Below are 60,948 nucleotides of genomic sequence, written 5' to 3' on the forward strand. Positions count from 1 at the left end.
TACGATTAGCCGGGTTCTGTTTGACAGAGCCTGCAAAGAATTCGAATGCAATCGCCACAGAGTCAACACAAAATTACTTCTTCGATTCTCTGCTGGGTGTAAAGCTTGTGGCACGTCTACTCTTGGTCATCATGCCGACGCCATTATGAAGCTCTACAGATTTTCGTCTACCATGGAGTAAGGGGAAATTTCTACTAAATTGGTTTAACCGTCCAAGTAATATGCCCTTAATCTTAGCCGAGCAGGTGAATCGTATTACGGAGACGAGATCATGGTGTGTGATGAAGAAATAATTCAAAACATAAATTACATTGAAACAAGAATCCCGAAAGTAAGTCTTAATACAAATCCAATATCTTTCTGTGTAACGTTAAAGAAATTTCTTTCAGGCTAAGGGACATGATGTCTGCGGTGAATCAACATTTAAAGCTGGGCGGACCGATGCATCAGCCAACAAAAAATTAGACATAACAGGATTGGAAATGATGAGCTGCACTCACGGCCATGTAGTGCGTTGTGCCAACCTTTTCAAAGGGGAACCCTACAAGCATACGCACGATCAACACCTTGAATCTCTAAGACTGGGGGCTAAATTTTTTTGGAATGACGTGATTTGTAAATACTGGCCGTTCGCTTTAAACGTGGCAAAAAAGTTTCCGGAAAGGCCTGAGTTTACTGATGCGGTCTAAAATCAACACTGGTTCTTGTCACGTTTTCACGGGAGGGCCCACTGCTGGGATTGCCGTGTAAGGATGAAAATTCAATGATTTTTTGGTATTTCTGTCTTATTTAAATTTCGCTGTTAGGTCTTGCATTTCGGACACTGGCTACCCGGAGCAGCTGATTTCCTCGGTGAGGAACAGTAGCAAGTTTTTGATACTCAGGGTCCAAGAGAAAACACATCAAAGCACATGAGTCGTGCACGTATACCTTTAGATTCTTAGTGAAGATTTTGTTCAGCTTTAATTTTGAAATCCCTTATTATAATAGAAAGAAGGGACGATGTGTCAGCATCTTTGTTCTACCATAACGAAGAAAAAGATTAAAAACTCCCGGAATACCGTGTGAAGTGTTACCATACGGTACTTTAATTTAAATGAAAGTAATGTCCGTGGTCCGGCCTGAATGATTGATGAACTTTTTCCTCATTTAGGCCGTGTGTCGAGCCCCGGAATACAGAAAAACTGAAAGTCATGATGGCGAAAAGAAAACTTACGCTTAAAGATTTACCTTCTGTTCTCTTATCGTTAAAAGACCAAGCCCGTCAAGTACGAAGTGAGTTAACTGTTAAGTTGTCTTTGAAAAAAAAAATTTTTAATCCTTTCCCAATTTGTAATAGACAAACGATCATCTTCTTCATGGGAGTTAGGAAAGCTACAGATTGAATTAGAGGGCGAAGCACACATGCTTCAAATAATGAAGAAAAAAATGAAAAGTGTCTCGGTAACTAATTTTTTTAACAATCAAACTCTTTTAATGATTTTGTGTTTAAATTTGTATAGACAGTAGCAAAGCTCGCACTCGCAACCGAGCCAAGATGAGCAAAAAAAAGTCAAGAATTAAAAAACTAGTAACACTCCTAGTATCCAATTATAAAGTTAACGTATCCAACAAAGATGTGGAATCAGGGATCTTTCTTTGGCATAATGGGAAATCAGGTCTAGAAACATATATGTTTCGCGTGTCAACAACAAACCAGTTTTTAACTATTTACATGACAGGCTCTGTAGCTGAAGACTACGACCTGATTGATACCTGGATGCTTATGCAGAGGTATGAAGAAGCCATTGAGCTTAACAAGAAGGAAATGACCATGTTTTTATTGAGCTGCAATACTACTGCCAATGCACTGTGTGACGAGATAAAGAGGAGAGAAAGTGAAAGACAAGAAACAAACTTGCCATCATGTCCATTATAAAGAAGTCAAGATGTTGCACAGGCCACAGAGGTTCATCGACTTCAACAGCACGAGAACTATTCCTACAAGTTCAAGAAGGGTTTACATTTGACGGTGAAGAACATTTTGAAAAGGCTGAACAGGGTGAAGTTGAGGACTACTTTGATCCAGGTCATCCAGCAGCTATCGAGGAAGATTTAACTACAGATAATGAAGATAGTGAAGAAGATGATGGAGGTAGTGATGAATATGATGGAGGTGCTGGAGAAGATGATGATTGCTGTGATTGGCTCAACGGTGAGGACTGCAACTCAACAAGTGGCTAATCACACACAACATATCAATGAAACTTTTTGACAGAGAATAGTTCTGTAACTGATTTTCAAAAAAACTGATTGGGCCGTGAAAAAATAATCAACTATGTTTATGAATTAATTAATTTCCACTGTGAACACAATTTAAAAACAACACTTACTCCAATCACACTTCAACGGGAAGGCGAAGTTGTTTTATAAACAAAACAGTGTTGCAAGTTCGGACAAATGAGGACGGATGGAGCAGATCGTTAGTAATTCACTGTCCCGTTTCAAAATGTAATGTTAATTAGCGACGAAACTATAACACTGAATAAATAAAAATTTACGGCAATCGTTAGCTCTCGATGAAAGCTATCAATTGCTGTAAAATTCAAATGAAAATTCCTAAAAGGAAAAAATTCGGGAGCAAAAGTTTTTGGTTTGCTTTCTTGATTGGGTCGACTACGCATCCAGATCGCAAAATCTGAGATCTGAGATTTGCGACTTTTTTCATATTTTTTTTTATATTTTAATTATACGGAAATGGATAGCTGTCACCAAGAGCTAGCGATTGCCGTAAAATTTGAGTAATTCAGAGCTATAGTTCGGTCGCAAATTAATATAACATTCTGAAGTGTATAGCAGTAGCTAGCGTCTACCCAATACGGCAATACGCTATTATATTTCATTTGTGTGGAGTGATGGTGATTTCAATTTCTTAGAAATACATTGCTTTCACCATGAGCTGTATGGACTGACATACAATTTCTTAAATTTAGAGTTAAGTCATAATTTGTTTTCCAATTTATTGCCGAAGACAACAAATTACTCCGCAGCTAGGCAACATTGTTTGTTATTTTCAGAAGACATCGTTTTTCGATTTTTCTTGTTTTCATTTTGAACTTAATTCCATAACATTTTCCGAAGTAAGTTTACTCACAAGAAATCAGACGTTTCAATTTATAAGCAATAAAAAAAATCAATCCAACAATCCCACATAGCACACTTCATCCGTCGGATGTCCGAATGAGAGCCGCATATCCGATTGACAGCCATGTCCCGTACGAGATGTTAAATGGATGTCCAATGGCTATACGTATTGGTTGTCCCTGGGATGAGCAAAAACAACATCCTATTGACATCCATAATACATCCAAATATAGATATTTAATCACGTAAAGTAATTTTCTTTGAAGACGTTGAATTTTTACTTGTTTTTACAAAAAATATCAGCCACAAAGGCGCGATTTTAAAAATTCCTTTAGGTAGAAAAATTGTTTCGAAATTTTGTTTGCGTTCAGACATGATACGGATAAGAAGAAAACAAAAATGAATGAAAAAAAAGAAAGAAAAAAAAAGAAAAAAAAAGAAATAAATACAAAATAAAGAAGGAAATATAAAAGAAATGTTAGAGGAAGAGTTAGAGACAGGAAATTAATATTTATTTCTACGTAGTGGAACTTGGATGTCCGTTCTACGTCCGTGGGCGCCGATTTAGGTAGGTCTTCTAACGTTATTCCGACCTCCGAACGCTCTCCTGTGCGGATATGCGGCGGTCCCTCGGACATCCAACGGATGTTTTGTATGTCCCAGTACGACATCTGGCGAACATCCGTGGGACTGCCGTGTGTTATGTAATATTACACTCACAAATCAATAATGGAGAAAGTTGAGATGGCATTAAAAGGGGGCTGTGAAAGCCAACACAACACAAGAATGAGATTAGTGCCCAGTAAATTTGTAGATGGATATATGGTTCAATTGTCACCTGACATGTTTCAGGGAGCAGGTGATTCAAAGAAAATCAATTTATAAGTATAGTTATTTTAATCTCATGTTGCCTAATCTTATGTTCACAAAAGACGAGGACAATGTTGAACATCAATCTGAAGTCGATCCACCTTCTCACAGCTGCAAGAAAGGCCAACAAGAAAGTGATTCATCGTCATCCCAGAACCAAGATGTTAATCATCAGGTAAATTTTGTAAACCAAATAAACAAGCATTGATGAGTGAAAAGTGTTTCTATATCATTAAATATTGAGTCACTGACCAAACGAAATGACGAATTAGAGATTGAAAATGGTTTATTGTACACACAATCCAAGAATTGAACAAAGAGATTAATGATTCAAAACAAGAATTGAGGCAAACCAATGCTACTAGTAAAAGTAGCCAGGGGAAAAGAAAAAGGACGAGTAACGAGCTGCAAGTCATGGTAATAATAAATCAACTTCTATCGTAACAATCATTTATCATTATTTTTACCAATTTTACTCGATTTATATTTCAGGTTCCTTTATTAGCGGGTTCACATATAAAAATCGAAAGATCAGAAATAGATAAAGTGTTGGTCGTTGGAAGGGAAACGAAAGATAATTTTGATTTAATGATCAACAAACTCTTGGAATCCATTTACTCTAAGACGCTTTGGGGAAGTCGGTCCTTGTCAGGTGGATGCAATAAAAAATAAAATAATGGTGCTTCAAACACAGAGCTAACAAACCTGGTCTCCCAGAAAATGACCTCAACGACATTGTTAGTAAGCAAGGATTTTATTCCAAAATAGTGTAAACCATGTTTTCATTTTATAATAATTGTTGACAGGGTTTGTCAGAGACACATGGAAAAACACTCTACGTCTACGGAGACGTCCTACCGGAGAAAAAATGTCCCATTAGAGTAGCAATCAGAAATAAATTGAATACCGAGTGTCGTGCATTAAAAAATACAAGTAGACTGTCTGTAGTCTGTACTCACTCCCAAGAGAGCTTTAAATGCAATCCGATTATAATTCCCACAACAAAATAATGGTCACAAGTGAAAAATCATAAAGTGCGAACTGTGAAGCATTCTTAATTTTGTATTCAATATTCCCACCTGCATATGCCAGTGCACAATCACTTCATAAACCCTGGCCGTACATTCATCAGATAATATTGCAGGACAATTACTCTGAGTCATTTTTTATAATTTAAAAGACAAGGAACATATTAGCACAGTAAAATTGCAAACCCCGAATATTTGATACTTAAGGTAAATTTTCTTGCCAATCAATAGGAACCTCTTCTCTTTGTAATTCACTTACTTCCGTCACAATAGGGGAGAGTTGGGGTGATGGATATGGCTGCAACTAAATAGAGAATTTCTTATAAATTTCAGCTAAGATGAGATTGATTTATAGCAGAGCGATTGGGGTTTCTGTTGAAATAAGTCAGTAACCCAATGAATTCAGTTTAGAAATAAGATACTTACATTACCACTTATGGGATTGAGGTAAAAATAACTTCCTTTCCATTTCCCAACTTTGGTTATGAGAAACGGTTTAGGTCGTTTAGCTCCACATCCGAGTCCTGAGACTGCACCTCCACGTCCTGAGACTGCACTTCCGCGTCCTGAGACTGCACTTCCACGTCCTGAGACTGCACCTCCACGTCCTGAGACTGCACTTCCACGTCCTGAGACTGCACCCCTAAGCGAAGGCGTGGAATTGAATTGTGGAGAAATGGATGCTGGATTTTCACAAATTCATAAAGGATTTGTAATATTCGTAGAAAAACTTGTTGGAATCGTAGTAATCGGAGGTGTAGGGGGAATAGCCTCAGGATCCGAATTTTCTTCATTATGACTTTCCGTTTTCATGTAATCTAAATATAGAAAAAGAATCTGTACAATCTTAACATATTCTAACAGAAAACAAATCAATTTACGTGTAGGATTAGGATTATTTGTATCATGTGAGGTTTCTAATTCTCCTTCTAATCCTTCACATCTAGAGACAGAAACGGTTATTGGCATTGGAATAATTGGCTGAGGTGTAGGTAACGCAGTTCCAGAAGCATTTTCAATAACAGAACCTGATTGAGCTTCCGTGCCTGATTCTTCCTCATCTACAGACAAAAGAATAGAAAAAAAGTCTTTGAATGCATACACATTTTAAGGGAACAATAATTTAAAATACTTGTAGCTACTTGATGACCATCAAGTTACCTTTCTGAGGTGAGGTTGCCTTGCTGAAGATTAACTGCAGCTAGTCCCCGTTCTAGAACAGGAATTTTTGTGTAATACAAAATAAAAATGTAATCATAACACACTTACTTTGATATGAACGCATAATTTCATTCCATTTCTGCATGAAAGCTTTTCCTTTGGGAGACACCAACACAGTATTGGCCTGGGGACCAAAGCTGAGAAATGATTTTCTGCCTTCGTTAATGTTCTCTGAGAAAACAGCCAAAATTGACTGTACACCATCTCTTTTGGCAACCCTAAGCTGCTTCTCAATGGAAACAAGTCGTTTGTTTTTACTCCTCAGCCACCTTTCTTTTTCTATTTGATTGGCAAAGACACGAGTCCTACTTTGTTCTTCAACTGGATTCTGAACAAGTCTGGATCTTGGGTGGCTAGCCTATAGATAAAAAATGATGTCATTGAAGGGGGCAGCTTTATAAATAAAGTTTGATGATAAGGATATATAATAATTACTCGAAGCTTGTTGAGTCGAGCCTCTTGTTGTGGGTCGAACTGAAAAGACATTTGGGTCATGTACTAAGCAACGAAATGTCAAAAAAGAAAAGCTTACCCTATGTGTATGTACTATTTCTTTCCATTTCAATACCAGCAATAAAAAAACCACACAATTTTGATCACACGATTTTGAATTTCAATGTTTTGAGAAACCACCGACAAACAATAACAAATCGAGTGGTACTAAACGGTAGTACCAAACGACTTTTCTGAAATTTTATATGAAAGGGAAAGCTAATGTAAAATCACAAGCTTGAAGCCCTTGAAATTCTACCCACAAAATATATCATTAACATTGATTAATTACATCCCTGAAATTTCGATTAATCGTTATAAAACAATTATATCACGACAATGGCTTGACGGCTTTTCTAATGCCCCCCCCCTAGCGGTTATTCGACGATAAACGTTGCGAAGACTCGAGTCCAACCTTGGACCTACTCAAAATGCTTGAAAAGGTCCGAGGTTGGACTCGAGTCCCTGAGACTGTGTTGGCTGTTTGACAACTTTTTTAAACATTTGATTGGATCGCGCAACTAAGCAGTTGAAGTCACTTTTCGCCATATAGAAAATCCTCGGGCATTGCGCCTCGTTTTTCTTTGACTTGGTTGACACAAATTGGGATTAGACGAGCTTAATAAAATTTATGAAAAAACCATCGATTCGACGACGACATTGGATGACAAGTTTTATTCGGTATCCTTCTTGCAGACCTTTCTAGATGAAAGGATCTTCATAAAAGGTTTTGGAAGTGTAAATCACTTTCATTAAACACAAAACCATCTTTTCATGGTCTAATGGACTTACGGTTAAAATGGGCATTGTATTTGGCTTTAATGTATGAAATTTTAAGAGCTTCCACCAAATTTTCTTAATTAGTTCTTCTAAGTTAATTTTACATTCTTAAGTTATTTAAACTTCTTAATTAATGGAAGTCACGGACTAGATAAAAAGTTTAGACCAATGAAACGCAATCTAATTTCAATTATTTCCAATATTTTTAAATGTTCTTGTGGACTTGTGGATAGTATGTTGGTATACTCACTCATGATGATCACTCACTAATGATGTGACGTTAGATTCCAGGTTGTGCAATATCTTTTACTTTTTAAAACCTCAACTTTTTTTATAAAAACACTCAAAAATTTCGAAAATGAAAATGTCTAAATTTTGAATATTTCAAAACTTTTGCCATAATGTTAGAAAATGCGTTCTCAGTATCGCCTTAAGGTGAAAGAACACTTGAAGGAACGCGACATTATAGAGCACACCACTGGCGCAGTGGTTTATGATGGAGGAACCTGCAACACAACATTAGGGGGGTTAAAGCACCACCCTCAACGTAATTCCTTTCCCTAGCAATGGTGGTGGAGCTTCAACCCCCCAAAGCTGTGTTGCAGATTATTCTTGCCGTATGTTGGCAGGCCATATGTTTCTGCATTCGCTTCGGTGGTAGAAGTAAACAAAGACATCGCGCATACTATCTCGGTGATAATTAGAAAAGACATTTGAGAAGCCGGCATAAGAGAAGGCAACTTCAACAGGAACCAGCTTTTTAGCAAAATTTTTTGTCGCAACAGTGTTTTTTTTTTGGCATTCTTTCTACAGCGTTTGTGGAATAATTTGGTTAATTTTTGTAGACATGTATGAAGAGAAAATATTTTCCGTTAGTTACTTGGGAACTGTCTGAAAATTTTGTACTCCAATATTTCGAATCACCCTTGATACAGTACATTAAGTACAAGGAATAAAGAAAAAACTATTATTATAAATTTGTGATTTTTTCATAAAAAACTTACGGTTGCCAGCTGCCGAAAGAAATCCGTTAACCATTGGTTAGTTGCATTCCTTTATTTCATTAGATCATTAGATTGGGGAGCACTAAATTCGAAAATTTTTCTAAGGAATATATCACCAGAAAATATGGTGAAATTAGGAATGGCCATTGGAGAGGTCGTTAATTGTCCAAAGCCGAATGATGTAAATAACTTTTGTTGGTTTAATCCCACCGATGTGTCGATCTTTTAAATTTAGCCTAACAGTTTAATTAACAAAGTTAATTTATTAGGCTACTTCAGACAGTATTTTTTTATCCCTTCCAATTAGACATATTTAAAGAGATCTATCATGTTCGGTTTTTTCAGCGAATCTATCATGGAAAGTCATGAGCTAATGATGAGATAATAAGGATCGATCCATGAAATCTGCGGATTCTTGAATTATGTGAATCTTATAATCCAATCCAGTTTGCCCCTTAAAAAACTTGCGAATTATCCCATACTTCAAAATTTAAATGTTATCATATGATAAAAAAGAAAATTTGATTTTCTTACAAAAAATTATCTGAGACACATTTCCACAATTTAAAACAAAAATCAGTTGGATTCGCCCTACCACTGGAAGAATTTAAACAACTAGGAAGCAATTAAAACAAGAACGAATCGAATGTAATGATGTCATAGACCAATGATTTTCCTTTCTTTTTATAGGTTCTCCACTTTTCTTGCATAGTGGACAAATCAATTGTAATATGTCAACAGTAACGAAGAACCCCAAGTGGTCATCCTACTGAAACCATGTCCCATGCCTTTCTTTGTTATACTCAATCACAGGAAGCACTCCACTGACCAGAATGGGCTTCTTCGTTGTTTTTTGGGTAAGTGTATTATTCACCCGGGTTTTCATGTCACTATAATAAATACATTTATTTAAAATTATGTCATCAATGCAAAACTGCGTTATTTTACAAAATTTGGTCATTTTACCTATACCATTTATTTTTTACTCTTATTCTTATAAATTCCCTTTATCCTAATTCATTTTCCTTGTCAGCACCGAACCTCTTCCTGGAAAAGAATTCGTTTTCATTTCTCCCAACAGGCGCCAGTCACAGGCCGCTTGTGGCCGGACTGCCAGGTTGAAGTGGCGGCCTAATCTCCTTCCGCCCGGATCGAAAATCCTAGATCTGGAATTATTCGCTAGGACGGAATTCTCATCGTGGTGGACCCAGGAGAATGTAACCGGGCTCTTCGTTTTTTAGATGAGCCTTCCGGTCAGCAACCAACTTTCCCAGTAGCAGATGCTAACGTCCAGAGCTAATAATAAATTTATTCTCGTCAATCCAGACTCCCTACCTTTCATCTATATATCGGAACCGCCACTTTTGTTGAGCAACACACGAAGCAATAATTTCACCATGATGGGCACTATTTGAACAGCTGCTTGTACCTGGCATTTAGAAATGGCTGAAGAATCAGTATTTAAAAAGACTATTCATTAAACTATTTACCATATTAAAAATGGTTGGTACAGCATCCTTTTTCATTTTCCTTGATGCAAATACATAAAGATTGTTCACAACAATTGACTGCATAATACAGATGACTTACTTATTTGTATATCAGTTTTTGACAATTCCCTGAGAATTCATTGATTTCTTTATTTTTTATAACTTGATTAACCCATTTTTTAAATACGTTTTCGTCTATAGGCCATGCATGGAATTCCCTGTATGTTTTGTTACTACATTTTCTTAGGAAGTATTTTTTCGCATTTTTCTTTTAAGAGGTATTACGTAAACAAAAATCTGGTTCAAGATATTCAATAAACCGTAAATATTTCATCCCTATGTATGGCCAATGCTATGGGTGAAAAGAAACAAAAAGTAGATGTGATGGAAAAAGATTGTTGAAAATAGTAATTGTAAATTCTCCGTTTTGTAAAATGGTAACGCATATGTACAGTATGTTGCAACAAAAGCTGACAGTTTTGTCAACGTTGTCAGATGACAAAAGTGTCAGGTTTTCTTGCAAGATACTGTACTAGTTATAACTGCCGCTCGACTCCACTGAAAACACAGGAGAGATTTCTGCTTTGTAGCTGTAACAAGAGTAGGCTATGAGGTGATGGCAAATACTTTACTAGAATCCTGCCCAATAGTACAAAAATACATTATTTTATGGGTGACCAATGGCGTAATTTCAGAATTCCCCAAAGAAAGAAAAAAAGTGAATTCACCTTCATCAACCAGAATGAGTTAATAGCTAAAAGTACGTACGTACATTCACATTCGCTTATATTTCCAATTTACGTAATAGAGAGAAGACTCCCCTTTATCTTCCAGAACTCCTGGCTGAACTGAAATTCGTGCGAGAATCGGAGCCGGGAGTCCGTATCTAAGCAACTTTCACTTTTATTTTTTAGGGGTTTCTTCTGGGAAATTAAAAATTCACACAAAATTCCGATCGTTGAGTTTTTGCTGCCGACTGAAAATAAAAAGAGCGTGCCTTACCTAATCTCTCATCAAGCAGCGTGGTGTCCAATATTTTGCAACCCTGATTGCTGGCCAAATGACGTTCCCAACACCGATCCATTTTACCAACTAAAATTTATACAAACTTCTACAAACTCCCTTCTCAAACTTTTCATGAGGATCTGTCTGCATTTTGTTCGCTCCGGAAACGAATTCAGTGATTCATGGAAGACTGATTCGTTCGTAATTCACTGAATGACCTGTATCTCTGTCAACACCACGTGTTCGCCTGCTTTGATCCAAGCTTCATAAACGGTAGAAAAATCCAATAAACAGCGTCTCTTCAATGCCAGCCAATTGAAAAGCAACACCATGAACCGTCAGAAAAGCGTTATAGACTTGCTGCTCTCAATATGTTATGAACTATGAAATGAACTGTGAACTATTTAGTACAGAAAGAAAATGCTTTTTGTATACATTTATGTAGCACACCTACTCTCTCCATTCAATACACTTGCGATTTATTCCTCTCTAATCCCAGGATTTTATATTTTTTCGTAAAAGTTCTCTGAAACCCTGACAGAGTTTAGCAACAATAAGAGACAAATTGGATAAATTTATTTTACTCATGCGGAAGCTAGTAACTGGGATCTAACCCATAAGTCTGAAAATTACGAACTTACGTGAATAATATGTGATAACTAGTCTTCGCTTGAGAGTTAATAAGTTTATTAAAAGCATTGAGAGCACACATCAGCAGAGGACGCCATAGGGATAATACAAGAGGGAGAATAGGAGAAGGATAAATTGGGAGAATAGAGAGAGAGAGTAGGGAGTTGGCTGGCCGCTGGCTGCTACTGGTATGGATAACTGAGAGAGCGATTGGAGGAAGCCGGAATGAGCGGAACGACTGGTAGCAGCTGACGACTGCTGACTGACTGTGTTACCAGCTTTTGGGCCCTGATAGCGAATACTATGATGATACTGATGCTGGCTGTGCTTCTAGATGTTGCCCTGCTATGGGCCAGCATTTCCTTTTTAGTTTGGAGACAACCCAAAATTACATGTAGATTAACTTAGGCAGAAAGGTATCCCGAAAGGTTTGACAGGAGAACAATTAGAATACACATGGGTGATAATACGATGAGTAATGGACCTGACTCGGCAGAAACACGTTTGTCTAGATAACCAATTATAGATATAGATAAACACTTGGTAAAAATTTACACTACATGATACACCAATTTGAAGAGATAGTTAAAATCCGTACAATTTGTTTCTCGTACAGCTGCAAACCAGAACAACCAATGGGAGATTGTTTTTTCTTCGGGTTTGCTTGTATTTCCAAGAGTTAGTGTTATTATTTTCATTGTAAATTAAAAAAAAAATTCTTGGATCTCAAATGGATGTGGTATCACTTTGAGTGGCAATCCAGAACATCCATTCATGCCCACGGCGTAGTAAAGCTCAAACACTACCCAGACCTGTTAACCAAAGTCTACATTGGCTTACTTATGGTACACAATCTGACTGATCCACAGTACACAGCTGACCTCAGCGAACAGGACGTCCTGGAAAGGCAAACTCTAATCGACGACGGCATCCTTTCAGAACATAAAGTTCTAAAGTATACCGATACTCTGCTGTCTGCTGTTAATACTCGGTCTGATTTGGCCAATCCGTTCAATGCTGAAGTACCAGTTTCCAATCCCTGTCCAACGAATGTCTCATCAATTCCGAACGACGGAGCAGCCATGGACGACTACTACGAAAGCTTGGCAAACTGCGTTCAACGATATGTCTGCGGACCAGCTGGTTACTGCAAGTCAAAGAATGGTGGCACCGAATGTCTATTCAACTTTCTTTTTGATATAGCCGATGAGTCAAGAATAGTTTTGAAAAGAAAAGAAGAAAGACCATAGACCCTGTTCGTGCCAAAATTTTTCTACAAAGAAACGAAGTTCTTGAATGTTCATAATCGTTCAATGTTGGAACATTGGTGTGTCAATGTCGATCTTCAGATCATTCTTGATCATTCCCACATAGCACAAGGTTGTCTTGAAGATATCCCGAGGACTTCCAATAAGCCCAAAGATATTCCAGACTAGAAAGGGGTGTCTTTAACTTGTCTGTCAAGACCTACCTAAGGACAAAGACTACTTTGTCTAAAAAAGGACGCCTTAAAGATATCCGACCAGGCCTACCTTAGGACAACTGAATTTGAAGACTAAAAAAGGTGAAATAAGGACGGCTTTAAGACGTCCAGAAGTCTTAGGAAAAGGAAATACAAATAAGTTTTTAGGTTGTCCACTGGAAGTCTAACTTGAGACAAGGACATAATACGAAAATAAGTTTTCCGTAATACGTCCATAATAAGACTATCTTCGGACAACTGTACAAGGGGAAAACAGGTAAAAGAAAGAAGACGCTTTTTTATGCCTTGAACAGACAACCAAAATGAGACAATTTTACCATTGATTTTTGCGACAAAAATTAAGGTTTCTTCTGGATTTCTTAAAGAGAAGACTTTAGAGTAACTAAACGGATGTGTTTTTAATGTCTGTAAGATGTCGTTTAGAAGATCTAAAACAGACACAATTAGAAAGAAGATTTTTATTTAATAGTAATCGAAAGTAACAGAATTCTGCTGCTGAATTTCAACAGGTACAAAACTATTCCATCCAACATCTGGTTTTCTAACGAGAAATTCAAATTCTATTATGGGTTTTCGGAAAAGCACATAAGTATTTCTTGAGGAGCTCATTGAAATGTGATTCACGTAAAATTTTATTTTCGTGCAATAAAACTAACAAACTAACAAACAACGTTTGTATATGAATATAATTTTGATCCATGAGTACTTGTTCCTATGGAAATGACAATAACAATGGAATTATAATTCAAAATTAGAAGAGTGTTTGTATAGCAATTTAAAATAACTGAATCCATATAGGTTTCATAGTTAATTGCTTCAAAAGTCACATTCTCCTTTTTGATACCTCCGTAATCTTCAGTATAAACAATAACAATGGTATCTATTTTATGCGCCTTTTCCCCATAAATGAAGACACCGACATAATTAAACAATAAATACTCAATTGAAATGTTCAGCCAGATATGGTTCTGAGAAAGTACTTTAAGCAAGTCGTCGTCTGCTATTATTTCAAATTAGTTTAAGCCAAATATTTCAGCGTGAATCTTTTTTGTTGGCTTCAAAAAGACAAAAAAAATATTATTTTTAGAAACTTCATGAGCGATAAACCTCATGAACATTAACATTTATTTTTGCCTTTTAAAAGGGAATACAACAAATGAATTTAATGAGATTGAGGTAGGCAATCTTACACATAATATAATTATGTCCCACGATTGGAAAACAGAAGGGGATGATACAGCATACTCACACATTTTACAGATGATTGACAAGGATATGTATATGCATCTCCTTGACTTTCATACTTTTTACCAACTACAACGCTCATATTTTTGAAACCTTTGACGAAATCTACAATGGCAACAACAGACATGTCTTTAAGAAACAAACAATTATCAGCCTCGTCATCTCATGTGTCCTATTCCTGGAAGTTTTACTGATCTAAATTGAATGCCGAATAAATGTTCAACGATAGGATTGCTACTATGACTGTCGATGAATTCAGTTTGCTCTGCCGAGTTATGGCGCACAAAGCTCTGATCTTGAACGGTCTCTTATAGTATCTTGATAAGCTGTTGAAGGGGTTTATCATTCTTTTTAAGGTTCCTTTTCATTTTACCACTGCAATTTTCAAAACGATAAGCACTGAAATTATCCAGTGGTCCAAATCGAAAGACGTCCGAAGGCAGATGAAACATAGCAAGAATGTTGTAAGACGTAAAAAAATGTGAATAAAGAGCCGTTGGTTGAGTAACGAAACAAGAAATGCATTAGCAAAATCATTTTCAGTTGCACACCATGGTTCATAAGATTTCAGCTTTACAGCTACACGGAGAAAAAGAAAATGATCATAAAATGCAGGGGGAGAAACTTCTGGAAAATGTAATGAAGAAAAGTTCTGAATTCGAAGGTCTTCCAACGAGGAAGTTCTCTGATCGTCTGAGATTTTCTTACAAATTTCGTTCTTGAAATTAATGCCGTTAGTTGCTCAGTTATGAAAGAATCAACGAAAGTAGCTGTCGTGTGGTGTAAAGTAACGTTTAGAATGTTTCTTTTCTTTCGACCTGTCCCAAGAATGAAAGCAAGTATTTTTTTCATGACTCCTAGATCAAGTAGGTGCACTATTGGATGTATTGGGATATCTTTCACTATATCTAAGTCATGGAGGATTTAAAGGATAGACCAACGATGGTGATGAGCAACACATGGCTTATTTCTAAAGGAAACATTTGTCCGCAATTAACCAAGAAATGGCCCAAAGCCTGTGCATCTGGCACAGCCATAACGTTCGGAGGAATGCCCTTTGATGCATAGAATCATTGCCATTGCTAGTGCATCGCAAATGATTGCTTTTTTTAACGGGAAAATATTTGCCTTGAAATAAAAGTCCTATTTCTTCAATTTCTTCTGCTTCCGAAATGAAGTCCAATAAGAAAGCATTTCAACTAGTTGGTTTCAAAAAAGCGTGGAACACGCCGATGGGAAAGGACGGAGAATTGTTTAGAAATGACAAATAGCCTACAATTGGCCAAAACTGACTTCCGGAACTGTTAACGAGGTGAAAACCATCGATTCCAACAGACAGCCGATTCCAGAAACAGGTTATTCGAGAAATTTCAGTAACACCAGCGTATCTAAAATTGCTTTCTTGATTCCGAAGTGGTAATATTTACCATGCTGAATAGTTTTCAATGTTACTGCTTTTCTCCGGGTCTTGACAAGAGTTCGAGTCGACAGAGGAAGATCAGCGAAGAATGGATTCAGAATTTTCAAACGTTCATCACATTTGGAGAATTCTATGTGTTTTCGTATTTGCGAGGTAGCTAGCTGTGTCCGAAGTTATGGTCCACCAGGTGACGGTGGTTCAGTTTCTGCAACACTAGATTCTTGAACTTTATAGATATTAGTCTTACTAAATTTTATGGAGTAGCTCTTCTATTCATACCTGACTTTGTAGTTGATACGGTTTAAAAATTTGTTTCGCTGTCTTGTGTTGAATCACAATAGTCATCAGAAGAAAAATGAATTGCATCAGCAGGTGCTATGTATAATATTCCTCATTTTTCCCAACATTCCTTTTATGAAGAACCCGTGGACAAAGTTTTCGAAAGTTTGAACCCTAGCAAAAAAGTTTGTCGCAAAATCATACCTAGTAGCGATTCAGAAGAGAATATCGTTAAAGAAGACGAAGATGTGGCTGAAGTTATAAGTAGTGGTACCTTAACGCAGCGAATCCAACCCAATAAAGTTTTTCAACCACTTTCTATCCCTTTAAAAAGAGGTAAGAAAATTTTTGCTTTTTACCAATGCTATTAGCTAATTTGTTGTGCTTTTTTGTAATAGTCGCAGTTCCTACCGAACTATCTGCCATTGAAAGCGAGCAGAATTCTAATAACAATAATGAAGATGACGAGGTTCTCTGAGGTTAAAAGAATTGCGTTGCCGTCTACTTTTAAAGAGATTTCAAACAGCAAATTTGCAAAACCATCAAATGGTATTAAATAAAGTAAAGTTTTTGAAATTTGTTTACTTTTTTAAAATTTTTGCAGTTTTGAGTGTTAGACGCACACCTTTCGAGAAACATGTCATCAAAATGTTAGCCAGAAAGAACGAATCGTTTAAAAGACATATTTCTATTTATGAAGTATTTTATTTTCTAGATCAAAATCGTTACTTGCGCGTGATGTCAAGAAACTAGCAGAAGTAAAAGCTGGCGTAAAAGATTTGCGACGGCTTTGCTTGAGTTTTCAAATCTGTATACCCACCGAAGCAAATCGACATCCCGTCTTTAACAAACACGTCGCCCTTCCCTTGTAATCCATAGAGGACTTCAAATATTTTGAAGATGAATTATTAAACGAGCACGTCAAATTAGGGTAGGTTAAGTTTAGGTAGGTTAATAATTTAATTGTGTCAATGTGTCGTAAAAGGATTGAAACAATTTTTTGTGAGTTTAAGAACGAGATGTTGATTTTTGAAAAACAAATTCATGATTTTTTGAAAAAAACTTGGAAGATACAAAAAGACGTATTTGGAAAGAAATTATGACCAACGAATTTATGAGGATTTACACGTAGACGGGAACACCAAAGCCTAACAGGGGAAAACATAAGGTTTTAACTGTAAGAGGATCACGATTATCATTGGCTGTAATCGTAGCTTTCAAACACGGGGACTTTGAGAAAACACCAATCCCGAAAATTGAAGAAGTAAGCAAGCTTTACATCCGAAAGGCTGTTGACAGATTGAAACAAGCGATTCCGGGAAGTCATTAGATTTATCTTCTTGAATCTGTATAGGCCGGATGGCCCCGTAATCTCTTTCTGATATTATCAGAACAGAAAATAAACGCTTTGACATGTATTTTTTTTTAATTTATTGTGTTCAAGTCCTCAAAATAAACCTCTTTAATTTAGTTGTCTAATGTCTTGAGGTAGTCTTTAATTAAACTTTACAACACCCTCGAATATTATTTTGGTTGTCTTTAGCCAAACATTTTGAGTTCATTTAACATTAATATAGACATCTTTAACAGTTCTTAATGACGTCTAAAAGACTGTTACGAGGCATTTGGAGGCGATTTCTTTGATAATCAGTTGTCCCAGAAACGCCTTTTATAGGTAAAAAGAAAAACTTTAAGAAGAACTAAAAAAGTCTAGTAAGATATCTGAAAGAACTTTGTCCGGGTCATTTAGGACACAAGTGAGGAGTCTTACAAATTACCCAAAGACTTCTTCAGGACATCCTCATTCCAGACAACCTTACATCTTCCGGTTCTCTTTAAGACTTCCCCGTGCTATGTGGGTCACGCTGCCATGAACCATATGGTCAAATATGCTAGCAAGCAACAGCGTACTAGCAACACTTGTAAGCAAGTGATCAAGACGATTATCAGCAAGGCTGATGTCACCGACAATGCTGGCTCCGCATTTCGCTCTTCCATCATTCGTTTCATTGGCCATTGTGATGTCGGGAAAGGTGAAGCGCCTCTTTGTTTTTGTTTTGGGGCATCAAAGAGAATTAACCTTCAAATTTGTCAACGTCTCTTTGGACCTGACTGTTAACGAAGTGCACAAAAATCCAACGACTGTTGTGTTGGAAACTCGACCTATTCTGTTTACCTATTCTTTGCCAAACGTCACGTCTACATCGAACAAAACACCTCCCCACTTGGAATCTGGCTCAACCCAATTTTATCGAGTTTTGTCGTCACTTTAATATCGTCAAAGGGAATCTTAGTGCATCAAAATTCTCCTACGTCAGCTACCTACTATCTGTTCTGCCATTTTTCACTCATAAAGTTTTTCCCATGGACGGAATGATCTACTCCTATGTTTTTGGATGGCAACCTTGTCGTCTGGAAATGGCAAGAGTTTCGATTGACTGCAGCTCAAGAAATGCGTCAATATTTCAACTTGGACGAGGAACTGCAAAGTCAATTAGATCAGGCAGCTGATGACCTCCAAGAACAAGACAACATTGACAACGACAACGTAAATAAACTTGAATGGCAGCAAGTGGTCGGTATGCGACCTGCTGACTAACATGAAGTTCGTCTTGATCTACCAATTATTGGCCGTTCTTTCTCTTGTCTGACTATAGTGTTCAGCTTCATTGCACTGCACGTGAATTGGCCTGTGGAAGTACTTAGTCGGCCAATCATCTAAACAACGGAAGAGATCTCGGCACTGATTCTACCAATTTACCCCTTGTTAATCCCTGTCAACTGAATCGGCTACAACAAATGTGGTTCTACATGGTTTTAGAGGCTCTGAAATCTCGCACGCAGTTCTTATTTATTGTCAATGGCACTGCTGGTATTGGCAAAACGTTCGTTATTGCAGAAATATCCAGTGTTGTCCCTAAGGAACATCTCGTCTGTTCGGCTTTCACTGAGAAAGCTGCCTATCTCATTCGCGGGTATACTTTGCACAATAGATTTCAAATTCCAGTAGAAAAAGGACCTACAAAGTTTGGCTCTCTGAATGGAATGAAGCTGGCACCCTTTAGGAGATATACCGTCATGTTCATGTTATCATAATTGACGAGTGTTCAATGTTGAGCCTGTCTAAGCTTAGAAAAATTGACGCTCGTCTTCGTGAAGCCAAATGCAGCAACAGTTTCTTTGGTGGGCTGGCCGTTGTATTGGTTGGAGATCCAGCTCAGCTTCCACCTGTAGTTAGTCCTTCTCTCTATTCGCAGCAATCGACAGCACCGTTTACTAACGAGGGTCGGGCTGCTTACTTGGCTTTCCAATTCGTCATCAAGTTGACAGAAGTTTGACGACTAGAAGTGTAAGACGGCGACATCGACCAGCAAACATTTCTGGAGACACTAAACTCTTTGAGAGAGGGAGACTGTTCCGTAGTCCAGTGGCAGTTCCTTCAAGCTAGGAATCCGGAAGCCATTGCCAACTTTGGAACCGCTGATTTTGCCGATGCTACCTACTTGTTTGCCACCATCGAAGCTGTCAATCGCAGGATCAACTTTAAACTACCAAAACTGCAAATGCCAATTACCCTACTACCCCAAATCCCAATTACCCTACCGGTCGACAAATGCGCCTTTAAGTGGCAAGTAAAAGTCATTTGATCAGTTTCGACGGCTTGAAGTTGAACTGTTCCTTGAGATTGGAGCCCAAGTGACGTTATTATCCAACATCAACATGGCTGAGGGTTTCACTAACGGTGCCAAAAATACCGTGGTTGACATCGTCTACTCAAAACAGCCCAATGTTGATCTGCCTGATTTCATCATTGTTAGATGATCTGGTTATACTGGTCCTCAATTCTTCTATTAATAACAGTAAGTGTTTTCAATCTCTTAGTAGAAATCTTAGGTAATCTAATTAGTTCATTTGACTTGGTTATGCATTTCGACTCACAACTGTATACCAATCCCGGCAATATCCATACGGTTCTATGAAACGAGAGCCGTCCGGATTCTCTTCTCTGGCCTATGCGATGACCATGGAAATCCCAAGAAGAAACTCTGGGAAAAACAGTTGGAGGCATCGGTCCCAAAGAAACCGCCGGCCTGACTTTCGTCGCTCTTTTAAGGGTAAGACACATTGGTTATTTGGCCGTCTTGCCCTTTTACTATCAAAGAACCTTCAAAATTTCGACTTTATTATTAACTAGGATGGTGAAAGAAAGACGTTTAAATATATTATATTATGTTGCAAGTTCAATGGTTTGAAAATCACCCAGAATAAATTGTTTCGCCTTTGCTACTGTTTTGCTGTCTCGCAAATTCGCTTTTCATGTGCGTTTATCACTACCTGAGTATTGTATTTATTGTTTATTTATGTAATGTTTTACAAATTCAATGGTTGGAAACCAACAAGAATAGACCAGTTTCGTATTGCTATTGTCTTGTTCTATCGTTAATTAATTTCCCACTTTTGAGACACTGTCACTCCATGTTTACTCATTTTGAGACTTGTTCCATTTTTAGAAACAAAACTGAAATATTAACACATGTCTCTCAAATGTAGAAAAAGTAGTCTATATGTGACACTTGGTAGAGACTTATACATTACTTTGGAAAAAATTGAAAAATTGACACTGGTTTCTTAGAATTAAAAATCATTACTCATACATACTATGTTGGTAGTTTGTAGAGTCCTTACCCTTGATTGTAATATATTTTGAAATTTGAAACTGGTCCCTGAAATTTCAGAAAACTTGCACATGTAGTGAAAATTTTGAGAAACAGATTCATAACATCAGATTCATAACAAGTAAAGAGAGATAACACACGACGGAAGTCAAGGTAACGGCAGGCGTATAGAGACGCAAGATACACACAAATTAAGACACGCATCTGTCATCTCCAACAAATGTAAACCTTTTTTATTTGAATTGACATTGAACGGAAAAATCAGTCCCAAGAGATGAAGATCGAAAGGGAAAAGGAGCGGAAGTAGAGATTATGGATGCAGGCTACTGTAAACGAATTTCAGGAACCTGGTAAGAATAATGAGAAGTTTGGGTGTCGGTGCTGGTCACCCATTCAAAATTCAGTGCAGAAATGAGCGAACTACAGCGTACTTTCGCTTTACGCAATTGCTAATGTATTTTAGATTATTGAAATGATTATGAAAACACATTTTATTTTCGAAAATAAAGTTAAGAAAATGGACTTAGGTAAATTACCGAGTTCCCGACTGTATGACTGGACTATATGGGAAACGCCGAGTAAGATGCCTGAATGACCTTTGCTCTGACTCTGACAATTTCAACTGGTGAAAACTCCCAGAATATCAACTGCATTTCGGCTCAAAGTCCGTTGACCTGACATCATGACCGGCAACCTTTAAATGACGAAAGCCACTTGAAACCACCGTTGCGTTTAAGATAGACAGAACTTCCTGTGTTGATATAGATTGCCTTATTGCGTCCATCTTCGAATTTGATGAATTTTCAATTTTCTTTACTTATTATTCTCAACGGTGGAAAGGCGCAGCCATTAGAGTCGATTGCAACCAATTGGCTCAGCAGGAGTGGCGAAGAGAAACTGAATTGTACACTGCCAGGTGTTAGTGAATTATGATGTTCAATTCTCGATTTTCAGTCATTTGTTTCAACTACCGTATCATTTGAAAGTTTTAAGATATTAATAAATGAACTACGTATAGGATTCTTTATAATTCCGTTTTCTAGCTATACCGTTTAACACTATTGTAACTTTCAGCTGTAGACAGAGCTCAAGAGAGGATGCTAGAACTTTGTTTTCAGTCAAATGTCCCCTTTCCACGCTATCATCGTCCAAAATTACCTAGCCTACTCTTGCAATGCTGGCATATGAAAGTTTCCCGTTGCTAGAAAACTCCAGCTGGAAATTTGAAAATTACAAAACATTATTAAATATGGATGTCTATTTTATTGCCTGTACACTGATGTCCCGTAGTTTGCAATACAATACATGTAGTTGATCAATGTCATAGAATACTCTAAAAAAAACTGCCACTATCTTTGCCGATGCAAGCAGCAGCGGAGTGGATGCAGCGAGAATACATCCATTGTGACTCGAGCCCACGGTGGTGGCCCGCACCCGTGCAGCATAGGTTACTTTGTCAAGCTAGATAATATTTTTTTTACTCCCAGCACTGTTGGATTGAAGCAGGTAATTAACAAAAATCCAAATAAAGTACACATGACCATTGAATTTTTTTAAATTCTGCAAACAAAACGAACGTCAACATCAACAATAATGCCAAGCAATAGAAATAACAACTACGTTGACAAGCGATTTTTTTGCGAAGCGAAGAGAGATACAACACGATAATTGTCCGACTCAAAAAATGTCACGAAATTTTTACACTGGCTGATTATGACCACGAATTCTAAATATATGTTTGCAATTTACGCATCAAAATTTTATTTGCTCTCTCGTAATAATAGATTCACTTGAAACTGTTATCTAGTGCTTAAACTGTGCTAAGAAACCCTACAATATTACTTTTCGACAAAAAAATCCAGAGCTACAAAAAAAAATGTTTTCCCCATCAGATTGCCAATTGGCTGGACTACATCCGTTCTCATATTTTCATACTTCTGGGTATGAAACCCAACAGTATCATTATTTCATCGAAAAAAAAATTGTCACTATTTTACTGAAATTAAGATTTAGGACAACCTAAAAATGTATATAACTGATTGAAGTCTAGGGCCATCTGGAAAGAGAAAATTTATTTATGGAACTTTCACGGAGTTTATTTGTTTATGTAAGGTTCCAGTGTTCCACTTTTTTTACTTTTACTTTTTTCACATACTACGCTTTAAACTTCAGTCCCACTACGCTCTGGTACTAGCTAGTGGTTCCAACTTCAAAATAAAGGAAGTAATTTACTATTTTCTTCACTAAAAAAAATATTTACTAGGATCTACAGTGATGCATCTACACCACGAAAGTGCAACGATTGCTATAAAACATTATACACACTGCCAAATAAATGTAACATTGCCATTTTTTATGTGACATATTAAGGCAGTTTTCCTGATTCTGGACTGTTGGGACTATGACAGATTTGTGTGTAATGAGATAGGCCAAAAGTCTTTCTCAATTGGGACAACTGTTAAAATCTTGGACAGCTTGTACAAATTTACGACACCCATTAGAGGCCATCTATGAGTAAGAATTCCAACTGAATAAAACATGTTTAATATGATTATTTAACTGCCATAAAAATAAAAGCATAACATGAATGAATTATTATAAGAACCATTAGATCTCGCACGATAAGTTCAAACGTTACATCCAAGGGATTTGCAGACACCTTCTGAGTCTGTTAGGAATATTCCATTCCAACAGACGACGACGAGATCAGGACGCCGCACAACAACACCGGCGCACCTACGCGACTATTGCCTTGGGGGCCCCCGATAGGTGGCCCCAAATTCAGTCGTTGTTACCCTACCCCCTATTGTTTATTTCCCCCCAATTTACTGTACAATATTCAGTGTGTAGAATATACGTGAGAGAAGAGGACACGGTTTACTGTGTCTAATTTATTCAACTTTGAAAACTGTAAGTAAACGGCCCGACACGCCGAACATTCCTTTTACATTTTCTACATGGTCCTTCGAAACCGTTTAAGTGAACTAACGTGTCCTCCCTCTCAATTCAACTCACTCAAACTCAAAATTGTGAAGCCGGTTGGGGCTACACAATTCTAGACCCCCCAAACGTTATTTTTGTTCTCTTTTTTTTGTGGTTGTTGTGTGGGTAAAAATTTGCCCAAATCAAACTTCTAAATTGTAAAAACAAAAAGACGGCCAAAGGGGGGGAACCTATGCCCAAAAAATTCCATTTTTTCTCGACTTTTTTGTGCCTTTCGTTGTCGGGCTAGCCTGAGGGGGCGGCCATTGAACACGCCGACCCAACCTCTGGCCCACAGATCGGCCTGGGCTAATCTATTGGGCACTCGTCTCTTCTCTGATTTATTCACGTGCTGTCCTCCCGTAACCGATTCTCAGTTGCTTATTGTCCCGAGTCAGAAATAACATTTTTTCTTTCTCTCTCAACATTTATAGAGGAGCCGAAAGGTCTCCAAAACATCCAGCAAAATAGGAAAACGATCGCAGAGGATCAAGAGGGCGCTGCTGCGCAAAGCGGGGCTGCTGCCAGCGTGGGTGGAACCGCCACCACGTCCACAACCAAGGGAGCCGATCCCGCTCGAGCAGCTACCACCAGGTGCCCTAGTGCCTCAGCTAGCACCGTTTTTGGAAATTGCTAGGAGGCACCTCAACGTGGAAGAACTTGCCGACGCTCTCCGCCCGAGATTTTGGGGCGACATACGCTACCGGCCAGAAGAGGAACCGGCCCCACAACCGGTTCCACCACCGGCTCAAGATTTACTGCCGGTCGTGATTGAAGAACCGGAAGCTGATCAGGAGCCGATCCAGGCACCTCCGCCCGAAATTCAACAACGCCAAGTACGATATCGCGAGCAGCACGTTGGAAGGGGTCTACTTCGCCGAGTAGTCTTCCTTCCAGTGAGACAGGAGGAAGCAGCCGCTGCTGCAGCCCCAAACCAGCAGTCGGAAAGCGAGTCGGAGGAAGAAGCAGCCGCTGCTGCAGCCCCAAACCAGCAGTCGGAAAGCGAGTCGGAGGAGGAAGCAGCCGCTGCTGCAGCCCCAAACCAGCAACAAGGAAGTGAGTCGGAGGAAGACGAGATCCAGCTGTGCCACGAAAGCTCGTCAACGGACGACAGCTCGTCAGAAGAGTCAACGGACGAAGACAGGCGCCATTTTGAAAGAGAATTGGAGGCCAATCCGGCTCTGAGAAGAGCGTACGAGAGGAGCGAAACAGCAAGGAGAGAGCGAGGCCGTTTCAACACCCGTCCGGGCCACCTCTACACAAGAAGAAATACCAGAGGAAGGGAGCAGAGGAACCCAACCAATTAAGTAAATCTAATTGTATTCTTGAACATGGCGGCTCCAACCGCTAAATACAATTATTGAATGAATATTCTCTGTTTATCTGTCCTTCTCTAAAAAAAAAAAAAAAAACCCTCTTACATAAGGATCCCGAGAAATCGGTGCATCCAAACGAAAAAAAAAAAACCCTTTTCTCTCTATCACGCTCACTGTAGTGGCACGCCGCAAGGGGCGCCACCAACAAAAAAAAAAAAATCTATTTCCGCTCACGCTCAGTGTAGTGGCACGCCGCAAGGGGCGCCACCAAAAAAAAAAAAACTATTTCATCTCTCGCTCAGTGTAGTGGCACGCCGCAAGGGGCGCCACCAACAAAAAAAAAACTCTATCTTCTCTCTCGCCCAGTGTAGTGGAAAGCCGGGAGTGGCGCCACTAACAACAAAACAAACCAGTTCGCTTAATTGAGTTGACAAGCCCGAAATTTTTTAGGAGCCTGGGTATTACCCTAGCTCCAAATTCAAACCGATTCTTCTTTTTTTCAGATATATCCAAGGGATTTCAAACAAGTGGAAACAAAACGGAACACGTCCGTTCCACGAACCCCCAAGGAAAATAGGAAAAGAAGGCGGGCAAATCAGTCAATAAGTGTACAAAAAATCAAACTAATTCTCTATTTCATCCATTTATCCCAGTCAACAGCTCTTGAAGAGCTACACAACCAGGAAGAATGGTTCAGCAACTGAAGGCTTCAAGGTCAGGAACTAAAGGCCACATGACAAGATCAATAGGCCTGATCAACGGATACGCCAACAAAGTGATGAACCAACAAGAGGCAAACAGTCTAGAGGTCCTAGAAGGAAAATTGAAAGGTCTCTACGAGACTTACGTGATCGCATCAAGAGATATTTTGGAGAAATTAAGAGCGAGCAAGGCGACGCAGGAGGAGCTTGATGAGGAGCAGACCATCACGCTCCAAACTCAAGATGAAGTACTTGGAGCGAGAGCAATCATCAAGCAGAAGAAACAAGAATGGTTGGATGATGAAAGAGACAGACGACTGTTAACGCTCTTCCAGGCAACAAATCAAGCGTCCAATCTAGCAGGCAATCAAGCAGCCAATCAAGCAACTAGTCGAGCACAGATGGCGCAAATCATTGCCCAAATCATGGCGGCCATTCCGGCACCTCCTGCACCAGTAATCAACGTGACGGCAGCGCCAGCTCCAGCTCCAGCCGTACAGTCGACAAGATTGCCGCAGCGACAAATTAAGCATTTCAGAGGGGACGTACTGGAATGGACCCAATTCTGGGAATCATTTAACGCAGCTGTCCACTCTTCATCTCTATCGAACGTGCAAAAATTCGACTACCTCAAGGAGTATTTGAAAGGTGAAGCGTATCTCTTAGTTAACAATCTTGAATTAACAGATGCGAATTATCAAGTCGCCATCGACGAATTGAAAAGGATGTACGGGAAGACGGACGTCCTAATCGACGCGCACTTTGCGAAACTGGATGCCTTGCAGCCCGTAAAGGACGGGAACGACGTTCCAGCTCTGAGGAGCTTCCAGCTGAATCTCCAATCGCACATCAGCGCGTTGGAAACGTTAGGAGTCCCCACAACATCCTTTGGCGGACTCCTCGGATCAAGATTAATCAAATTAATTCCTTCAAGGCTCCAGCTAGAGTGGGCGAAATCGGCAACGAACAAAACCACAGACATCGAAATGGTCATCAACTTCATTGGAGAACAAATCGATGCAGCCGAGAGGTACAACCGGATCAAAGGAGTGGAAAAGGAGAAACCATCTCCAGCTCCTAAACAGCCAAAACCGGCAAATCCACCGCCAGCAACGGCATCACAACTGGCAGTAGGAGCCAAGGCAAGCCCAGCTCCTCAGGTTAAATCCTCCTTAAAAACTAAAAACGTTAAATTTAACCCAAGTTGGATTGTATGTGAAAGGCCCTGCATCTTCTGCAGCGAAATTCACTGGCCGACAAAATGCCCAAAGGGACTGGCAGAAAGGAAGAAGATAATTTTTGATCTTAAAAGGTGCGTCAATTGCTTTGGATCAAAGCACGAGCTGAAGGATTGCACATCCACCCGGAACTGCAACAAGTGCGGAGGAAGACATCACACCTCTCTCTGCGACAAAGGAGACGTCCGAGTCTCCAACCCAACAACAGCAGCAAGCATCGTGGCCAGCAGTCCAACTACAACAACTACAGCCTGTGCAAGCACCTTTGGACAATTGATGCTGAAAACGGCAACAGTTATCATCAGCGGCCAGAACGGTAACGAAACAAGAGCGATTTTATTTGCAGACGACGGGAGTCATCGTTCCTGGGTGTTGAAATCACTCTCATCGCAGCTTAACATGAAGACAGTAGCGGTGGAAAACATCAGCACAAGAGTGTTTAAGAAAAAGGAACCCAGCAAGCCCGAAATGACGAAAAACGTTGAAATGCAAGTAAGGGGCACCTGGCAAGGCGCCCCAAAAGTTACATTAATGGCTTTAGAATCAGATCATATTGCAGATACAGGCCCGTACGTAGGAAACGAATTCGCAAGCAGCCTCTGGATCCAAAACGAAAAATTGGCCGACGACAGATTCGAGATGGCACACACCGAAGAGCAGCCAATTGGAATTTTAGTCGGAATGGACCAGATGTTCCAAATCATGTCGAATGAAGCCGCCATACAGAGTCCGTGCGGATTACGAGCGTTTCAAACGAAACTCGGAAGAATGATTGCTGGACCATCACAAGAAACAAAATCGAAGACAGGAACTCAAGTGATTCAAAATTTAATCTTAACGTCAAGTTATCCGATTCCACAGATTACGTCAACATTCGCGGCAAGTAGCCAAAAAAGAAAAATCCTTTCAACTCAAGCAAACAAAACTCCAATGGAAAAGGAGACTGGAACGGCCAGTCCCCAAACTCCGCCAATAGGAGCGTCATTCTCAGATGCCCCAAACGGATCCAGCGGAGAAGCAGATAGCAAATGGTTTGAGAAGGAAGAACAAGTTGCTACTAATTTCGACCTTTCCCTTTTTTGGAAAATAGAAAACTTCGCGAACCTTGAAGGCGCTGATGCAGTGGAGTCGGAGGATCGATTCGATTTCTTTGACGAAAAAATAACGAGATGGCCAGATGGAAGATACTGTACACCGATCCCTTGGACTACTGACAAGTGGAGACTTCAGAAAAATCTCCCGTTGGCCACCGGAAGAGTGGAAAGCACAATAACAAGATTGAGAAAAAATCCAGGAGACTTGGTGAATTACCACGCAGAAATCCAAAAGCTCATCGACAGCAAATTCGTCGAGGAGGCGAACATGGACTACGAAGAGCTTCACACCTATCTCCCACATCATCCGATCTTCAGAGGCGACAAATCAACGACGAAAATCAGACCCGTCTTTGATGGAGCAGCAAAAACGAAATTTGGACCAAGTCTGAACGACGTGTTGGAGACCGGACCAAATCTCAATCCCGATCTCCTATCAGTGCTATTACGCTTCAGAAAGTACGAGATTGCCTGGATCGCCGACATAGAAAAAGCCTTTCTAAACATCGCCCTGCAGCCGGAAGACGCTGAAGCAATCAGGTTTTTATGGCCCAGGGATCCAGCAGTGGCTGGATCGCCTCTAATTGCCTACAAGTGGAAGAGAGTGCCCTTTGGCCTTAGTTCTAGCCCCTTTCTCCTACGTGTTACAATTAACAAACATTTCAAATCACTAAAGTCTCGTTTTCCAGAAACTATTCAACAGCTGGAAGAAAGTTTGTACGTTGACGATTACCTCGGCGGAGCAAACAATTTATCAATCGCCAAGAAAAGAGTCGATGAGACGGACGAGATCTTTAGTGACGCCCAACTCAACATGAGAAGCTGGGCAACCAACAACGAAGACCTCAAACAACACCTGAAGGAGAAAGGACTGTCGAATCAAGTCGTAGGCCTACTCTCCCCAGCCTTGGACGGCCAACAGAAGGTGTTAGGAATCCGGTGGGACACCGGATCCGATTCGTTCAAATTCGACCCAGCATCCATCATCCAAGCAGTGGAAGAAGTGGGAGCGGAGATCACCAAAAGGAAGATACTTAGTATCTCGGCAAGGATTTTCGATCCAATTGGATTTTTATCTCCCACTGTACTTTTATTAAAGATTATTTACCAGAAGCTCTGGGAAAAGGAGATAGGTTGGGACCAAGCAGCTCCAGCCGATATCCAAAAATCTTGGAAGATAGTGATGACTGGTCTTGCCGATTTCACCGAACTACAAATTCCACGATGGATCGGACTATCCGAAAAAGTCACTTCTCACGAAATACACGTCTTCGGAGACGCTTCTGAAGCAGCGTATGGAGCCGTAGCCTACGCCCGACTCCAAAAAGGACAAGAAGATCCACTCATCATCCTACTGGCCAGCAAAACGAGAGTTGCACCTCTACCTAAGAAAAAAGTAACTTTACCGCGTTTAGAACTGCTGAGCTCACTTTTAGCTGTACGTTTAGGTGAAGTTGTAAAAAACGCGATGCAAGTCCAGTATTGGAGAACTATCTACTGGTCGGACTCCTTAGTTGCACTAGGATGGATTAGAGGAGAGCCGAACAAATGGAAACCATTCGTCCGAAACCAAGTGGAGACGATACGAAAATTTTCACAGCCCGAGTGGTGGAGACACTGTCCAGGTCTCCAAAATCCGGCCGATCTTGCCTCGCGGGGAGCGCCAGCGCCAACGCTGGTAACCTCAACTCTTTGGTGGAACGGCCCGATTTGGCTCAAAGGAGAAGAAACGGAATGGCCAGATTCTCCTAACGACCAAATTCCACAAACAATCCAGTCCGAAATGGAATCGGAAGCAAGGAGTACGACGGTCAGCACAACAGCAGCCATCGCAATTCCAACAGCCTCCGTCGACTGGAATCTCGACAAAATTTCCACCTGGAATCGACTGTTAAGACGTACAGCCTGGGTCTCACGATTCCTCAGCAGGAGTCAAAAGAAGCTCAGACCTCCCGGTCCAGAACGAATGGAGTCGATAAAGGCAATTGGACCAGATGGAAAAGGAAGTGGAAAAGTTATCCGGATTACAAGATTATCCAGAGAGGAGCTGGATGAAGCGGAACTAACGATCTACAGACAGCTCCAACGAGAGCGGTATCCTAAGGCGTTTGAATCGCTACAGTTAGACAACACAATCCAGCCCAAGGAGAAAATCGCTGCACTTTTTCCAATCTGGGACGCCAGAGACCGTCTCGTTCGAATCCATGGGAGAGTATCACTTGCCCTAAGAGATAGAAACATCGATCCCCCAATTTTGCTTCCTGCATCACATATAGTAATCACTTTCTTAATTACAGACAAACACGAGTCACTACTACATGCAGGAGCAAAAGTAACACTATCCGAGTTAAAAGAAAAATTCTGGATAGTCAAGGGACGACAGCAAGTGAAAAAGACTTTGTTTACTTGTGTGGAATGTAAAAAGCTGACATCACCACCATTCCAGGAATTAGCAGCCCCTCTTCCTTTAAACCGACTCAAACATGCACAATCTTTTCACGTTACAGGAGTCGATTTCGCTGGACCACTGCTGTACAAACCAGCACAGCGAAGGAAGAAAAGGAAAGCTCCACCAGGCGTCCAGGATCCGACGCCAGCAGACGATCCAACTGAAGAGCGAATCGAGGAGCCACCCACGGAAGGAGACGCTCCAATCGAAGCTCTAATCGTAGGCGAAGAGGATTCAGTCGAAGAAGATGTCGAAATCCAAGACATCTTAATAACAACAACTAAAGCTAAGAAAACGAACCATCTTAAAAGTTATGTTTGTCTTTTTACGTGTGCAGTCACTCGAGCGGTTCACCTGGAATTACTACCCGATATGACGGCGCGTTCCTTCTTACTAGCCTTCAGAAAATTCGCAGCTAGACGAGGACCCGTCTCAGTGATGTATTCGGACAACGCGCAAACTTTCCGATGTGTTGAACGATTCCTGAGAACTATCCATGCCGATCCAACCATTCAAGATTTCCTCGCGTCCAGAAAAACCCTTTGGATATTTTCCGCCAGCCTAGCGCCATGGTGGGGAGGATTCTGGAAACGGATGGTGAGGAGCGTCAAGGATCTGCTGCGACGCTCCAACGGTCCAGCCTGCCTTGACTACATGGAACTGGAAGCGAGTCTAGCAGAAATCGAGAGCGTAATCAACGCCCGCCCACTCAGCTATATTGGGGAAGGAGCTGACGATCCACTTCCGATAACTCCAAACCAATTTCTAAACAACAGACGTTCTACTCGTGCCGATCCGGAGCCAGCCGTTAACTTGCTAGCTCCAACATCGACCAGCATCGTACTACAAGAGATGGACAAGAACAGGAGGGATTATGTCACTGACATCTGTGCTAGATTTGTCGACGATTATCTACTCCAACTAGACAACTTCCACTCCAAGGGAAAATCCGGAAGGAAGATCCGCCTAGGAGAAGTCGTCGTTATCCACGACGAAAACTCCAAACGACTCATGTGGTCTACCGGAGTAGTGAAGGAACTGATTCCAAGCCGCGACGGACTCATCCGCTCTGTCACGCTCAAGGTTCCAAATGGTAATTTAATTAATAGAGCCATTCAATGTCTTCACCCTATAGAGCTGCGAGAAGATCTCGCCGAAGACGTCGAAATTGGAAATCCGGAACCGATCCAGGAGCCGGAAGAGGATCCAAATCCAACTCTGCCAGAGCCAGAAATCGATCTCGCTGTCGGAGACGCTACGCCAGCTCCCGAAGAACCGGAAGACGTCGTCGAAGATGTCGAGCCGGATGCTACGGGCTCTGGTGGGGAGTGTGTTAGGAATATTCCATTCCAACAGACGACGACGAGATCAGGACGCCGCACAACAACACCGGCGCACCTACGCGACTATTGCCTTGGGGGCCCCCGATAGGTGGCCCCAAATTCAGTCGTTGTTACCCTACCCCCTATTGTTTATTTCCCCCCAATTTACTGTACAATATTCAGTGTGTAGAATATACGTGAGAGAAGAGGACACGGTTTACTGTGTCTAATTTATTCAACTTTGAAAACTGTAAGTAAACGGCCCGACACGCCGAACATTCCTTTTACATTTTCTACAGAGTCTGTGCAGAACATATTGCTTATCATTATGATTCGCTGTTAGGCTTAATGAAACATATAAAACTACCAAAAACATAAACTTGGGATATAGTTCTGTTGTTATAGCCCAGGAATTTCTTTTCGTCTAGTTCCATTTTATGGTCAAAGTTCAAATCCATGAAAATTACCTCTATGGAAACCAAAATTTATAACACGCTAAAGAGGGCTTGGGAATTTTTTTAACTTCGTTTTCGTTGTATACACCATATCAAACATCTATTTATCAAATCTTCAACCAATATGGCTGTATTGTCAAAGTGCAATTTAGTCAAACCACTGATATAATACACACATTTTTTAAATATTATGATTGTCATGCTTACAAACGTTATTTATGTTAAAATTTAGTTCATCTTCGTCAGTCAAATAACTAACTATCAGTAATTCACGAAAGGGAATTTCAAATGTCTGTTAAATCTAGGGTCTAAAAAATTTGTTACGACTCTTGGAATTAGTAGAAGTAAATTTGATTATTTAGGAGGAACAACTCTGATATTTCCAACTGGTATAACTCTGGCTTTATAGCCTACGAAACACATTTACAAAATTTAGATTATTTTGATAAATCTTTTGGTAATTTCAAAAGAAACTTAGATATTACTTTTAGCTAACACCTGAAAGAATTTGTGAATAACAGTTTCCCCATCAAAAGGATTAATTTCCTGGAAATGGCTGTATTAAGTTGATCCGCATCAAAATGGTAACTTATTTTTACAAGTTCAATCCGAAGAAAAGAAATTTTTTCAAGTCAATCCCGAAATTCTTACGAAAATTGAGTAGAAATTCATGTAGAAAATTAAACTTTAATTTCACGTTTTTTTTAACTTTAAATTAAAATTACAAAATCCACGGATTTGCAAGATAGTTGATCCTCGTGGTTAAAAATATAAAATAAAAATCCAGTGCCATCTTCTTCAAAAGCTCTAATAATTTGGAGTAACATAACAGCATGCGGTATTGGAGGTTTTCTGTTTTGTTAGCATTTTCTAACGTGAGCAGGTTTCGTTGCTTGTTGTAATCCCACAATTTCAGAGCAACTAATTAGGGAAAAAATGTTTTCAATTTCACATTGCTTTAAAAGATGTTTCTAAAAGTAAGAAAATCAAGAAAGGAATTGTTAATTTTCTGTTTCTATCTTAAAATTACCGTATTTCGATGATGGCTTTTTCCTGCAATGTTGGGAACAAAGATTGATTAAGTACATCCCAGGCATTGCTTGATGTTCGACTCATAAAGAACAATTTCACAGTTTGTAAGCTGGAATCATTTGGAAAAATATGGAAGGGTGCATCAAGCAGAAAGAGATTGCTGGGGAAAATATCTTCTTATGGGGTTTTATTTTTACATGGTTCACATAGCTATAGGTTAAATATAGAAATCATCCATAACCAGTCTACTTTGACGAAAGAATCACCATACCATTCCAAAATATCACTTGCAGATAATTTTGTGGCTGACCGCTTATTACCCCGAGCTTTTCCTAAAGGGATACTACTTTTTTTTGACAATACCTACTACCAAGATTATAGTTGCTTCTTCTAAAAATATAAATAAAGTAATACTGGGATTACTACGTACGATTCTCTTAATTTTAAAATTATTGAATACATACCATGTAATAAATTCAAACAATTAACAAAAATGGCTGTTTTCATGAATGCATTTTGATGTCATGTCATCTTCCGGATGATTTGATTCCATTGTTATCACGCTAACACTTAGTACTCACACTAAAAAATCAATACCTCTATATCACAGGACCAGATATGCAGAACACAAATAAGAAGAACGATTTTGGAGATAACCTGTCTAACGTGTCCTGTCAATGCAACTGAAACATTATATCACTAACACACTGGATCAATCTTGATCACACAGGTTGTGTATAAACCTCTATCTCAGACAGATATGCAGTCAGTATAGTTCATCAACTGCGTTGTCGAAAAGAAATAGCAAATTCAACCAATAATCCGGTGCCATGACATAATTTGTTTTATGATAATGGAAGCGGGATAAAAAATGAGAAAATGTTTTAGAATCGAAAGCCTTTAACACCTAGGAATTTTATTGGGTAGTGGGTGAAGAACCCTTCAAACTGGAAAAATATGATTACACCTCTTCGACGGATGGGTTGTTGAAGGCGTGGTCCGAAGTGGATGCAAGCGAGATGACGCCATTTCTGCAAGACTTGTAGTTAACGCAACTCAATCGTCGCGGGCAATCAGTTCCCTGAAGCACGAATGACCGTCGTCATATTTGTCATTATCGCCATATATATCGCCATTGTTATTTGCCGTATTTGCCATTATTGAAATTCGCAACCTATAGCTATAAATCCTGTAGCCCCACCGGTCGCTGACGACAACGTACTTGAAGTTAGAGTACCGCTTATAGTTGCCACAGTAGGCCTAGTTGCCACGGTAGCTAACGAGCATCCGAGAATAATTCCCGCTCCAATAGCTGAGGAACAACATGTTGGTGCAACTGCTCTCGTTAATATACGATGTGGCATATGTTCGTTTGAAGCAGTCAATCTTATTTTTGTACCTTGCGGTCACACCTTCTGTAGTGAGTGTGTTGTTAGATTACTACACAATTATCCGTTGCCGCAACGTCGTGCTCCATTTCAAACAACAATTGTGTTTTCCTATAGCCTTAATCGTCTCAAAAAGAAATCATTTTATAATGCAAAAATATAATACTAACATAACGATGATAACTGGTCAAAATGTTTTGTATCTTCACTCAATCAATCTGATTTTAATTACAAGTTAAAAGCGTATATTCCGTTTGTCTCGTTATTCCATTCATAAAGCAAACGAGTATAAATTACGTTAAAAAATAGTACGTAATGTAGTTACGGACTGCGGATGGCTTATTAAATGTGTCCAGGTTGCCGGAAAGGGTGTGGATCAATGCCCAGACGAATAAGTCCGCTTTACAGCGTCGACGAAAACACGTCTTTATATGAACACCTGCGGTAAATCTGGAAAAGCGTACTGACTAGTTTTCGCCGTCTGAGTATAGACTTGGCCAATATGATTGGAAATATATAGAAATATATTATATATCTCGAGCTAGGTAGGCTACCGCGATTTCGTATCAATATACGTTTTAAGAACCTAAAGTTTTATGGAGCACGATTAAGGGAGTTGACAACATTATTACGACGCCAAACAGGGCCGTAGTTCCCTCGTAAAGATTAGAATCAAACATACTCGCTGGCTTCTTGACTGATTTGAAACGCGGTTTAGGGTCATATTGAGAAAGGCCTGAGGATCAAGATTTGATTTTTTGTAAACATACCTTCGGCCTCCTTGAAGCCACGCGTTGTGGCGTCGCTTCTGCTGCTGTCGTTTCTTATTCCCCGGTCACCTTGAATGCCGTCATAGCATGGGTGTCTAGAAAAACGATGCAGCCGTCTTCTCCGGAAAAACGGAACCGCCTCGGATTTTGAGCCTTGGGTGTAAAACCGGCTGCGGCTGCTTCCGCCACTCTAGCTGCTTGAGCCAGAGAGTTGTGCTTACTAACGTAAGTCAGCATTGATTGCAGATATTTTTCTGGGAAGAGAAAGGAACGCGCCTCCTTTCCGCTTTCGAGCGCATCCGGGTCCCGCAACAAATATTTTGATGCGGATCTAACGAGCGCTATTACGCCACTGCGATGCTTTGGCGTGGCATGAAAAAATAAGCAACCACACTGCTGAAACGCGGTTTGTACTGATCTTTTCGTTGCGTCACTGCGTGGCAAAAAACATAACGGGAATAGAGATTGATCAGCGGCGGAGAGATGTCTATTATTTTAAGTAGTGTTTGGTTTAAGAGCCTATCGTCGCGGTAATTGTTTTAAAATGTTCTTTGTCGGGTTTTTGATGCGCCCGCCAACAAATTTACACCTGTTTAGGAAGCTTGAGTGCAAAGTCTGTGTTCACGTACTCAGTCGGGAATTCTTTCAATATTGCCTTGGAGGTTCAGTCGAAATACCGTTTGTCATCCAACATGAGATCTCATTGGAGATGGCTTTAAAGTCAGACAATGGCTGCGCAACCAAACTGCCTAGCAGACTTTAACTTTCTACGAGTGGTGTCGGAGTTGTCTCGTCGGCCGATTTCGCAGCTTCTAAAGGTTCACCCTTTTCTGGTCTTGAACTAACTGATGGGCGAGGACGGCAAAGGGCACTGCATCTCTTCTGGTTCAGCGTCAGTTAGATCTACGAAGTTCACACGTTTGAGGAGATGTTCTGGTCCTCAAAATTCGAGGTTCAAAAAGGTGAACACCTAAATTAAAGCTGTCGTTCGTTTGGAGCCTTCGGCATAGTCTAATCGTAGACGGTTTTCGTCGCAACATAAACCGTCCGAATCTTAACGGCGGCCTTCTTCAGTATCATGGTAGGAACCGTCTTTACCACAGCGATAGCTGAATCCGTCGTCCTCGTAAATGTTCATAGTCTCTGTACAGATTAAAACCATCCTTTCTGCAACGGTACTCACGTGCATCACCCTTTTTAGTGTCCCCGCGCATTTCGTTACTGCAGGACCGTGGCACGTGGATCGAAAGGCCGACAGTGGAAACATTCACTCGGGCGATGGTCGGTTTCTGCGCAAAAGCAAAAATAAGTCTGAGGACAAAGTGGCGTTGCACGTGGGAAGAAGGTAAGGTGGCCTTCAAATCGTTATAAGGCTAAATAAAATAGGTCTACATCCCTTAGGGTAGAGCGGAATGGCTCCCGCTATAGGGGAGACCGTTCCCACTTTGGACACCTCCAGTTTTTTTCCGATTATTTCCAATCCCCTGCATACGAATTTGTTTCTTTTTCGGGAAATAAATCATTTTTTCCCTACCCCCGCCTCAACCCACCTTTTATTTATTTATTTATTTATTTTTTGCATCTGAAAAATAAGATTTATCGAACTTATGTTTTTTGCCTGTTCTGGGGTAACATTACATAGACGACTGTCTCACTTAAGACGGGGTCGGAAATTGGCGAAGGGTCCATTAAAAATAACAAAAAAATTTGCTGATAGCTTTAAGTAAGGAACAATTACATAAGGCTATAGCTTTGCAAAGTAATATTGTTAAATAAAGAATTTTTGTACACATGAAGTTTCTAATAGTGGATGCCAGAAAAAAAGCGGGTTTAACTTATATCCCTATTTTACTTATGGTTTTCTTTCAAATCGATGTTCAGCAATCGTCTTGATAGCCGCTTTGACTTTACCCCTACCCTAACACGTCCACATATTGTGCAAACCCCTCATGTGTCTAACTTAACCCCTCAAAAATAATAGTTGTATGGTAAATATGAAAAACTTAACCTAGAAAAAAATTGCAAATTTTTCCTGCTGTTTTTTATATTTTTTTTTAACAACTCAAACAATATTTGCCACAGGAGTTTCAAATTTTTCACCAAATGAGGACAATAAAAATAAACAACCTATAAAAAGAAAAAAAATGTTATATTTTTAAGGCCGCTGTCTAAGGTGTGCAAAGTGGTAACGGTCTCTAGCTACAACAGACAAAAAATAAAAAAAAAACGACCCTCGAGTCCTTTTCTCGAGTTTTAGTCCTTTTTTTTGTTCACACTACTATTTTTATGTAAAAATTGTATTTTCTAAACAAAGTTGAAAATCTTTACGGTTTTATTCATTTGTAAGATGGTCTGTTGGTATTATAGACCTTATTAAGATCCAAAGGTATGGGTCAAGCCGACCCCTTAGCGGCGCGTTGCAGTGTGAAGGGGTGCCGTGAACAGGAGATTTTTATTTGGCTCGCCCGATAAGGTGGCTCGCAGGGCTTTTCGGGTAAATCGTGCCCGAGGGGAGAAAAGGGAGAAAAGGAAAGTCTGGTCCCCTCTTTATTTCATTCTTTCCTTTCCTCCCTTTTCTTCCGTTGGAAAACCCACGGAACATTTGCAATTTTTCTATTAGAAAAACTGGAAAAAGGGGCGGATCAGGGGTAAAAACAAAGAAAGAGTCAGTAGCAAAACTAGCGCAAGTACAGTATCCTGCATGGAAACTTGGACAGCCGCTAGGGGATCTTCAGGCAACGCAAAAGTAGCCATATTCAAATTTCGCGCGGACATCGATAGTGAAATCTGACAACGTTTTCAACGTAAAAAATGAGGGAGTAAGGAAAGATGGTAAAAAGTGGGGTATTATCCCTGAGGTATATTTATATACGAAGGTCCTTAACAATATAGGGTGTGGGGTATAGGGGGTAGGGTAGTAGTAGCTAGTAGTGAAATTCAGAGGGTTTAATGTCCATTTAGTAATCCTTTATACGTTTCTTCCCTGAATGACCAATCGTCACCAAATTTTGTACATAATTCTGTCAAAATTTGATACATTGCGTAGCGGGGTTTTCATTTGTTTTTATTACTGTTTTAGAAATTTAATTTGCGTATGTATTACCTAGCTGGTTGCCGAATCCAAGTTAGTGAATTCGCTTTGTTTGCTTAACCTTCTAACTGTCAGTGTAGTGCAGTCAGTTCTCAGTAGTGTCAACAACTAGAGAAAAAATTTGTTTTCAGAAGAATTCTTAAAGTGTACTGCTGATTAAACTGGAAAACTATTTCGAGCAACATCTAGCAAATTCTTTGAATCATGACAGTAGAAGAAACCCTTCGGGTAATCATTATTATTAGAGTAACTTCATAAGCACAATGCTTTCTCCTTTGTGTTTGTATTTTAATACGCAATTCAACACGAGTAAAGAGAACAAAGTGAAGAAGAAAAAGTGAGATTAAAGTGGTTTGTGATAAGTTATTCTTGAATTTTAACAGTTTTGATATATTTTACTAAATTTTACAATGTAGAGGCCAAGTATACCTGCCAAGTCGTCAAAGAAACTGGACCATTTGTCAAATTTCAGCTAGAGTGGCACTTGCCACAGCACAGTACAAATCGGTATGTCAAATTTGCAGACAAAATTCATAGCGCCTGCTCTGCTCAACTCCTAATGCCATATTCTCTTTGAAACACAGCATGCATGATATACTCAACAAGCCAGGAGCTATCAACACCCTTCACCTGACAATCACAAAATTACAGGAGTCTGATAGTGGAAAGTACCGTTGGGTTGCCAGAGGTGAAAAGCTAACACAGCTTCAGCATTCAGTTGATATTAGTATATTGCCAAGTAAGTGTATTAGATTCTTTCTATTTCTAATATATTTTATACTAGATGGTTTATGTTGAATTTTAAAACATTCAGGAAAAGGAACTTGTGGAGATAATATGTTTACGTGTTCTTCCAAATCTTGCATAATTTTACAATGATAGAGGCGGAGTATACCTGCCAAGTCGTCAAAGAATCTGGACCATTTGTCAAAGTTCAGCTAGAGTGGCACTTGCCACAGCACAGTACAAATCGGTATGTCAAATTTGCTGACAACATTCATAGCGCCTGCTCTGCTCAACTCCTAATGCCATATTCTCTCTGAAACACAGCATGCATGATATACTCAACAAGCCAGGAGCTATCAACACCCTTCACCTGACAATCCCAAAGTTACAGGAGTCTGATAGTGGAAAGTATCGTTGTGTTGCCAGAGGTCTATTACTGCCATCAAAGTTTTTAAAATGATTTCATCCGTTTCCAAAAAAACTCTTCATCTTTCATCAGCACAGAGACTTTTTGTTGGGTAAATAAGTTGTAATAGACTATAAATGAGTTAAAACTAAGCGTACAACATTTATATATACGTTTGCCCACTTTATAGGATATCATTTAATAGATTTTGGGTGGACCATCTATTATTCAAAAACCTATTGCTCAGCCAATTAATTTGGCAAATAAACCTATTTTAGGTAAAAGTTAAAATTACTTATGATTTGATGGTTTCATTATTTGTTTATCATATTTAGGTTATATGAAAAGCAGCGAAGAAAGAGTTGCCTTGGAAAATGCATTCCAACATAGGCAATCTGCTGTTGATGAAATTCCAATTGTTATTGATGGCAAAGAATATTGGACTGATGATGTTCATTTATCAGACAATGGTATTCTATTTCTTCCGTTTTAAACCACATTTTTTGACGTGCTTATTGTGTTGTTTTTTTATATATTAAATTGCAGCTTTCTACCCATCAGAAAAAGATCGCGAAATTCTGCTATGCTACTCCCGTAATTTACTATTTTAAAAAGGTGTTATTTTTGTTTCTTAATTTTTTATTTCCATGGAATTAGGAACTACTTCTTAAAGCTATTGGCGTTTCATTGAAAGCCAGAAGCGCGTGGGAGAAGGTTCCTTTGAATAAAAAAGTTGATATTTTTTTTAAAGCGGGAGATTTGGTTTCCACAAAATATCGTAGTCAACTCAATGCATCTACCATGCTGGGACAAGGCAAAGCAGTTTTTCAAGCTGAACTTGATGCAGCTTGTGAATTAGCCGATTTTTTGCGGTAAAACAAATATAGAACATATTGGTAATCATGACGTTACTCAAGAAGTTTTATCAAAATAGATTTATTGCAGAGTTTGCTCAACGATTGTATGATTATCAACCAGTAAACGTTGATCCTTTGATACAAAATTCGGTAAAATATTTATTTACATTAAAGAAACCATAAACTTTAAGATTAACTTAATTCATGTGTAGGTTCGACATAGAGGGTTGGAAGGATTTATCGCCGCTATTTCTCCATTCAATTTCCGAGCCATTGGAGGAAACCTTGCATATGCCCCTGCGATTATGGTACTCTTCAACTATTCTTTATTTAAGAATTTATGGATGTTTAGAATGGTTTTGTGATTAGGGAAATGTTGTTCTGTGGAAACCCTCTGACACAGCATTGTTGTCGAACTATATAGTATTCCGATTGATGGAAGAAAGTGGAATTCCTCCTGGCGTAGTGAATTTCTCGCCTGCAGAAGGTCCTACTTTTGGACGAGCGATTACCAACTCGACGCATCTAAGCGCCATTAATTTCACAGGATCTGTTCTGTAATATTTTTAGATACCTGATGGTACCGACGAAATTCTATTGTAATTTTTTTTTTGGAAACAGGACAGTCCACTGGTTGTGGAAGCAAGTAGGAGAAAATGTTGACCGCTTCCGGAATTTGCCGCGTTTGGTTGGCGAGTGCGGAGGGAAGAATTACCATTTGGTTCATTCATCTGCAATTGTGGAGCACGTTGTCAATTCTACCTTTCGTGGCGCTTTTGAGTATTCCGGACAAAAGTGTTCGGCAACGTCAAGGTTATATGTCCCATCCTCATTATGGAAACAGGTTAGATCTATTTAGTGTCACACATTAATTTAATACTCTACGATTAAATCAATTTATTACATTTTCTAGATAAAGGAAGGGCTAATCGAGGGTATGAAGCAAATGAAATTTGGTCCAGTCACCGACTTTGACTCATTTACGTCTTCGGTCATTGATAGTCGAGCTTATGAGCGCATAACCTCTTACAAATAAGCACGCCGAACAGTCACCGGATCTGCAGATTATTGCTGGCGGGTAGCGAAATAAAAGTGTCGGGTATTTTATACATCCAACCCGAGTAGGAACTAAAAATCCTCGTGATCGCATAATGGTGGAAGAAATTTTCGGACCCGTTTTCACCGCCTTCGTTTATGACGACAGCGCACTAGAAGAAACATTAGACCTAATTGATTCTTCTACGTCCTTTGCTTTAACGGGGGCAGTTTTTGCAGAGGATAGAGAATTTCTCGTTCAAGCTGCCGAGCGACTGAAAATGTCCTCTGGAAATTTCTACATTAACGATAAATCGACTGGTGCTGTTGTTGGACAGCAACCTTTTGGAGGAGGTCTATTATCAGGTAAGAAGAGTAAAACTATTACAAATTTATCATCATTTCCTTACTTTTTTAAAATAAATATTTAGGAACCAATGACAAAGCTGGAAGCCCTCACTATTTACTTCGGTGGACAAGCCCACAGTCCATTAAAAAATACTTTAATCATTTCTTCTTCTTTCGTTCACTACACACACTCTTACACTTCAGCTCACTGTGTGTCACAACTGTCTTCTTTACCGTATTAAACCGGTTTCCAATCATGGGTAAATATTCATTTTATTTTTAGTTGTGAATCAATTTTATCTCATCGTTGGTTGTTGACAAGAACATTAAATTTTTAAACTGTATTGTTTCATTGATTAGATAGCGCTGATATGTGTTGTATTGTTGAAGGCTGGGTCGACCACGGGTGCACTGATGTCTCCTGGATATGGCCGATACCAAATCACCACAAGCTGCCATACTTCACAACAAGAAGGTCTTCAAGTACTACACCACTGTGGGACGGAATATTACAAGACTATGTATGCTGCTACTTTCTACTACACCAAGGCCCCTAATCCGCTACTGGTTGTCTACTGAAATCACCTCCATACTCAAGTTTGAAAAAATAAGTTTTGATTTTCGCAACAATTTTATTTAATTTTCTAAAAATAAAACATTCATGGTTCCGATGTGTGATAAACTGTTATAATTAAATAAATTGTTTTCTACTGCCAAATAGTGTATTTTTTAATATAATCATGAATGGTGTACAGACCTGAAAAATGTCTGTTTCTAGTCTGTAAAATAGTCAACTCAACGCTGCTTTTTGGGATTGGGAAAATGATGTTGTTCGAGCAAATAGATAATTTTCCATTTCTAGTAGTGTTAATGCAAAAATTACACGTAGAGGTTTTTTTTCGTTAGGATCCACTCCCCGGCGTTTAAAAAATGCCCGAAGGACATTACCGAAGGAATCTTGTCTTGTAATATTTCCAGTTTTTCCAAATTTTCTAATGGAAAAAGGGAAAAAGGTAAGAACAGGGGTAGAATAAGAAATGAACATAGAGAAATTGGAAATTTGTGGACAAAGGTTAGAGAGGGAACAGTACGGAAATTTAACAAGAATACCGAGCTTTTTTGGTTACTACACTGTGCGTGGTAATAACAATTTTCTAGAAAAATTAGAGTTGACAACCCCTTGGTGTCATACCTCCCCTAACCATATTTTAGCCTCAAACCTTTTGCTAAATTATAATCATTTTTTTTCTCGCCCAGCTCCCAGACTGCATCTTATCTGCCAATTAATTCAAACTTCCAATGTATTCAATCTCGCAGTACACATAGCGGATACCGTAGTAAATTAGTAATACATAATTCATAAACACCTTTCCGTTCAATTCTATGTTCTATGTATTATACGAAGTCATTAAGGATAGGGCTAACAGGATAGGAGAGAACGAACCAATGGTCTTTTAATACCCGTGGTACAGTGTTTCCTATAAACTCTCTCTCCCCTTTACATATTTGTGCGAGTTGGAACTTGGAAGACTTTGAGTCAAAAATTGTTTAATTATTTAATATTTATAACCCGTGCAAATGTATTTAAGAATAAATCTTTGCAAAATAACATACCGGTCCCTGTATAATGAAAAATGGAAAATGCTCTTCATAGAGCATACAAGTAAAATAGACTTTTTATCGTTTAAGTATAAAGTTGCAATAAATCATGAAAAAAATATGGAGGAATTTTGCATCAGTAATCTATTATGGAGGAAGTAAACAACTCTTAAAATATCTATACCGAAGAAACAAAAGTTGTGTGTAGCTCCGAAATTATATAAGACGGTGCAGTTAGACGCGACAGCTTAGATGATCTCCTGAATCATTGTTAAAGAAGTAGAAAGGCACGGCTATTGACAATATTATCAAAACAAAGAGGAGAATTCTCATGTCTTTTAACTGCCTTCTTAAATTCTCTTGTTCGTCGAGTATTTTATTTAGCTGCGGGGCTATATCTTGTAATAGTTTAGCTGTTGCATTATTCAATCCTAATGCGTTGCCAGCAAATTCATCGTCCTTGGCATCACTCGGGGCTACGGAGCAACGTAAACGATGCTGCTGAATTGTGTTTTCATTCGTTTTCTACGAGAGTAGAATTAAACATTCCAATAAACGAAAAACCTTTGAGACGACATAAGCATTTTATATTCTTACCTTCCATACTTCTGTCAGCTGTAAATTGGTTAGAGAATCACTTTCAACCTGAAACAGAGAAAAAGTAAATCGGCATCTACAATATTAACTTCATAAACGATAACTAATGCTGTAGAATAATTAGTACGTTGGTGGTACGACCAATATCCAAATCTGAACTAATTTACTTTTCTTCTTTACCGGTAAGAAATCTATTTTATAACAATATTAAAAAGAGATTACCGTGCAAGCCATAACTAGAAACTTGTCTCGGACGAGTTGGGAGGCTGAATAACCTGACTGAATGTGTACAGTGACATTCAGTGAACCAGCGGTGCAAATAATTCCTGCGCTTGGTCTGACTCGGTACTTGTCTGGGGACGTCGTTTTAATCTACGTTAATTAAAGATGGTTATACCAACATATTTTTCTCTGATTAAGTAAAATACCTTGTAAGCTACATTACAACCAGCAGTGTTGTTCATGACCAACATGCCTGTTGTTTCTCCGTCCTCACGTCTGAAAACAATCTCTTCGGCAGGCGTTAATTGAAGGTATTGACCTATGTTTTAATCCATTTCCATATTATGTGAAATTTACAAACTAGTGTATAACTTGTTCAAATTTACCAGGTACCGGTTTTTTAACCGTTTCGGTAGAATCGACAGAAGATGTTTCACTTGAAGTTGTGCCTTCAGCAAAATGAACCTACAAGTGGTGTCAGAAAATTTTTAAATAAAAATTTTCCCACAAAAAATGATCTTACCTTTTTTTTTGAATCATCAAATTGTCCATTCAAATTAACAGGACCAGCAGCAGGTAAAAATTCAGGCTCAAATACAAAATGGTAATTTACTGGCCCACCCCATTCTGCAAGTTGTTCTGTAACAGGGACAAAATCTTTGAGGTCTGATCTCCCTACAAATTTTACCTAGTAATCAAAATCTCGTGACAATACAATCAGATTTCTAGGCAACTGTGTTAGAAAAAGCTACCATGTTAACAGACTTTGCAGGCATCCAACCCTTGATAACTTTCCAAGCAGCTGAAAATAAACAATTTGATTTTTGTTTAGAAAGGAATCATACAAATTAATAAAAATAGTACCATTCAAGATCCATGACATTTCAAATATGATAATGTAGTTTAAAAAGTAAGGGTAATAGTCTCTAAAAAGCATGATTAAATACTGAACAAATTCCATGTCCATGTTGCTGAGTCCAGCCCCTGTCATCTCAAAAAACACAGAAATTTTGTCCCCTTTCTGCTGCTTTTCGAGACGATCGAACCAATAAACTAAGAATGCAGCAAAACACAAAATTATTACTAAAATGTAAATAATTTAAACAAAGTAATTTAGTTTCCTATTTACCTAGGACTTTATGAACTTCGTCAGATTTATAAGCTCCTTTGACACTAGATTTTACTTTAACAATGAATAATGGTTTCCCATCTTTGTCCTTACAATGAGGAAACATACCACCAGCACAAACAATTTGAAGATTAATGTTTGAATGGCTTATATCTAAATTATAAACATAGCATTAAAAAAATATTCTGAATACCTCATTTTTAAATATTTACTAACCATTTGCTCCAAATTTGGATCGCCATTTTAATGTTCCAATGATCATATTAACTGCTTTTTCCTTATCCAAATCATGATGTAATAGAAAACGGCGAACCCAATCTTTATCATTCTTTAGTCTGTCAACATCCTTTGGATGGGCTTGTATATCTGGAAAAAAAAATGTTATTTGACATTACAATTCACATGATCCTGAATGAATGAACCTTGTTCGGGTGATTCGACTTTTTCTAGGGCTTTTTGACGAACCTCAAGAATATCTTCTTCGCTGGGTTCCATAATGTGATAGATAAGTCTGTTTGTCTATGTCAACATGAAATTGGAAAAAACCGTAATTTACTTTTTGAAACTTTTGTAATTAATTTGTTTGATCGAAATTATTCATTTTGTATAGCAGTTTTTTATCATGTAGATTACACAAACATTTTACATACCTGGAATTTTTACCCACTTTCTACTTATTTTATGTATCTGTTACTCCGTTAGTTATCCACTTGTTTAGGCATACTAGCACTAGCAAATACTAGGTCGAATGACTTGTCTACTTGAGCCTTGAGGGACTAGAGATCTAACGCCATCTAACGCCTACCGATAGTTTAAAATGTATATGATTTTCAATTAGAAAAAAAAATAATAATAAAATTTATTACAACAGTCAGATACTTTCAACTAGAAGAAAGAAATGTCGGCATAAACTTAATTCTTTTCTAGCTCTAGGCCTTTAGCATTAACTTCGGATCGGTTTGGTTGTTGTTTATTTTTGTTTGAAAGTTTGAATCGTGGCCCTTGGGCACCGATAAAATTCATTCAGGGTTACCCGTCAGATGTCTCTGAAGAAGACATAAATGGCAAATGAATCGAACAACTGACGCCATTGGGACTCGTCTTTGTGGTACCAATCGATAACGGTTGTTTGGAGTAACAGAAACCTTTTTAAAATACTTCTGCTTTCTGGACAGTGTAATGCTGTTTACATTTTCAACTTTTATCAACATTAAGAAAATGTGTTTGCACATCTGGTGCATGAAAAGTGTTTAATTCATATCTGAGTGTGAAATTTTGACAGCATCAGTATTCCTTGGCGCCAATTTATTATTAGTATTTTTGGCGGGATATTTTCGTTAATCGTTAAGTGTAGGTATACCTAAATCATATTATCTTTTACAACCCCACTTATTAAAGACAAAGTTTTTACAGGAATTGAATTAAAAATCATCTGCCAAGATGTTTTATGCCCATTTTGTGCTCGCTAAAAAAGGGCCTCTGGCACGAATTTGGTTAGCTGCCCACTGGGATAAAAAGTTAACCAAAGCACATGTATTTGAAACCAATATTCAAAAATCTGTTGAAGACATTTTGCATCCTAAGGTTTGTTCAGTTTTTTTTTTCTAATTCAATTTATTATTGGTTCTAAATTTTGTTATTTTTGATTGTACAGGTAAAAATTGCTCTCAGAACTTCAGGCCATTTGCTGCTTGGAGTTGTAAGAATCTACTCTCGTAAAGCAAAGTATTTGCTGGCTGATTGCAATGAGGCATTTGTGAAGATTAAAATGGCATTCAGGCCTGGGATGGTTGATTTGCCAGAAGAAAACAGAGAAGCTGCTGTTCAAGCTATCACCTTGCCTGAAGTTTTTCATGACTTTGATGCAAATGTTCCAGATTTAAAGTAATGTTTTGCTGGTTTCTTCTTTCAAATCAAGTATTAATTATTTGTTAATTTTTATTTTGTAGTGATGCAGAAATGCAAGCACAGTTTACTCTTAACCAGTCAAGGGCTGAAGAAATTACTATGCGCGAGGATTATGGCTGTCAGCTACCACCTTTAAACCATGATGAAGAAGGATTTGGTGATCTCGGATTTGGTGATTCTGGTCCTCTTGAAATGATTCGAGACGGTTCATCCATAGACCATTCACTGGAACCTGTACTTGCAAATGATATTTTTTATATGTATCTTTCTTATCCTAACGACAAATGTCTTTGCAGGGAAGTTTTTTCGCCGAAGTTCGTGACCGCAGTGAATCTCGTAGGAATCGTCCGTCATCATCAGTTCGGCTACGATCTGAAACAGACACACCTATTAGGGATGATGGTTTTGGTGGGAACCTTGGAAATGATGAAATTGGTATTTCCATAGCATTTCTTTTTTTAATAGGTGATTCGGGACATGAAGTATTTAAAACTGAAATTTAAAAACACAGGTGGAGGGCTTTTTGAAGGTGGGGGTTTATTTGATGATGCCCCAATAGGTGACGTACCATCTTTGAATGAACCGTCTGACCTGGTAACTTTCTGCCAACAGTTTTGTGAACAAAAAGATGTTTAAAAATGTTTTGAATTCTTTTTGATACTAGGATATCAAAGTAGGAACGAAGAATCGAGAAAACTTGGACAATTTCAATGGGACACACATAGATTCTGATGACGACGGAATCGACGCTTATGGTGGACCACCGTCTGTAGGTGGAAGCAGTTCTTCGTCACGTCCTGTTAGTCCCTTCGGTGGCCCAATTTCAGCGGGCATGAACCATCCTCCAGCATCACCCAGATCACCAGCTCGTGTTTCTGATGAAGTTAATAACCTCGATCAAGGTAGTGTTAACATTCCAGATGGGGATGATCAACTGCCAGGCGCAAATGTCGACCAGACAACACTTCTCCACAATGAAGAAGAGGGCTTCGCCCTTGCTCCTGTTGATACAACGACTGTTAAGGGTATGTAATCTTTGTACATTTCTCTTATTTTTGTGGAAGCAAAATGCTTATTCTTTCAACTCATTTGTTTATCAGGATGGGCCCGGCACAAGCGCAAGAGAAAGCTTATTGTTGACGAAGTCAAAAACATATCTGGTGAAGAGATGAAATCCCAACTTTCAGATACTTCTGATATAGTAACCACATTAGATTTGGCCCCACCTACAAGGAGACTGATGCACTGGAAAGAAACGGGCGGGGTTGAAAAACTCTTTGCCTTACCCGGAAGGTCCATACCAGCCCGTTCTCTGTTTCGGGTAATCCTTAACTTCTAGCTCGTTTGCCTTTAGTTCAAGTCTGCGTAAATTATTTGGCTTTTATTACATGCATCCCTTTTTATATTTTAGGATTACCAACGACACCTCACTAGCCAACCTACAGAGAATGATGACTTTGGACTTACGCCTGAAGTGGAAAAAGAGAACTTGCCGCTGGAAACTGTTCGCGTTGCAGATGCTGGGGAATCAATCCGCCAAGACTTCCCAGGTACGATAAATCTGCATTGAAAAGATTCTCTTGCTCGCCCTGGAATTTTCATTTGTGCCGTATAATTCCTTAAGATAACGCTGTTTCGTTTCTAAATTGATTTTACTCGTTTTGCAGAAGCCCCTACGCCCCAACCTGTAAAGCGAACAGTAGGACGAAAGCGTAAAGCTCCAGTTGATCTGGAAGCTGAAGCCGAGGAACATCAGAAACGACGAGAAGTTCAATATCAGAGCTTACTAGCACCCTCAACACAGTCATCTCCTGTCGCACCACCAGCCACAATTCAGTCCTCGCTTATAGATGATCATTCGTTTCCACAGTTTCCACTACCATCACTACCTGATGTTCAGGAACCACCAGAGACGAACACTTCCACACTCCCAGAGCCAGTTGTGCAACACGCTCAATCATTTGTTGATGCAACAAGGGAATTTTCCGAGATGGAAAATATGGGCTACGATCAGGTAAGCATAGTTTATTCGTGCCACTATCATACTGCCCCGAAAAAAAAATCTTAAAATAAAACGGTTTATTCTTCTTCCAGAATATGGGTAATCTCGGGTTAGATGCAGCAGAACCTTTCACGAATTTGCCCCCGCAAACGCCTGGAGCCCTTTCAGAACGTGCCCCTCCTACTCCTTGGCATGACGATTACGAAATGGCGCCATCAGTCGGTCCAGTAAGCTCTCAATCAAATCATTTCGCTTCTATGAAACCATTAAACTATTTTGAAAATTTTCATTACAAATAGCTTGACGAGCAGCTGGCAGATGAAACCTATGAGCAGTTTGAGGAGCGCGTTCTCAACAAACGAGCTGCGACAATGTATAACCTTGTGCGTGCTAAAATGCAGCTTAGCGACTCCATCCCGTTCTCAGACATGGCTTTTCGAAATAATAAGAAGCAGGTTAGTTAATAATAAAAGCAATCGTTTTTTTTTTTATTATTATTTATCTTAATAATTAAAATACGTTTTATTTAGGTCGCACAAAAGTTTTACACTTTGTTGGTCCTTAAGAAAAATCAGGTCCTTGAGCTAGCACAGGCCAAGTCGTATGCTGAAATTCTGGTTTCTCAAGGACCTAAATTTGAATCGCCGTCCTTGTGAAGTGCGTTCAAACTACATAATGTTTCGAGTGTTGAAAAGATTGTCAAAAATGTGTCATGTTTTTCTCGTTTTTTTTTTTCGATAATTTTTTACCGAGAACAGCTATGTGTTTTATTCCCATTTGTTACGGGATGATAATGCGTGATTAATTGTAATACAGAATCGTGTTTCCAAGTAAATTTGATTTTATTTCGGATTTATTTTTGTCTTGAACTTGCTCGCAGTGAAATTTTTTTTATTAGACATTTATTTTTATTTGAACTAAAAAACAAACATTTCCGAAAAGTTGATTGACAGCCGTAATTTTGAGTTTAATAACTTAACATCACGGTGCTGTGATGTTTTCGGCTTTCCCTGATCAAATCAGCGAGCTTTCTGTTAAGACATTTGATACTTCAGGTACAGAAGAGAGATTTACCACCAAAAACACAAAGCAAATCGCAAATCAACGAAATGTGTAAGAATTATCAAAACAATTGATTTGTTTTTATATATGATTGTTTCCTTATCCTTAAACAGCCAACCTTAGGGATTTCCTTTTTTGTCGTGAAAATTTTCAATTTTTCAGGACCTTTGCAGTACAGTGCTGCTACGGCGCTAATGTGCATGTCTTTTCATGTGGGCGGCAATACCAAACATTTTCAAACTTCGGTTAGGTCAGAGTCATATTGTCACAGAACAATAAACAACCCTTTAACCTGTTTAACTCTTAACTATAACGGTTTCGGCTTTCGTATGGCGGATTCTTCTCTCAGTAGGCGAAGAATTCGTCGCTTTTCAAAACTTCAAAAAATTGTGTTTGTCTGAAGTCTGAAACGAGTGAAGTTTCATCAATAGTTTCTATTAATTCCAACAGATGGAAATTATTTTGATCCACCTCCCCCGCTCGTTATTCTATTGCAGGATACGTACTACATATGTGCCTGCCAGGATACTAGTTAATGTGCCGAATAAATATAATGAAGAGATAAGAACCCCGCGGATCGCAAAGTTAGAATCTTTGAAAAAATTCTGCATGTGCAAAATTGATGGGATTTGCGACTGGCTGCAATGCCTGGTCTTATTAAATCGTAAACCGGTAGACCCCACATCTTGGCCGGACTTGGCTTCATTGAGTCGTGGACTCGTTGTTCAATCACAAATGAGTTTCAAAAAAAAAAAAATGAAGGTTGTCAAAGCTTCCGGGAAGGTGAGCAGAGTAACTTTTCACTTTAACAACAAGGCGAAAACATCAAGATTTAAAAAGAGACAAAAATAATCAGGAAACTCGCAAGGGAACTCAGGATTACGACTGGAAGGTTGTCGTCAATTTAGAAAAATAACTGATGGAATACAAGGTGGCATTCTGCCCGTTCAAAATTTATTTGCGTTCGTATAAAAACACTAAAACAGAGACAGTGATTGTTTAATTATAGTTTAATCAAATCTCGACCCCCCTTTATTTAGCATTTTCTTTCATCTTTTAGAAATTACTGACTTTTACCTGACTTTGTATGGCTGACTGGAAGAATCGATAGGTGGCATTGGTATCTGTTCCACATGATCCATCTGTGAAATATGCCAGCAGGCTCTTATTAACTAGTAGAGTTGGTGAGCGGCTTTTAGAGAGTTGGAGTCAAAATTGGGCTGCTAAATTTATGGACACAGACCGATAGGCGATACTAGTCCAAGTCTCGAGACGAGTGACACCGACAGCTTCAGGCCAAACAGCAACAAGTGTCCTAGTGCTGCCTAGTATATACACAAATAGATTATTTTTAAGAAGTTATGTCAGCTTCCCGTATGGTGTTCCTTTTCTACTCTTGCATTTGATGTTGAAAAACGTTTAAACTGGATACAAGGAGGGAGATTCGTTATTCGGGTGAGTCGATCTTGATTTTGACACTTTGGGCCGCTTTTGGCTAAGGCTGGCGTTCAAACAATTCACTTGAAATGTCAAACGCTCTCGTCCGTAATATACTTTTGCCCACCTGTGTTTCAAGTGCAACACCAACACATTTGATTGTTGTATATTCAGAAATAGGCCTATGCATAATTTTGTAATTCTATTATGCCATTGGTTGAAAAATGCGCACCAAATGATCATGTAGTTGTTCGATTACGTAGTTTTCGTTACCATTAATCCAATTAATCAATTATTCAATTACTTTTGGCAAACTAGTTAATTATGATTTGCAACTATTTCCTATAAGAGATTTTTAAATTTTGGCAAAATTGAAACCAGATGTTATACAGTAAGGTATCAATAACAGCTATTTTAATCAAGATTCAAGAGACAATGCATTGCATGCATTTCAAAGAGCAATATTCTATTTGTTTGAGATTTCAACTGTTGCATTGCTAAATATTAGCTGTTGCATTTTTAAATCATTATGGTTATTGTTCATTTATATAGACGTTATACACAACTAAGTCTATACGTGAGACGAGCAGATTATCAATAAAAGGGTGACCTAAATAAGGAGACAACAGGTGTAACACCTTTTACCAATAACGAAAGTAATCTAAAACAGAAACAAGGAAAGGAATGAAGGCGGAGCCAATCCGCCCCAACTTTCCCCGTCCATTTATTTGTCCCTATATGCGTAATGCGTATATAGGTGAGCTCGTGATACGCGTTCTTGCCACTAGGCATGGAATTTACCTGTTTTCAAATTTATTCCTTTCCTGTTTTCTCTACTATGAATGAACGTGATTTTAAAAAATGTATCCCGAAATTACATTTTCTCGTATCACGTAATAACGAAATAGTAAAAATGTTTTGAATTTTGGATTTACCCAATGTATTTTGACCCGAATGAGTTTATACGAACCCAACTACCCAAGTCTTAACCGCAACCTATTGCATTCTTATTTGTTTTTCGTTTACGTACAAACAGAGGTGTAGAAAAGGCTTGGCGGGTAAACTAAGCGTAATCTCTTTAACTATCGGGTGATAATAATCATTGATAAGTGAGCTCATTTCTTTTTATTAGTGAGCGCATTTCCTCAGAGATAACTACCACTTGCAAAGCAGAGCATATTTGATTATTATTGTTTTTGTCACTGCCGAAATTGCAATTCATTTTCAATGTACTGGAAACATTTTCGCTAAATTGCTCCATCTTCGTCCATCTGAATTCAGAAATAATGGAAAACGACATGGATCCTAGTGAACGCCTTGATTACTTAGAAAAGAGACTTGACGACCAAAATAATGAAATCGTTTGTCTGTAAGTAGTTGATTTTAATTGATTGAAATATCATTTGAATTCTAAAAAATCATTTGCTTTCATAAAGGCGTTCCACTTTAGCCGATGCCTTGCGCCGCCTTAGTGCTATAGAATCCCAAAGGGGTCAGTAAAAACATCCATCTTTTCTATTCCACTGCATAAAATAAGAGATGTAATTCATCCGCGATACCCGCATTTCGATTACTCCAGGTATTAGTCCTGTTAAAGAGTCTGCTCGATCAGTTCAAAGCGCAAGTTTGTTGGCCGACTGCAATAACTCGCCCAGTTCATCTCAGCCATCACGCGACGTGTCTCGACGCCTTGTGTCATCTGCTAGTACACCTAACGTTCAAAACCGGAATTCCGGCATGAATCAGTCAAACGGTTCTTTAGTGTCAGAATCCCCGAGCTCCAATAGCGGATCACCTGCTCCATCACCGTCGCCGACGTCCCGACAACAGCACGGTAATACTCTCTCGAGATAGTAAGAAATCTTTCGAGACCTTTAAGTTTCACACATTTTTCTTTTCTAGTTCAATTTAATAGTTTGATTTCCGAAGTTGGCAATGGTCGAAATAAAACGTCCAGTTTCTCAATGAAGCCATCATTCATGTCGACCCCAAATAGCCTGCGAACCGCTAAACGTTGGAGTTCAACCAGCGATTTCATCCCTTCAAACGCTTTAGTATCAAGGTATTAAGGCTTGTGGTTAGGATTATATTTTTAGTTATACTGTATATAATAAATTCCTATATGTTTTCATACAGCAGAAGACCAGATTCAAATTCGCTGCTTAACCTGAACGTGAAAAATCCGGTTGGAAACATGCAAAAATACGGGTAACTTGCTTCGAACGTTATTTTATTTTACGTATATTAACCAATGTTACTGAATTTTAATTTTAATTTTAAAATTGCTCGAAAGAAATTTTTTCTCAAATATGCCTTTTACAAAAGCTGAGCTCGACGTGACGAGAAAAAATTTTAAAATAATGGTTGATTCAAACTTTTGATTTATTTTTATTTTATTTTTTGTAAGAGCTCGTGATGCATTTTATAGTAGCGATGAAGGAATCGTCAAGTTCGTCTTCAAAGGTACCTGTAACGTTTATTATTATTTATTAAAAGGTGCAGTTTGGTAACATGTATTGTTTTCAATTCTAGGTCGAAACTTGAATTTTTACATCCCGACTTCGTTACGGGAAAAATATTCAGTGACGTTCAGTTTATCTGTTCCGGAAAAAAAGCTAAAAATGGAATGGGTGTATCCTTTTATAATTATTTAAGTTAATTTTAGTTGATTTGTTTTTACTGCTCTTTAATGCTGTGGTAACACAAAAAATTGTAAAAACCTTATAAATGCCTTAACTCAAAGTTTGATCAAAGTTATGGATATCGAGGCAAGGATTGTCGCTCAAATTTGTATCTCATTCCAACCGGTGAAATAGTTTATTTCATTGCCGCCGTTGTTGTACTTTTCAACGTCGACGAGCATGGTATTTATATTCCCCTCTCATGACTTCTAGGCCTATTTCCTCAAGTTAATTTTTCTTTTCTAGGACAGCGGTTTTATCTTGGACACACCGGTGAAATTAAATGGTTACAGAATTTTTAATATTTGTCAAGATAAATTGGAAAATTAACAAATATTCGGTTTACTTTTTTCATGCAGCTTGACTGTTCATCCCAACAAACTTTTAATTGCATCTGGTCAGTCCGGTGGTAGAGAATACCATGAAGGCTTCGTATGTTCTTATACATCTTTCTAATGTCTCTTTGAGTTTTCTGATGGCTTTTCTTATTTGATTTGTTGTATCCCATTATAAATTATAGCCTCACGTTCGCATTTGGAATTCTGTCAGCCTTCAAACTCTTTTCGTCCTTGGTCAAGGAGACTTTGGAAAGTCTGTTTCTTCTGTCGCCTTCTCAAAAGCGGTAAATACTTGTTTGATTAAGTTCATTTCTTATTTTTATGCATGAGAATCTGATTAGGACGGCGGAAACCTTTTGATGGTTATTGACGATTCTACCGATCACATTCTTTCCTTGTGGGAGTGGCAAAAGGGCGAAAGAGGAGTAAAAATAGCGGAAACAAGGGTATATACCTAGTTTATTAATATTATGAAGTTAAACTTGAAAGTCCAATTTTTATTATTATTTTTTAGTTTTGTACTTATTTTTTAAATGATTTTTTACATTATTTTAAAATGCACGTAGTGTTCATCCGATTTGGTGGTCGCTGTTGAATGGAATCCTATTCCTAGAGAACGTTTTGCGTTTGTTACCAGTGGAAAAGGACACATATGTTTTTGGTCTCTTGAAAACGGGTTGTTATCTCGTAAACTTGGAATTTTTGAATCTCGCGACAAGCCAAAATACGTCACTTGCCTGGCCTTCGCCGATAACGGAGACGTATGTGAAACATTTTTAAATGAAATCAAATAATTAACACGTCACCCTATATTAACATATTAAGATATTCAGCTGGATGATTTGTTGACTAGTTTTATATTTCTTTAGTGTATTTCTGGTGACTCCAATGGTTGTCTTATCATTTGGTTAAAGGGTATGTATTTCTCCTCAAGGGTGAACGAAATCACAGCTTTTTATAATGTACTGTATTACTTTCCCAATTTTCAGGTTCAAATATTGTTCAAAAAACGCTTCGCAACGCTCACGAGGGGCCAATTTTCTGTTTGCTTACACTGAAAGACGGACGAATAGTCTCGGGAGGCGGCAAAGACGGGCAGCTCGTCCTTTGGGATTTCCCTTCGTATCGTAGAACTGGATACATAACCGAGGTAACATGTTTTCTCTATTCCTTGAATCCCGTGCTAATTTGACTGTCTCATCCACTGATTCCCATACAACATCACAGATATTCACACGTAATTTCGCTTCTAGTTTTAGCGACATTTTTAGTTAATAACCGAATATAATTTAGATTCCTGAGAAATACGGAAATGTGCGCATTGCAGTTCAAGGAAAAGGAACTCAGATTTTAGTCGGGACTACGCGCAATGCGATACTGAGAGGCAGCTTCGACTTACCTTTTAAACCTGTACGTCTACATTACATGATTGAATTTCCAGAATAGTTTTTTAAATAATAATAATATTATTTCATAATCAGTTGATGATTGGTCACACTGAAGAATCAACGGGCTTATGCGTTCATCCCAGTCAATCGCAATTTGTGTCTTATGGCTACGACGGGCGCATCCAACTCTGGGACACGATGAGTCGGACACTCATCTGGGAAAAGGACATTGAAAATGCAGTCACGTCGGCGTGTTTCTCTCCGGAAGGATCGGTGCTGGTTTTAGCTACCACAAGTGGGAAATGGTTTGTCATGGATTCGGAGACTCGGGACATGTACGCCCAACACACTGATGGCAATGAACCTATTCAAGTAAACAAATAGTAAATTAAGTACTATTTTTTAAATAATAGGATCATTTTTTTTAGAACCTATTGAATCAGAGTTTTTTTAAATAATGAATCCTCTGGTCTGCGTATGATTAACTTTAATACAGGTGGTCAAGTTCTCTCCAAACGGTAAAAGCCTGGCTATTGGCTCCAAAGATGCATCAGTCTACATATACCAAGTCCTGGACAGATACCGCAAATATTGTAGAACGGGGAGATGTGTGGTAACAAGCAATTCCATCTATTTTGCAATCTGGTACTGTATATTTGACTGATTTTCGTAATGAAAGGGTCACTCGAGCTTTATCAGTCAAATGGATTGGTCCTGTGATAACGTGCACCTTCAGACGAATTCTGGAGATAACGAATTGTTCTATTGTACGTATGTATTCTCGAAAAGGCAACATGAACTCATTTTTTAATTGAAGCTTTAACTTTGAATTCTTTCCAGGGAATACTGGAGTGTGTCGTCAAATAACCCTCGTTCCTAGTATACGAGACGTGGAATGGAATTCCGTTACCTGCCCAGTTAGCCCCACTTCTCTAGGAATATTGTCGGAAGGAATTGACGGCGCTGACGTTTATTCGTGCTGTGCATCTAACTCCAGGCAACTTATGTGTGCAGGAGACAATAAAGGACGTCTTAAGCTATACAGATATCCTTCCCAACCCAAAGTATAACCCAAATTTTTATTTTACCTTTTAAATTGTAATTGTTAAATCATTGTGATATTTCATATTTTCCAGTCGCCTTGCCATTCTTACCAGGGGCATAGTAACATCTCGAACGTTTGTTTTCTATCTGACGATACAAGAGTATTGTCGGCCGGTGGTCGCGATTCGTCAGTAATCCAGTGGACAGTAGAAAATTGACAAATACCATCCCTTTTCATGCGTAAAAAAAGAGAAAAACAAGAAATAGTAAAATTCGACATCTCTGTTGTACTTATCATCAGAGTCCACAGCTAAACTATTATTTCTTTTAAAGAACGAATAAACAAAATCAGAAAAAAAAGAAATGCAAAATTTGTGTTAGACTTGTTTCAAATTAGTCAACATATACTATCATATTTAGATTTTTCTTTTTTTGTTAGATGAAAGTATATTTAGGTATTTTCCTCTTGTCATTTCTTTGGCTTCTTCCAGACCAAGCTGATAAGCTAAATTCTGCAATTGCTTGACTTCAGCTATCAGTTCTTGTGCTGTTAATTTGGAATAACCTAAAAAAAAAGGTAAATATAAGGTAAGAATTCATTGATAATATGAACCAAATCAAGAGTGGCCCATTAAAAATTTCTGCAATGATTTATCCAAGAGTTTGGGACAGAGGTTATGGATTTTTGTAGTAAACTAAATTAGGCTACATAAAGATTACTAAAGAAATACTTGGACAGGAAATGTTTTGAATGTCTCAGATAGATTTCTAAATTGAACATTTTACACAATCTTACGTCCAACTAGTGTATAATCATGCTTGTCCAATTCTTGGGGAATGATGGATAGGGGTAACGCTGGCATCTCTGGTGATCTTGGAGGCTCAATGACGTACTCTATCCCTGGATCTATTTTAAAGAGAAGCTTTATTACAATACCCGTCGACACGGAACTTTGTAAATGAATAGTTACAGTTTCGTTCAGGCCAAATGTCAGGAGAGGCGCGATCTAGTTTTTCAGTACTAAGTAGACTCTGTTCCAAATCTGTATGAATATTTAGATTAAAAGCAGTTAACAACTTGACCAATTGTATACTACTACCTGAAGACGGTTCCTTTTTCGCTTTCATTTTTGACATTCTATTAGCGTTTGCAAGGAAAGAAACTGCACGAAACTACGCGTAGAGTTTGTTATGTTTGTGTGAGGTAAAAGCTAAAAGTAAGCTGATTGCTTTGTATTTTGTGTTTTTAGGCGTTGCAAAATTAAACAACAAATAACTATTCGCGTTGCCAGACTTTCTTAGTTTTTTAAATCTTAATTGCAAAACAGTATGCAAATCATTGATTTGAATGAAATATCCTATAATTCTGAAATTCCTTTCTTAAATTCAACTTTGAAAGATATCAATTAACTTTTTTTATATTATTTCAATATTACCCGACGCATCCCCCCTTATATTTCTGTGGATTTTGATACCCAGAGCCACCTATTGCATTTCTTAACAACCCGGTGTTAAACTCGGCTTTAAAATTTTTACCGGTGCAGCTGATTTTACCAGATAATTCCTTTTTTTAGTTTTTTTCTTAATAAACTAGTTCATACTCTAAATTAAACTGAATTTGGTACACAATATACACTGAAGATCCTGGTATTTTCGACCAGCAACCGTTTGGATAACAGATTGTTCTCAATGTAAGGCAGAATGTTTACAGTGTCCACACGATCGTATCCAAATCAATTAACCAGAGACAACTGAACATTTACCCTTAAACTTAGATCGCATCGACTGGCATCCAGGAAGGATTTATTCAGTGACAGATACTGTATACACCTGCAATTTAATTTGCGAATATTGTAATAGCATTGCCATCCGTTTGACTAGAACCGACTAGAAAAACGAATTTTTTAAATTGTGCGATGATAAACGAAATCTAATTCTAGTTTCCACTTTCCAGAATGCGACATCGCTTTCGCTGTTGTTTTAATAGCGTGAGCCTAATGTAAAAAAAACTAAAAAATACGAAGTGTTTAAAAACGCTCGACAGAAACTGCCATAATGTAAAAAGGCAACAAAAAGAAAGAAAGAGCCGGGGGTTTAAAAAAAAAAACTTGTTTGATCCATTCTGAAATGAAGGAGTGCTTGCTGCCTGGATGTAAAGTATTGGAGGAAAGATAACAATTGACGTCAGCGGTAGCCCATAGTCTCTTCCGGATCATAGCGAACAGGAAACCAAGTCCGGAAGATGACGTTAGCCTTGGTCCCCATTGTTGGGCTCCTATGAAAAGATGGCTATGTACACCAGCAGCAGCAGCAACTCTCCCAACTCAAATTTAAAAAGAAGGCGCGTGTTCGACCACTCGCCACGGAAATGGAGTAGGCACATATAATGCCGCCGCGCGCGGCCTCCCTTTGCTCTTACTCTTCTCTTACTCTTCTCTCTCTCTCTTGTCACCCAACTTTATACAGCCCTCTGCTCATTTTTCACCGTTCACCAAGCCCATTTCAACTTTGCCTTTATGATGAGTTCGTCCTCTTTATTCCGTTATTTTTACGCTTCATCAAACAATACAAGCTTAATAAATAAATAACTGGCTACCGGTAGTATATAGTGATGCAATGTTTCGACTAGGCTTTTGATGTCGATTCCTTCAGTTTGAGTTGGCCAACACAGTCTAATGCTGATGCGGGTTTTTATTCACTTTCAAAAACTGGCCCTCCAATCAAATAAATAAAAACAGTTGCTTCAGTAATTCAATTATTGAAAAATAGCCTAACCAGCGCATCATATTTTTATGAAATGGTGTTTGATTTAATCTACATACATATTTAACTGTATTTAGCGATAGAAGTTTCAATTCTTATTAAGACTCTCGCATATCATCTGTCAGGAAATGAAATGCGGTACTAGGAATATTATTTAACTCTATAAATAGCCCATATTACTTGTGTGTATAATCGCTAAATAAGAAAAACGGCCATTTTTTCTGGTAAATGCCAAAGTTGATATCCATTGATATTATTCGGAGCGCGGTATGAAAGTGCCAACGGGTCAATAGCAAGAGAGAATGGGCCGTTTCACTGCGCTGTCTATTTAACATGTGTTCCTTATTCCATTACCCGGCGTGCCCGCGACTTTTGAAAGAGCCTTTAGAATGTAGAAAATGGCTTTTGTCGGCCAGTCACTTTTCGGTGGCGTCGTTGACTTTCACACAACGCCATTCTACATCTGTTTATACATAGATATGGCTGTGAAAAGAAGTATTCGACACGGGCCGAGCTAGGAAATCAAAGCCAAATTCCAATGACACGCTTGTCGGACATCCCAACAGATGCGTCTACATACGAGTTACGTGGTTACAGCACCGCAGCGCATCAGAGAAAAGAAATCGATTGTCCAATTGTGTAGCGTTTCTAAACCATACATTTGGATCACCATGGTCACATTTCCCTTTCAGACGTCACTACCTTTTGTGGCCGATAGAGAAAAAAAGGAAAAAAAGGAAAATTGAAAAAACCCCAGGCCCATTTCGCCTACAAAGAAGTAATGGCTTTCAACAATCTTTGATGTATAATACCTTTAGCGTC

At 38.7% G+C, this 60,948-nt stretch overlaps 6 protein-coding genes, 1 long non-coding RNA gene and 1 pseudogene across 11 annotated transcripts; 6 read left to right on the forward strand and 2 right to left on the reverse strand.

Annotated features, from left to right (window-relative positions):
- The first annotated feature begins 3,816 nt into the window (after positions 1-3,816).
- LOC124207555 lies at positions 3,817-4,692 on the forward strand. 2 transcript variants are annotated; one of them, XR_006880040.1, is made up of 4 exons: positions 3,817-3,982; positions 4,056-4,168; positions 4,238-4,410; positions 4,486-4,692. It is a non-coding gene; the product is annotated as an uncharacterized LOC124207555 (long non-coding RNA). The 2 variants fall into 2 exon arrangements; XR_006880039.1 differs by having other exon boundaries at positions 4,056-4,410.
- A 13,764-nt stretch (positions 4,693-18,456) lies between these two features.
- On the forward strand, positions 18,457-25,097 carry LOC124207667. Its single transcript, XM_046605235.1, has 6 exons — positions 18,457-18,618; positions 18,777-19,045; positions 19,204-19,402; positions 19,722-19,883; positions 23,597-23,656; positions 24,163-25,097. The coding sequence occupies exons 1-6, from the start codon at positions 18,457-18,459 to the stop codon at positions 25,033-25,035; spliced, it is 1,725 nt and encodes a 574-aa protein (XP_046461191.1). The 3' UTR covers positions 25,036-25,097.
- Positions 25,098-25,732: 635 nt separating this feature from the next.
- On the forward strand, positions 25,733-32,276 carry LOC124207668. Its single transcript, XM_046605236.1, has 5 exons — positions 25,733-28,110; positions 28,153-30,749; positions 30,864-31,619; positions 31,662-31,854; positions 32,192-32,276. The coding sequence occupies exons 1-5, from the start codon at positions 25,733-25,735 to the stop codon at positions 32,274-32,276; spliced, it is 6,009 nt and encodes a 2,002-aa protein (XP_046461192.1).
- A 6,295-nt stretch (positions 32,277-38,571) lies between these two features.
- Positions 38,572-42,674, forward strand: LOC124207000 (annotated as a pseudogene).
- An 837-nt stretch (positions 42,675-43,511) lies between these two features.
- Positions 43,512-46,296, reverse strand: LOC124207001 (motile sperm domain-containing protein 2-like). Its single transcript, XM_046604237.1, has 12 exons — positions 46,154-46,296; positions 45,926-46,022; positions 45,720-45,869; positions 45,504-45,656; positions 45,239-45,427; positions 45,127-45,176; positions 44,898-45,062; positions 44,761-44,839; positions 44,581-44,693; positions 44,375-44,524; positions 44,153-44,200; positions 43,512-44,080 (listed from the first exon to the last, which is right to left on the reverse strand). The coding sequence occupies exons 2-12, from the start codon at positions 45,996-45,998 to the stop codon at positions 43,790-43,792; spliced, it is 1,461 nt and encodes a 486-aa protein (XP_046460193.1). The 5' UTR covers positions 45,999-46,022; positions 46,154-46,296; the 3' UTR covers positions 43,512-43,789.
- A 262-nt stretch (positions 46,297-46,558) lies between these two features.
- Positions 46,559-50,248, forward strand: LOC124207024 (double-strand-break repair protein rad21 homolog). Of its 3 annotated transcripts, none has more exons than XM_046604267.1 (13): positions 46,559-46,857; positions 46,917-47,087; positions 47,158-47,387; positions 47,453-47,645; positions 47,708-47,846; positions 47,923-48,005; positions 48,076-48,436; positions 48,512-48,732; positions 48,823-48,961; positions 49,079-49,425; positions 49,506-49,640; positions 49,713-49,868; positions 49,944-50,248. In XM_046604267.1, exons 2-13 carry the CDS (start codon positions 46,944-46,946, stop codon positions 50,067-50,069), a joined length of 2,274 nt encoding a protein of 757 aa, XP_046460223.1. In that variant the 5' UTR covers positions 46,559-46,857; positions 46,917-46,943; the 3' UTR covers positions 50,070-50,248. The 3 variants fall into 3 exon arrangements, with proteins under 3 accessions (XP_046460223.1, XP_046460222.1, XP_046460224.1); XM_046604266.1 differs by having other exon boundaries at positions 46,566-46,853; XM_046604268.1 differs by having other exon boundaries at positions 46,575-46,853; positions 46,908-47,087.
- A 1,386-nt stretch (positions 50,249-51,634) lies between these two features.
- LOC124207021 (echinoderm microtubule-associated protein-like 2) lies at positions 51,635-57,604 on the forward strand. 2 transcript variants are annotated; one of them, XM_046604263.1, is made up of 22 exons: positions 51,635-51,930; positions 53,194-53,281; positions 53,349-53,404; positions 53,492-53,746; positions 53,815-53,974; positions 54,049-54,120; positions 54,320-54,375; positions 54,445-54,544; positions 54,667-54,776; positions 54,840-54,879; positions 54,953-55,025; positions 55,114-55,215; positions 55,273-55,377; positions 55,498-55,692; positions 55,801-55,846; positions 55,921-56,081; positions 56,225-56,341; positions 56,413-56,691; positions 56,816-56,932; positions 56,999-57,086; positions 57,160-57,383; positions 57,456-57,604. In XM_046604263.1, the coding sequence occupies exons 2-22, from the start codon at positions 53,199-53,201 to the stop codon at positions 57,579-57,581; spliced, it is 2,565 nt and encodes an 854-aa protein (XP_046460219.1). In that variant the 5' UTR covers positions 51,635-51,930; positions 53,194-53,198; the 3' UTR covers positions 57,582-57,604. The 2 variants fall into 2 exon arrangements, with proteins under 2 accessions (XP_046460219.1, XP_046460220.1); XM_046604264.1 differs by having other exon boundaries at positions 51,650-51,930; positions 54,052-54,120.
- A 26-nt stretch (positions 57,605-57,630) lies between these two features.
- On the reverse strand, positions 57,631-58,814 carry LOC124207022 (protein lin-52 homolog). Its single transcript, XM_046604265.1, has 4 exons — positions 58,464-58,814; positions 58,335-58,406; positions 58,160-58,270; positions 57,631-57,928 (listed from the first exon to the last, which is right to left on the reverse strand). Exons 1-4 carry the CDS (start codon positions 58,498-58,500, stop codon positions 57,780-57,782), a joined length of 369 nt encoding a protein of 122 aa, XP_046460221.1. The 5' UTR covers positions 58,501-58,814; the 3' UTR covers positions 57,631-57,779.
- Positions 58,815-60,948: the final 2,134 nt, after the last annotated feature.

Source organism: Daphnia pulex, chromosome 11 (genome assembly GCF_021134715.1).
Source record: "Daphnia pulex isolate KAP4 chromosome 11, ASM2113471v1".
NCBI lineage: Eukaryota > Metazoa > Arthropoda > Branchiopoda > Diplostraca > Daphniidae > Daphnia > Daphnia pulex.

Coding starts and splice junctions, on each gene's coding strand:
- LOC124207668 (XM_046605236.1), top strand. CDS start 25,733: ATGGTTCAGCAACTGAAGGCTTCAAGGTCAGGAACTAAAGGCCACATG. Junction 28,111..28,152: donor GAAGGCGCTGATGCAGTGGA/GTCGGAGGATCG, acceptor AAAAATAACGAG/ATGGCCAGATGGAAGATACT. Junction 31,620..31,661: donor CACGCTCAAGGTTCCAAATG/GTAATTTAATTA, acceptor TTCACCCTATAG/AGCTGCGAGAAGATCTCGCC.
- LOC124207022 (XM_046604265.1), bottom strand. CDS start 58,500: ATGTCAAAAATGAAAGCGAAAAAGGAACCGTCTTCAG. Junction 58,407..58,463: donor GAAAAAGGAACCGTCTTCAG/GTAGTAGTATAC, acceptor ATATTCATACAG/ATTTGGAACAGAGTCTACTT. Junction 57,929..58,159: donor TGATTATACACTAGTTGGAC/GTAAGATTGTGT, acceptor CTTTTTTTTTAG/GTTATTCCAAATTAACAGCA.
- LOC124207024 (XM_046604267.1), top strand. CDS start 46,944: ATGTTTTATGCCCATTTTGTGCTCGCTAAAAAAGGGCCTCTGGCACGA. Junction 47,088..47,157: donor AAGACATTTTGCATCCTAAG/GTTTGTTCAGTT, acceptor TTGATTGTACAG/GTAAAAATTGCTCTCAGAAC. Junction 47,646..47,707: donor TAGACCATTCACTGGAACCT/GTACTTGCAAAT, acceptor ATGTCTTTGCAG/GGAAGTTTTTTCGCCGAAGT.
- LOC124207667 (XM_046605235.1), top strand. CDS start 18,457: ATGTTTTTGGATGGCAACCTTGTCGTCTGGAAATGGCAAGAGTTTCGA. Junction 19,884..23,596: donor ATCTGCCTGATTTCATCATT/GTTAGATGATCT, acceptor TTCAGTGTGTAG/AATATACGTGAGAGAAGAGG. Junction 23,657..24,162: donor TTTATTCAACTTTGAAAACT/GTAAGTAAACGG, acceptor CAACATTTATAG/AGGAGCCGAAAGGTCTCCAA.
- LOC124207001 (XM_046604237.1), bottom strand. CDS start 45,998: ATGGAACCCAGCGAAGAAGATATTCTTGAGGTTCGTCAAAAAGCCCTA. Junction 45,063..45,126: donor CTGCAAAGTCTGTTAACATG/GTAGCTTTTTCT, acceptor TTTGATTACTAG/GTAAAATTTGTAGGGAGATC. Junction 44,694..44,760: donor GGTTAAAAAACCGGTACCTG/GTAAATTTGAAC, acceptor ATTAAAACATAG/GTCAATACCTTCAATTAACG.
- LOC124207021 (XM_046604263.1), top strand. CDS start 53,199: ATGGAAAACGACATGGATCCTAGTGAACGCCTTGATTACTTAGAAAAG. Junction 55,026..55,113: donor GAGAATACCATGAAGGCTTC/GTATGTTCTTAT, acceptor TATAAATTATAG/CCTCACGTTCGCATTTGGAA. Junction 55,847..55,920: donor TCTTATCATTTGGTTAAAGG/GTATGTATTTCT, acceptor CCCAATTTTCAG/GTTCAAATATTGTTCAAAAA.